The sequence below is a fragment of the Melanotaenia boesemani genome, chromosome 16 (genome assembly GCF_017639745.1).
Source record: "Melanotaenia boesemani isolate fMelBoe1 chromosome 16, fMelBoe1.pri, whole genome shotgun sequence".
NCBI classification, from domain to species: Eukaryota; Metazoa; Chordata; class Actinopteri; order Atheriniformes; family Melanotaeniidae; genus Melanotaenia; species Melanotaenia boesemani.
In genome coordinates this window covers 12478997-12549125 of record NC_055697.1, presented here as the reverse complement: position 1 = coordinate 12549125, position 70129 = coordinate 12478997, and the positions used below count along the sequence as shown (strand labels likewise).

Sequence of the window (70129 nt, the reverse complement as noted above, 5' to 3'; positions counted from 1 at the left end):
GATCACCTCATCTGTAAACAGATACAATTCTTACATGATGTTCTTATACATGCAGACTACTGAGTAAAGATCTTTCTGAACCCCCAATATTGATAAGAACCTCTACTAATCTAAGTAAACTAAGATTTCCACCACATCACATGTACAGTATGTGTGACCTAACTCCATCCTTCAGGATGATAATGCTCTTAAGATTATCACAGAATGTAATGGCCTGCTTTAGTCCAGACCTCAATCCAACACTTGTGGGGTCAACACAACCACGCTGGTTGACCTTTAGGTTGAGGAATGGGACGCCATCCCACAGCAAAATGTGACAAAGCTGCTGACCAGAATGTGTGAACTTAATTTTCAATAAAGAAATACATAAATCATAATGAGTAAACTCGATTGTTAAAGCCCTTCTTCCTTCATGTACCTGATGAAAACTATGTGCTTGTACTGATTTTTAAACTGGGTCATGCTTGGACATTGCTTGTATTCCACATCTAACCTGTTTCACAACCTCACTCCACAAACAGAAACACAAAAACTTTTTCATTTTGTACGTGACCCCCTCAGATCTTCTCTGTTAAAACAAAAAATGAAACAAAAACATAAACTTTGGAATATTTCCAGGAAGTAGATTGTGTTGCTTTGTACATGATTTGTGGTGTTAGAAAATGAACCAGGTAAATGAATTGTATGTTTTTTATTTTAAGAGCAGTGGAGCCAGGCCTGGAGGTGGAATGTCACCTCTCTGGCGGGGAAGGAGCCTGAGCTGGTACGTGAGGTTGAGCGGTTCTGGCTAGGTATAGTTGGACTCACCTCGACGCATGGCTTGGGCTCTGGAACCACTGTCGTTAAGAGGGACTGGACCCTCCTCCACTCTGGAGTTGCTCCTGGTGAGAGGCACCGAGCAGGTGTGGGCATGCTCATTGCTCCCCGACTTGGCACCTGTATGTTGGGGTTTACTCCGGTGGATGAAAGGGTAGCCTCCCTCTGCCTTAATGTGGGGGGACGGGTTCTGACTGTTGTTTGTGCTTATGCACCAAGCAGCAATTCAGAATACCCACCCTTTTTGGAGTCCTTGGAGGTGGTGTTGGAGAGCACTCCTTCCGGGGACTCCCTCGTTCTGTTGGGGGACTTCAATGCTCACGTGGGTAATGACAGAAAGACTTGGAGGGGCGTGATTGGAAGGAATGGCCCCCCTGATCTGAATCCGGGTGGTGTTTTATTGCTGGACTTCTGTGCTCGTCATGGACTGTCCATAACGAACACCTTGTTCAGGCATAAGAGTGCCCACATGTACACTTGGCACCAGGATAGGCTGCAGTTCGATGATTGACTTTGTAGTCGTATTGTCGGACTTGCGGCCTCATGTTCTGGACACTCGGGTGAAGAGGGGGATGGAGCTGTCAACTGAGCACCACCTGGTGGTGAGTTGGCTCAGATGGTGGGGGAGGATGCCGGTCAGGCCTGGCAGACCCCAGCATGTTGTGAGGGTCTGCTGGGAATGTCTGGCGGAGTCCCCTGTCAGACAGAGTTTCAACTCCCATCTCTGACAGAGCTTCAACCATGTCCCGGGTGAGGCAGGGGGCATTGAGTCCAAGTGGGCTGTGTTCTGTGCCTGTATTGTTGAGGCGGCCAGGCGCAGCTGTGGCCGTAAGGTCATCAGTGCCTGTTGTGGCGTTAACCCCTGAACTCGTTGGTGGACACCAGCAGTAAGGGATGCCGTCAAGCTGAAGGAGTCCTATCAGGCTTTTTTGGCCTGTGGGACTCCAGAGGCAGCTGATGGGTATCAGCGGGCTAAGCAGAGTGCAGCTTCGGCAAAAGGCAAAAACTCGGACATGGGAGCAGTTTGGAGAGGCCATGGAGAATGACTTCCGGATGGCTTCGAGGAGATTCTAGTCCACCATCCGGCGACTCAGGAGGGGGAAAGCAGTCCTCCGTCAACACTGTGTACAGTGGGGATGAGGGGCTGCTGACCTTGACTCAGGACATTGTAAGGCGGTGGGGGAAATACTTCGAAGACCTTCTCAATCCCACCAACACTTCTTCCGATGAGGAAGCAGAGTCTGGGATAGCTGGTGCTGGCTCTCTCATCTCTGGGGCTGAGGTTGCTGAGGTGGTTAAAAAGCTCCTTGGTGGCAAGCCCCCCGGGGGTGGATGAGGTTCACCCAGAGTTCCTTAAGGCTCTGGATGCTGTAGGGCTGTCTTGGCTGACACGCCTCTGCAGCATCGCATTGACATCAAGGACAGTTCCCCTGGACTGACAGACTGGGGTGGTGGTTCCCCTCTTCAAAAAGGGGAACCGGAGGGTGTGCTCCAACCACAGGGGGATCACAATCCTCAGCCTCCCTGGTAAGGTCTGCTTCAGGGGTGCTGGAGAGGAGGGTATAGATGAATCTCGGATTGAGGAGGAGCAGTGTGGTTTTCGTCCCATTCGTGGAACAGTGGACCAGCTCTACACCCTCTTCAGGGTCTTTGAGGGGGGCATGGGAGTTTGCTTAACCAATCTACATGTGCTTTGTGGACTTGGAGAAAGCATTCGTCCGTTTCCCCTGGGGACTCCTGCGGCGTACTCCAGGAGTAAGGAGTGCTGGACCCGCTTGTACGAGCTGTCCAGTCCCTGTACGACCGGTGTCAGAGCTTGGTCCGCATTGCAGTAAATCAGAGTCGTTTCCAGTGTGGGTTGGACTCCACCAAGGCTGCCCTTTGTTACCAATTCTGTTCATAACTTTTATGGACAGAATTTCTAGGCACAGCCGAGGTGTTAAGGGGATTGGGTTTGGTGGCCTCAGGATTGGGTCTCTGCTCTTTGCGGATGATGTGGTTTTGTTGGCTTCATCGGGCCGTGATCTTCTGCTCTCACTGGAGCTATTCATAGCCGATGTGAAGCAGCTGGGATGAGAATTAGCACCTCCAAATCCAAGACCATGGTCCTCAGCCAGAAAAGGGTGGAGTGCTCTCTCCGGGTCTACAATAGGGTCCTGCCCCAAGTGGAGGAGTTCATATATCTTGGGGTCTTGTTCACGAGTGAGGGAAGGATGGAGCGGGAGATTGACAGGAGGATCGGTGCTGCGTCTGCAGTGATGCGGATGCTGCATCAGTCTGTCGTGGTGAAGAAGGAGCGGAGCCAAAAGACAAAGCTCTTACCGGTCGATCTACGTTAGTGACCGAAAGAACAAGACTGCGAATACAAGCGGCCGAAATGAGTTTTCTCTGCTGGATGGCTGGGCTCTCCCTTAGAAATAGGGTGAGAAGCTCGGTGATCCAGGAGGGGCCCTCATCTGGCTCCTCTCGATGCCTCCCTGGTGAGGTGGTCCGGGCACGTCCCATTGGAAAGAGGCCCCCGGGGAGACCCAGGACACGCTGGACGGACTGCATCTCTCGGCCGGCCTGGGAACGCCTCGGGATCCCTCCGGATGAGTTGGTGAATGTGGCCAGGGAGATGGAATTCTGGGTTTCCCTGTTTAGGCAGCTGCTCCCGCGACCCGACTCCAGATAAGTGACAGAAAATGGATGGATGGATGGATGGAATTTGTGTGATCTCTGTAACTGGACTTATGAATTTTTCTTATTGCTCTTTCCAGCAGTCTGGATAATGGTTATATTGTACATTTGTAATTATTGGCCCAAACCTCTGCACAGTAATATGAATATGGTAAAATCAGTGAACAGTAGAGAATATGGGGAGATTTGTGATCCAGAGTGTGTTTTGCTTTGTTCACAACAGAAATGCTCCTTGACAGTTTGCTTCGTACATGTTTGATATGAGACTTCCAGTTTATTTTATCATCTATTATTACCCCAAGAACTTGTTTTCATATACTCTTTCAATGTCCACCCCATCTAAATGTATCTGTACTTGTATATTCTTATTACAATTGCTGAATAACATGAATTGTTTTTTTACCTAAGTTTATTTAATAATTTGTTTTTGTCAAACCACATTTCTGTTTGCCCATTTTTAATGACCCCCCAAATAAAAAAATGCTAGTGTCATCAATAATACAAATTTTTCAAAAACCTTTCCATATGTCATTTATATCAAGTATAAACAGTTTTGAACTTAATACTCACCCCTGGGGGATGCCACAAGCAACGTCCAAGCAAGACAATAAATATTCCCCCAACTTCACAAATTTTTTTCTATGCTTAAATAACTTCTCACCCAGTGCAAAACTAACCCCCTGAGCTTATGCCGCACAACTTTATTGATTAATGTTTATGACTGATTGTGTCGAACGCTTTTATGAATTTTCCTTCTGAATGCAGTTTGTAATCTATGGCATTTGTGATCTCAATGGATTCAGTTAATGCAAGTGATGTTGAACTGTTTGCTCTAAATCCATATTGACTGTCAGAAAATGATTTATGTTTGTTTACGAAGTTGTCTAATCTCTTATTAAATTGTTTTTGTAAAATTTGGGAAAATTGTGTAATTTGTGAACTGGTGTATATCCCCATTTTTATATAGCGGTACAACTTTAACTATTTTCAATTTAAAGGTTTGGAATAATAAGTTACCAATGTATGTTAATGGTTCTGAAATCCCCTCAATTACCTTTTTTTTTAACTTTCATATCAGTTTAATTTGAATCAGTAGATGTTTTATATATACATTTATTTATTTTTCTTCCACTGCAGTGAGGAACATTGAACTGGGATTTCTGGCTATAAGGTTTTCATTCCAGTCCTTAGATAACAATCGATCAGGAATTTTTCCTGCCAGGTTTGGTCCAAGATTTACAAAAAATTATTAAAGCTGTTGACCACATCATCCATATTGTCTTTTTAAATATTGTTACCGATAAAATATTGAGAGTAGCTCTGTTGTTTAGAACCATTTATAATCATACAATTTAATATGTCCCATATTCCTTTAATTTTGTTTTTGTTATTATGTAATATTAACCTATTGTATTCCTTCCTACATGCCTTTATGATATTGTTCAACTTATTTTTTTATGTTGATTTTCTGCCTCTTTAGTCCTTTGTTTTATGAATAAAGTGTAATTTTCTTTTTGTAAGCCATGGTTGATCTTTATATTTTTGTTTTGTGGTATTGTTTCATTAGACAATTTTTATCATATAATGATGTGAATATTCTTTGAAAAAAAGTTTCATATGCCCTATCAATATCACTTTCATTATATACATGTTCCCAATTTATGCCATAGTTGATAGTTTCCTCTGTCCTTACTCGCCTGTATTCTAGTTTTTCCTCATGCTTATTTCTCTGGTTGTTGCTGTTATAAACTGTGAAAACTGGTATGGTAATTGATGTTGTTAATTAATTGCCAGCTCACTATGTTATTTTCTAAGTAACTGGTGAATATGTCAGCGATTAAAATAGCACCATGGGAAGGGATTCTACTATGTCTGGTGATTTTGTGGTTTAAACTTATTCTGTACATTGTGCCTATTTGGATTTAGCCAGATCAATATTTAAGTCACCACAGATGAAAACAACTTTTTGATTCGTTTTTGAAAACATTTCCCTCATCATCATGCCATGCTCTAATACTAGAACCTGGTGCTCTGCATATACAGCTAATATTAATTTTTTTACTTTTTTCTTCACATATTTCAGTTGTTATACATTCTAATAAATTATCAGTTACATTTGTCATATTTTCTACTTTGCAATTCAATTTTGTATCGATATACACAGCCACTCCTCCACACGTGTTTTTTTCTTTTTTCCACCATTAAATTAATACCCATTCAAAATTCATTCCTTCATCTGTATTGATCCATGTTTCTGATATAGCAATGATTTTGAAAGTTTTTTTAAAGGTAAGTAAATATTCATTTATGTTATTGAAGTTCGCAGACTTCTGCTATTAAACTTGATTATTGATAATTTGTCATCCATTTTAATGGTCTGGTTGTATGTTCATCTGTGTAATAGCAGCAGTTGTTGTTGAAACTTAATCTTTTCTGTTCTGAGAGTCCTTGCAGTTAGTGAGGTTAAGTATTCTGGATAGTAGAGGAGAGTATTCTGAATTAATCATATCAAATAATCGGGGGAGTTGGGTGGATTGTTTGTCCTGTTATTTTGGAGTAAGTCTCAAAGATTGAGCTCCAGAATCCATGTAACTTTGGACGCAACCAAAAGATGTGTAACAGCGTGGCTGGAGCTGTTAGGATGTGGGATCCAGGTCTGTGTTAATTCTTGATAGTTTATCTTTCAACCACTAAAGACAATGTACAACCTTAAATCATATGATAATGTGTCTGAGGCACACTGAAAAGGCAAATGTTTATTAGTCTATGCTATTGGTTCACTAAAAGTGACTCTGTTATGCTTATTTCAGGTTAATTCATTTTAATATGTGAGTCCACAAGGGCGGGAATTAACCAAGCATTTTCACAAACCCCTTTATTTATTTTATATCCATCCTCTCTGTAGGTAATCAGAGGCCCTCTACCAGAAACAAACAGGATGAGACCCACACATGAACTATGTTGCCAACCATCTTTTACTGAACCATTTCCAGTAATAATACATGAATCACTGTTGGTTGTCTGCATAAACCATGCAATCCAGTAACTTAAATGGTCTTAGTCTGCCCTCTGCTGGACTCATAGGTTCTGCAACACAACAACCAAGTACTAATAATGGTCTCTACAGAGAGTATCACTATATATATATATATATATATATATATATATATATATATATATACATACTACCGTTCAAAAGTTTGGGGTCACTTCCCTATTGAATCCCATGGCAAAGTGACCCCAAACTTTTGAACGTAGTGTATATATATATATATATATATATATGTTTATGTGTGTGTGTCCTTTGCTTCATAACCTAACTGAGAAGGTACGCACAGGTGAACGTCTCTCTCTCTGGGAAACGTTACACCGCTGCTGCAACTGGAACACATCCATCACTTACAACTTCCATCTGTCTTTGTTGATGGCTTGAAACAGGTATCCGTGTGGTGCAGGCTAGCCTCATGGACTGGGATAAAATGATTATCCTTAGCTGTCCATAGTTTGATTGTGTGTGTCAACTAGTGTTGTCGTTCCAGTATATCCATCATCAAAACTTGTTTGTCATCTCTTTTTCAGGCAATCTGCTTAGCGCACTCAGCATTTCATGTTGTTTAACCTGGCTTGACCTGGCTCCCATGTTTGCAATTCAATGTCACAGCCCATCGTTGATCCTCAGTAAGCCCATCTGAGGTATATGCTTCTTTCATATTGAAAAGAGAAATTAGCAGAATTATGGTTCTGTATCGATTAGTGAAAAACTCAGCATACACAGGTACTTGTAGTTCTTAGTGGGTAACAAGTAACCAGGATTACAGCAGATTGTTCACCGTTTCTGTAATCAAAGATGGTGGTGAACTACTTAGTTACTTTTAACCACTGGAATTTATCTTTACTAATGTGTCATAATGTATGGTTGATGAGTCAATAAACTTATAACAGCCATATTTTCTTAAAGTGTTACATAGTGGAAATCACACCAAGTGCAAACAGTGCAGTGCAAACTTTCCTTATAGCTTAATTAAATGTTGTATCATTGCAGAGTTGCATCTAAAAGTTCCAGGATAATAGCTCTCGAGGACGGACTTGGACACTCCTGTGCTAATCTTGTTCTAGCTCTGGAGTGGTACTCTTTAATCATCTTAGCACCCCCCCACAGCCTTGTAGCATGTATTACAGCAGTTTGCGTGGGGATGTTGAAGCCTTTCTCCTAGATTTTTCCACCGTTTTTCACAACTGAACTGGCTTCAGTGCTGTGTGGACATAGCCTCAGGAATATAAAAACTCATGAATAGTGATTACTCATGATTAATTAAAAGCTGTGACTAATTGATTAAACATTTTTATGATTTGACAGCCCTAATCTTGCACACATTCATGTTTTAAAGACAATATGAGCGTTTGCAATATCCATAGAATATACATATGAGTTACATCAGATAGTAGATGCAAGGGTTCCAAATGACTGTTTGCCTGGAGCCCCAAATGGCTAGGTTCACTACTGATGTAAGATATCTATAAACATCTTATGATGAAATATATTATAAGCTATTTAAACAGGGGACACATTCTGGGCAGACTGAGGAACACTGCCTGCCAGAATCTGTGCCCCTGTATAACTTTTGTAAATAAAGATCAAACTACCTCATATTTACTACAATGATTATCTTGATAGAAGTTATCTATAGATCAAAATACAAGTCGGTAGGATACAATATAACCTATTGTTCAGGGGACACGGATTCTGGCAGATGAGAAATGCTGCCTGCCCTGTATGACTTTTGTATATAAAAACCAAACTTCCCTCATATTTATTGTCATGATTATAAATTGTATGAGTCGTCTATAAATAAAACAGCTTATGTTAGGATATCACATAAGCTACAGACACAGAGGACAGATTCTGGCTGACTGCAAAGACTGCCTCCATCTTTATGTGAAGAAAATCTAAACTTTTTATTTAAAATATTAAATATGATCAAATCCATGTAAAAACTTCTTATGTCGGAACACAGACCAAAAGCTTGAAAGAAGAGGTCATTCCATATGTATGCACAGTATGATGGTAGAACTTACTGGTACCTTAAAAATACTATAAATGCAAAGGCTTCTGGTACTAAGTATTCATTTTTCCTAAGGAAGTTGTTTTGTATAAGATAAATGCTATTACAAATAATTCTGCTTTCCTGTATATTTCATATCAGCCAAGGGAAGTGTAACAGTCATTGCAGCTTTTCTAAATAGTAGCTTGTTTTATAACATCTTGCAGGGAGAGTGTACAGGATTTTATTCCAAGAAATGAACTTAGGACAAAATTTAAATGACACCAAAGATTTAAATGGTAAACTGGGGGCACATTAAGACATTAGTTTATATTGAGCCCTCTTTCAGAACTACCCAGCAGGATTAGTGGGAGCCCTATTTATCCAGTATAACAATGGTCTAATAGTTTGCTGCCCAATCGTGTTAAAAAAATTTGGAAGAGAGAAGCCATCATTGCTCGAGGTAGCTGTAGTGTTTCTCTCTGTGTCCATGGTTGTTTAATATTCTATATAAAACTGATATCTGACTTTCAAATTAGCAGAAAAAGGATCTTAGTACGTATTGCAGTCATAGGCAGAGTTGTACAGGATTTTGATCCAGGATATGACCTTAGGGCCATAACTTAAATGACTCTAAAGATTTGAAAAGATAATCCCACTTCACTCTGATCGAATGCTTTCTCAGTGTCAAGTGAAATTATTACCTCACAGTTGTTAGTGGATGGAGATCAGTATGAACTTATTTGACCTCTAAACTTTTTGAATACACATGTACAACTCCTCAATGTTAGAGAACCACCAGCAGAGCTTAGTGGAGCCCTATTTATGAACAGATGTGACAGATGTTTTTGTTATTGGAGCAGCAACCCACATCTCAGAAAGATTAAAAGCTCTTTTAAACTGATTCCTGAGTTTATCTGTATGGATTATGATGGGGTTCTGACTGTAGGATGAAATAGTCTGTTTAAATGGTAAACTGGAGCATGTTAGTTTAATTGAGCCCTCTTTTAGAACTACCCAGCAGGGATTAGTGGGAGCCCTTTTTATCCAGTATAACAATGGTCTAATATTTGTTGCCCAATAGCATAACAAATTTGGAAGAGACAAGCCACCCATTGTTTGAGGTAGCTGTAGAGTAGGCAGAGTGTACAGGATTTTGATCCATAATATGAACTTAGGACCAAACTTAAATGACTCTAAAGATTTTAAAAGATAATCCCACTCCACCCAATCGAATGCTTTCTCAGTGTCAAGTGAAATTATTACCTCACAGTTGTTGATGGATGAGATCAGGTGAACTTAATTTGACCTTCCCTAAACTTTTGGATATACATGTACAACTCATCAATGTTACCGTACTTATTGCATAACATGATGTTCTCAAACAAGGTGATTAATAAAAAAAAAAAAGAAAAAGAAGAAAGGCTTCTGGACCATCAAGCAACCACTAAATGTTCTGGTTAAATGGCAACTTGAATATAAAACTGTCCTCTTCATCCTACTGTCACATTTGTGATTTAGATCATAAGACCAAAACAACACCTAACAAGTTTATGGTGACACTGGAATTTCATGTTCCGTGGCTATAATCCCACAGCACCTGTCTAAATTCATGATATATCAGTGTAGCCCATTCACTTTTTATATCTTTCTGTAAATTCCATCTTAAAAGGTTGAATAATCCCCAAACTGTGTGTATACATAAAATGCTATTTTTTTTTAGGTAAAATTAATTATAAAGTCTGAGTCCTGAATCCTGAAGTTATTGGTCCCTGAAAGATCATGGATAATAAAGAAGAGAAATCACTGAAAAAGTGAAGTCCTTGGGATAAATAAAACATCACAACGGAGGGTACATTCATAAAAGTTTCCAAAGCAGGTTTAATTTGACCAGCCATATAGGTTTTATTAGGATAATCATCAATCAGACAGTCATTTGTTTATTTGCTTCATTTAGTTAGTGATCAAGCATTACAGTGTTTCTCATCTAAAGGTCAACGAACCTCTGCATTGCATAGTCTAAAGTTTGAAATATGTTATTAGTTTACAGTGAAGTAACAGGAGAAATAAGGATGCTAAAACATTTGCAGACCTTCTACAGGAGACTGTATTTAGCTCAGCAAAAGTCAACCTGACAGCAATGCTAGTCTGGGTGGTTTTCTATGTAGTCCTCCATTTAGCAAGTATTCTTTGTAAGCCTGATATCGTTGATCCACGGGCGGCTCCACACGGTGAATGTGCATTCGTAAGGCTGAAAGAAAAAGTTCAGGATACATTTAATATGACTCAAACAGTAAACTGAGAATATTAGAGATAAACACAGCATGTTTCTAGTTCTTAACAGCATAACAGAAATAGAGCTCTGACATTTCAACACTGTGTCAACTAACTGGGGATACTTCTTCCAAAAACTAATGTCTTGGTCATTTTATAAAAATAATTACCTGAGTACTAAGCACGCCACAATTTTCATTGTCACGATCCTTTCTGCAGTTGGTCTTTGCCATTTTTACTGTTATGACGTACTTCATACCAGCAACCACCTGTAAGAAGAAGCAAAACACACATAGAAATTATATCAAAATCAGTCCGGTAAAAGTAGTTCAGTGTAGAACATAGCTAATTAAAAGACAAAACTGCACAACCAAACTTTAGACACTGGAATACGGTCATAGGGCTTTAAATATCTCAAACTACAATATAACGTGCTCTTCTTTTTAAGTTCCTTTTAAAAATTTGTTTTCTCAGCTTGACCAGGTCCAGACTTGCTAGAATCACGATGTTTGTATTCAGAGGGCTAATCTGTTATGTAACTGCAGACCCTCGATCTAAAATCAATGTACACGGTTCAGTTTTGTTAGCTAAATAATTCTAAATGCTGAGTAGCTTTTTGACGGATAAATAATTGAAAATGCTGCGTAGCTTTTTGACGGATAAATAATTGTAAATGTTGTATAGCTACGTCATAAGCGAAACTAAAACCCCCCGAAAAATGCAGGCGTAGCGGGGCCTAACGGCTCAGTTTGCTGCCAAACGGGACACAAATTTAACACTTTTTGTGGGCTACTCTTTGGTTTTAGTTGTTCTGTCTAAAATTGGAAGATATTCACAAGTCAAAACGTTACCAACCTGAGTCTGAGCCCTGACTACCTCTACCACCTGGTGGAGGAACATGTCGTTAGTTCCTCTGTTGTGTTGGGCAGCGGCGAAATTCACGGCATTTTGGACACCCTCGTCGTTGATGTCAGCATCTCTAAGGCCCCCTGTCATGAAACTCAGCCCAACGGCGAAAACGGCCGCCAGTAATGTGACAACAATCTTCCACATCATCGTTCGGAGAATACAATTGCGAGAACTTTATAAGACAGAGAAAAACACCCTCGACCTAGGTTTTTATATAAGCGGCGACGTCACGTCGTTCACTAAACAAGGATGACGTATGACGCAGAGAACCAACAATCTCTGCAAAGTAAACTCGCGTCTGAATCGTTTTTTCCCTTCAACAGCCGTTGAATTGTTTTACACGGGTTGTCTTCCTGGCTGGGGAAGATCAAAACAGCATCCAGAAACCAACAGACACTGCAAACGTAGCACTAAACAAGGTACGTTAAAATGCACAGCGGTCACAACTTTTGAAGCAGTGTTAAGGAAATTAAATATGTCTGACCTATGTCCCATTAGTGCGGGTCCAAAGTTACTTGTTAACGCTCACTTTTGGAACAGAATGCAGAGACTACAGCTTCTTAAGTAAGAAATCTTTTCCCAACCATTAAAAATGTAGGGACCTAAATATCAAATATAGGATTTTCATGTTTTTTTCTCCCCATATTTTTGCAGGGACACTTTCTTTGGCCTGGATGTTGTCCAAAAGCAGGTTCTAATCGGGTCTGCTGTGGCAGCTGGTGGAATTCTGGCATATGTAACGCTCAGAAGGAGCAAAGTGAAAACTATCCCTCTTGGTGATGGATGGTGGGGTGCAGGAGAGAAGCCGCAGTCAGAGGATGATAAAATCTATCCTTTCACAGTGCAAACCTCAGACAAAGAGATTGAGGTAGTTAAACAAAATTTTGTTGTCTTATAGGATGTAACAATGACAAGCTACTAGTTATGCAAAGCAATCTGCTGTTTTTATTTAACAGGATCTCTATGAGCGCATTGACAGAACCCGCTACAGCGAGCCTTTAGAAGATAGCAACTTCCAGTATGGCTTCAACAGCACTTATCTAAAGAAAGTGGTTTCTTATTGGAGAAATGAGTTTGACTGGAAAAAGCAGGTGGCAGAGATTAACAAGTTTCCACACTTCAAAACCAAAATCGAAGGTACCCCAAATTGCACAATAAACAAGCTTTGCTTTAATGTGAGGTATTGGCCAAGAATCATCCTACATTTTTTGCCTTTGCTGTGGTGCAGGACTGGACGTGCACTTCATCCATGTGCGTCCACCTCAAAGTGGGCGTCAGAAGGTTCTGCCTCTTATGCTCGTTCATGGCTGGCCGGGCTCCTTCTATGAATTCTACAGGATCCTTCCTCTTCTGACACAGAACCATGATGGTTTTGCATTTGAAGTCATAATCCCATCCATCCCTGGCTATGGCTTCTCAGAAGCCCCTCACAAAAAAGGTAGATCATTGTGAATAAATGTTTGCTTCTCAGCTTGGACTCCGGGTTTTCACAAATGTGCTTTTTGCATTTTTCCAGGATTTGACAGCCTGGCTGCTGCCCGAGTTTTCCTGAAACTGATGGAGCGCTTGGGCTTCTCCCAGTTCTATCTGCAAGGAGGAGACTGGGGCTCACTTATCACCACTAACATGGCACAGATGAAACCAGAGTACGTGCAAAACAATTCTTGAGAAAATTTGGCACAAGTCATCACATTGATGAAATTTCTAACTCTTCTTTGTTAAAGTGGACACTGTGGCATTCATCAGCTGTGAGATAATGTGCTCTGTGTGCACAAAGTCGTCAAAACCGATGACAAAACAAATTCCTGAAGAATGATACTGACCTTGTCAAAGAAATCTTGATACACAGTTGCATTCATGACTGAGTCTTGAAATGAATCACTATAGATAATTATTTGTCAACTTCTCTTTTCCCAGCTGTGTGAGAGGTCTTCACCTAAACATGTGTATGTCAACAAGGGGTTTCAAAGTGTTGTTGTCTCTGATCATTGGTCCCTATCTGCCCTTCCTGGTGGGCTTCAGTCGGGAAGATGTTCGCCGATTGTTCCCTTTCTTTGAGAAGAATGTCTATGAAATCCTGAGGGAGTCTGGCTACATGCACATTCAAGCCACTAAACCAGACACTGCAGGTGAGAACATTCACATTGAGACAGCAGTCTGGCTGCTGATGATCAAGAAGACAGTGTTGAAATGTCAAAAAAGAGCCGACTGATTTCTAACCATAAAACAAAATAGCTGTTCCAGTTTATATATATATATATATATATATATATATATATATATATATATATATATATATATATATATATATACACACACACACACATTTTTGTTATTACAGCACCTAATACAACCTAATACAACTGTGTTGCAGGTTGTGGAGTGAATGACTCTCCAGTTGGCTTGGCAGCTTACATTCTGGAAAAGTTCTCCACCTGGACAGACATGAACAACAGAGATCTGGCGGATGGCGGACTGGAGAGGTACAAAAGGAAATTTGCCTGTAGATGCATCCTGCTTATCATACTAACTTAAACAGATTTCATATGGACTTATTTTCAACATATCTTTTGCCTCCAGTACCATCTCCCCAACAACAAACCCAAAAAGTTACCTCAGTTACTTTTTGGGTACACTTTTGCAGAGATGCAGCAAAGTAAAATTATTGAAGTAATCTGTAACTAATTATAATTTTATTTGTACAGGAAATACAACCTGGATGACCTGCTGACAAATATTATGATCTACTGGACCACAGGCTCCATCACCTCCTCCATGCGCTTCTACAAGGAGAACTTTAAGACTAACCCTGACAACAGAATTGATGCAAAGTATGGAGCAAAACACTCACAATGTCCATATTGAGTTTTATTTAGCAATTCTGTCAAGGCTTTTTAATTTGTTATGTAATGTCCTTAATAGAGATGTTTTTTTTTCTTTTAGGACAGGGATTTTTGTCCCTACTGGAGTAGCTGCTTTCCCTAATGAGCTGATGCATTGCCCCAAATCATGGGCAAAGATTAGGTATCAAAACATTTACTCCTACACCTTCATGCCCCGAGGGGGCCACTTCGCTGCCTTTGAGGAGCCCCAACTGCTTGCCAGCGACGTTATCCAGTTTGTGAAAAAAGTGGAAAAGCTCTGAAGGCTCAAATGTTCTCAATGCTGCTGTTTCCTTTCCCTTTTTATTAACAGATTTTCCACACCATACACATACAAGTCATTGTTACTTTGATGCAATCTACACCACAATGCATGTTATTGCTTGATTTGCCACATTTCTAAAATCCTTTGCAGGCTTTAATAAATATAAACATGTACACACAGATGGCGCACCACTGTATCCTCAGATTGGATTAATGAAAGCTTTGTAATTCATTAAACTTTTCAAGTTATGTCAGTAAAAATATTGCACTGATACTGTGTGTTGCTGTGCTTAATGTAAATGGAAACTAGTGAAAAGCCATTCTAAATACATATAAACAATAAAATGATGCTTTCATCACCCGTCAACTAGACTTTGAGATAACATTCACTCTGTATTTCAGACTTAAAAAAAGATGGCACATCATACAATTCAGGTCTCAAAACTCTTTTTTTGTTAAAAAAAAAATATAAGTTTACATATGGTTCCAAATTTATGTTCAATACTCACTTGAACTTCCATTAAAATAAACTGCATTACAAAGGCTCCAGAGAGAACATTAAACTACATAACTGGGTCAGCTACTGATGCCCTTAATTGCCATGGGGGACTGGAACCACACATAATCCTCCCAGTCTGACCCCTCTGACTTTGGTTCCTTACAGATGCTGGGGTCAGTGGACAGAGCGATGACTTGCTTTTTTACACGAGTTGGGACTTTAAATTGTAGTTTAGGGCGGAACCAGCCTACACCAGAATCCCTGTGAGCCAGCACTAAGACTGTGGTGGGCATTAAGCGAACATGTTTGGTGTCAGACAAGAGATCAGCAACAAAAAGCGTGCGAAAGAGTTGCCTTAAGCATGATGAAACTCGAAGACACCGATCTCCTCCAGCCAGTGCCAGATCCTCCATGTTGATCTCATACAGCTCTTTTGGGAGAACGAGGGAGCCTCCCATGAACAGTAATACACGGGGAACTCTGCTAAGGGAAAAAAGCCCCTCCAGCTGATGGAGCAGCTCCTCCAACTCCTGAAGGGTCTGCTGGCATTTATGTGAGTCCATATCTGCAGACTTCACTGGCTTCTTCCTCACTGCATCTTTATCCTGAACAGCAAAAAATACCCCAGACACTGTTAGTTCATCACAAATCCACAATGTTTCATTATATGACAACATTTGCTTTTCACCTGCACTGAAGCTTGTTGCTTCTTTTGAGAGTAAACTAGCTGGTCATACGTCATGGGTAGCTGCTGCCTCTGATAGAGTATAAACTTGAGGATCTCGCTGACGAAACGGTAGCAGGCGTCCTGAGTTACGGTGCCAGGGAGGACCACATTCACACAGCCTTCCTCCTGTGCTCTTCTCCTCACCTCAGCATCCCTTTCCTCTGTGTTGGTGTGTTGTTTACTGGTAGTCACAGGGGAATCTTGTGTGCCATCTGTACAGAACCAGAATAACATCATGAGGTTGAGGAATGGATGAATATGTTGATTAAATCTAACAAGGAGGAAAATTACTTTAATTTTTTATCCAATCCAAACACCTTGTCAAAGTACTGCATGTTTTGGAAAAGTATTAGATCAACATGTACTTGAAAATGAACTGAGGCTTCATCAGCTGAATTTCACTGCCAGGACTTTGCTAAGAAAAATGGCAGAGTTGCAGGAGCCAATGTCAAAAATGCTGCGTTATTTCTCTCAAGGCTCCTCAGACTATAAACTCTACCCTTGTAAGATTACTGTGCTTTGCATCAAAGATACTTAAAAGAATGTCCCACCAATGATGCTTTTGTCTACCTTCATTACACTGAACATTACTTTGTTTAACCCTTGTGTGGTTTTTGTTATAATGTAAAATTTGAAATATTAACTTAAAAAAGCGGGACTGGCTTTCGCTCATTTCCTGCAAACATGTAAGACATTGCTTTTTATTAAAAGTACAAAATTATTACATTTGTAATATATTAGGTAAGGGTAATGATAGGGAATTTTACAATAAAAAAGAAAGAGCCTTAAATGATAGAAAAAGGCTTTACTCTATGCTTTTAATTCATATTAATACAGGCTTGCCACAGAAAGGCCAATTCTCACCACCATTTTAAAGACATGATCATTAATAGCAAGTGTTCTTAACTTTTCAATAAAAATACATTTTTGAAGGAATATATAGACTCTAAATGGCTTTGCACAGGTCAGTGTAATCAGTAGTCCACTACTACAGTCTTATGTGGCACCATCAGCTAGGAGTCTTGAAACAACTGCCTGGTGTATTAAATGGCATATAAATGCTGCAAGATCTCCTAAAATGTCTCAGTTGACATTCTGAAATAGCACAACAATCTGAAATAAATGTTGTATTGCTCATTTAACTGCATTATTGTCCCAGTCTGAGTTCATCTATGTTGAAGCTCCCAAAATAAGTGTTTGTATTTGGATACTTGCAAAAAGCAACAACCACTTTTAAGGTATAACATTAGGTTAAGAGATTATATGAGCTATTGCAGTGAAAATGAATTAAATCTGATATAACTGACACAAAGGTAGAAAGAAAACACTGTTCAGTGCTGTGAGCCCTAGTTATTTATTTTTTTGGACCATAAATTATCCTTTGGAATTTTGTTTAGGCCCTGAATCCCTCTTAAAACAGTTATGTTACATTTTTTTAACAAGCCTATTCCTTTCTTTTACCATTATAATATGATGACCTAAATGTTTTGAAAGAAAATTATAATAATTGAACTCAGTGGCAAGGAAAGTTTATTTGTAGGCTACAAGCTCATTCAAAGTGCTTTGTAAGGTTTAGGGTGTTAAAATAAAACCTAAAACAGTTTTCTGGAAATAATTAAATCAAGCTGCTAACCAACATCATGACAACACTGGAATAAGATTAGGTTTATTTTATCCTGTTGGATGACTGAACCAGTTAAATTGCTTTATTCCTCCTCAGTTGTAAAACTGTGTAAAACCAGATATGCTTTGGTTTGATCACCTACCTCGAATGATTCTATCGTTGTCATTTGCTTCAGTATTGTTCGCTCCATTCCGTTCAGGAAGCAAATCTTCATCTTTAATAGCATTTTTCTCCATTAAACATTTGTCTGGTGAAAGCTGTTCGGTGATCTCAGCAGCAGAGAGTGGCCACAAATTTGAGTCATCGAGAAAACCCTGTAAACTGAAGGCTGAATAAGCCATAGTCGATGCTTCAAGTGCGCTAACATCTTTTTCAGATGCAAACGAGAGGCGCCTCTTAACCCCAACATCATCACTGTTAACAGTGGACGTATTTTCGATTTCCTCTGAATTCAGCGATGGTTTTAATGTAGTGGAATGCGCTGCCATATTTTTGAATGTCCGCGCCGGCCTGGCTTCACCGCACTGCATCATGGGAGTTGGACAAAAATGCTGCGTTTAGGTTACATGAAAAAATTCGAAAAACAACATGACTCGTATTGGGGGCGTTTAATAATAATAATAATAACTATGTCAAAGATAAATTTGTAACTGCATTGACTCGCAAATGCAGCACATAATAAACGTTCATTATTTAATTGATAAAAAAGCTCAAGCTACAGTTTCTCCAAAGTTTTATGTTGATATATCAATCTAGTCGTTCCAGGAAACTGAAAAAAGGACGTGCTTGGGGCACACCCTAGTGGTTGGTTTGTACACTGCAGCCAAAAATTGAGGACAGGACAGGCGTCAGGTGCGATAATTAAGAAGATATTTACAAGGAAGGCAGAAGATTTTTCTCAAAAGATGTGAGAAGCAAGGTGGGAGAACTGACTGCTTTATTCTTCTGTCTACTTTAATAAATAATGTCTTCGGTGAGGGTAGCGGTCCGAGTCCGTCCTTTGAACAAAAGGTGGGTATAGAAGAATTGCTGCACTTACACAAACTTTTAAAATAGAGGTCATGCCACCCGCACGCTCTTTTCACAGGGAACAGCAAATATCTTCCAAGAAGATAATTCAAATGGAGGGGAACAGAACATCTATTTATAAGGTAAATGCACACAGATTGAAACGCACGATACCACGGTCAGAAGTCATTATTAAAAATGTACGTATTTTAAATTGTAGCCCTTAGCTTTTGGTGGGGACAAGCTGGAGGATGGAGTGAAAACCTTTTCATATGACTACTCCTATGATTCATCTGACAAAGGAAGCCCCACATTTGTATCTCAGGAGAAGGTTTGTATATTCTTATTTCTTAGCTTCTATTGCAGGACTTTGGTTGATCTGGCATGTGCAAAATTTTCCTCCCCCCCCCCGATTATCTAATCTTTTCCTCAACTTCAGCTTTTCCAAGATCTGGGATCTGAGGTCTTGAAAGCGGCATTTAAAGGTTTCAACGCCTGTATGTTTGCCTATGGCCAAACGGGCTCAGGAAAGTCTTACACTATGATGGGTGATGAAGTAAGATTCTCTTGGTATTATTAGCAGTTTTACCCTACTGCAATATTTGTGATTTGTGATTATGTAATGAGATTTCTCAGCTTAATACACGATTGAAAAAGTATTACCAATGGTCATGCAATGGAAGATTTTTCTGTTTAAGAATCATAAAAGATCACAAAAAGTTGCATGCTGGACCAAGTTTCCATTACTAGTTCAATAATCATTAGATTAGAGAATATTAACACATTCAAAGAACATGGCATGCAGGATATTCCAGTAGTGCAAACCTAGCGTTTTCATAGTTTGACCCCTTTGTCAGTTTAAAATAACTGAATGCTGCCTAATTAGACTGATTTATTTCTCTCGGCTAATCAAAGTTTTAGTGCAGCAAGCCATAGCTTTTACTGCCTCACCTTGCACCGCAATGAAAATTTTACATTGTGTTGGGTTTCTGCTTGTCTACCAGGGCACATGTGCAAGGTCATCAGAAGAGCTGCTGTCAACACTGCAGATAATTACATATGGCTCTTAATGCTTACTATCTTTTACTTTGTAATTAAAAACAACAGGGCATGCAGCTCTCTGGAATTGCTTTTACGCTTCAGTGACTCCATATCAGATGAGCTGATGTTTATGTTGTTCAGCAGTCTTCACATATGCTGAGTTGTGGTTACAGCATAGTGTAGACACAAATTAAGAACAAAAAAGGATTCATATGTAATCAAGTCAAGTCCATATTTTTTTTTCTTTTTTAAAAAGGTTTTATGTGGGTTATGAATAAATATTTTTAAAAATTCTTTAGGAGGATAAAGGTTTAATTCCAAGGATCTGTGAGGGTTTGTTCCTGGAACTATCTCACAGAAGCAAGAGTGAGGCGGTGTCATTCCGCACAGAGGCCAGGTAAGCCACCATTACAGCTAATCTCCAACAAAACCACTGAAATATTTTAACATTTCAGCACAGTCAGTTTCTTAGGATGGTGTTACACTGTGCTCCAAATTGTCTGAGAAACATTTGAATAGCATTTCAATGAATCAGTTTTTAGGAAAAGCTAGTTTTTTATTCATAATGTCTTATTAGATGTATCAATCTCAAATATGATTTTGTGTATTAATCAAGAAAAACCTACAAGTCATTTTCTGTGATCCAGTTCTCATTCACAGTACAGGCTAAAGGAATGAAGACCCAAATATAAAAAGCTCAGAACAGCGCTCTCTTTTAGCAAGAGGCATGAAATCAATATTTTGTAAAAACTGAAGCAAGATCATTGAGCCATGAAAAGATCTGAATGATTCAAAGCCCAGTGACCTAGATGTGATAAAGATTTGAGATAAGTTTGTCAGAGAAGCGAAGGGAATCAAAGTTAGATAAAAAAGAAAAATGCCATTTGGTAGTTTTTTTTTTTTTTTTTTTTTTTTTTTTTTTTTTTTTTTTATAAATACAGTTCTTGTCCAAAAAATTCTTTCGTAGAGAATTTTTCAGAGCCAGAATTATTCAGTACGAAACTACATTTTGCCCCAAAACACAAGAGGACCGCTGTGCATGCCACAACTGCTAAACAATTACCGTTACCACTCCAGCAAGAATCATTAGTTTAATTTATGTTTAAGTCTAACTTTATTTGACTTTTTTAGACTGGTTAATATCACTTCAGTCTAGTGTTGAAGACATTAAAGCCTGGATGTCAGTAAAAATTGTTTTTGGTCCTAGGAACCTTAGAAACTATGTTTCCAAGGACATTGCTACTTTATGTGGATTATCATGGCTCCCAATACTACTGCCAGCAGTCTTGGTGCCATTTGTAACCAAAACTTATCTCTTTAAACCACATACTTCCCATTGTATCTAATGGGAAAATATATCCAAACTGCCACGGGCAGTATACATGACATCTGTCCATGTTGTTTCTGTACCCTATTGCTCTACTAACTGGTTGGGTTGTGTTTAGGTAACTTGTTTGCATTTCGTGATGTGCCATTCATAAATTACCAGAAATAATCAGTCACTATTTTTTGTTGGTTATCCTTCTTTGCAAAAGCTATCTGGAGATCTACAATGAACGTGTGCAGGATCTTCTCAAAAGATCTCCGTCCACAGATAATGCAGGCTTGAAAGTGAGGGAGCACCCCAAGGATGGACCCTATGTGGAAAGTAATGCATTATTTTATGTTTAATCCCATGTCCATCATATCTGATTTTGTGTAAATACAGAGAGTTTCATACAGAAAAATACAACTTGTGTGTAGATCTGTCAAAGCATGTGGTTCACAACCACAGCGACATGGAGGACCTGATCTGTCGTGGTGATGCCAACCGCACCAAAGCCAGCACGGGCATGAATGACTTCAGCAGCCGCTCTCACGCCATTTTCACCATTAAGTTTACCCAGGTGCACTACAATGCTTAAATATGCTTGCTATCCTATCTGTATGTTTTATATCTGTTAACTTGGATCAAAGGCCATCCTACAAGCTCTGATTAGCTCCTTCTATTCCATTTTTTGTAACTGTAATTAACATATTTCATCGTTGCAAAAATCTACATAGTTGATATAACCATGTTGACTAGTCCTGTGATGTTGCTTCTTTTGAACTAAATATGCGTTGCTCTGTGATTTGTATTTGCTTTGAACCACAGAAGTGTTTTAACATGGAGTTTCCACATGAAACACTCAGTAAGATTCACCTGGTAGATCTGGCAGGCAGCGAAAGGGCCAATGCTACACACACCACGGGCATCAGGCTGAAGGAAGGTGCCAACATCAACAAATCCCTGGTCACCCTGGGGAGTGTGATCTCAGCTCTTGGTAAAGGAAGTTACAATAGCAGCTAAACAATGCACTGGGGAATTTTTTATTTTTATATTTAGTACTGTTTCAGATGGTTTAATCACAATGTTTTATTTAATCATTTTGCTGTATCAAAATAGGGACTAGAATGAAACCCTTGCTATTAAACTTAAGGGCTTTTTTTTTAAAAATGTTGGTCAAGACCATTTTGCTTCTAAAATTAATCTATAGAGCTGTTGAATGAAACTTGTCATATACTGGCAGCATTCTCTAGAGTTTTTTTTTTTTTTTTTTTTTCTTCCTCCAATGCAACCACTCAGCTAACCCAAGTATGGGTGGGCAATCTGCAAAAAAGATCTTCATTCCTTATAGAGACTCTGTGCTGACATGGCTCCTAAAAGACAGTCTCGGTGGAAACTCTTTAACCACCATGATAGCAAGTATGTAACATGATCACATTTTGAGATGTTTTGAAGGTGTTAACACTCCTTAACCTGTTTTCTTTTTTATTTTTTAATGGAAGTGGGTTATTTCACACACAGTTTTTCTTAACCTTTTACCTTAAACCTGTGTGCTTCTTTATGGTGGCCCCTCATGGCAGCCATTTCCCCTGCTGATGTGAACTACGGGGAGACCCTGAGCACTTTGCGATATGCGAACCGAGCTAAGAACATAATGAACACTCCCACGGTGAACGAAGATGGCAGCGTGAAGGTGATCAGAGAGCTGCAGGCAGAGGTCAACAGACTCCGAACTCTCCTGGCAGAAGCCTCTCAGGTCTTTCATATTGACGAGCGCATACACAAAATGCCATCAAGGACAGCACTGCACATGTTGGCACTTTGATTCCAAGGTTCAATTATAGGTTGCTTTCATCACCGCTGCAGGTTTTCCATGGGGAGTTGTCTACTTCAGTAAAGGTGGAGGCGAAGCTGTGTCAGAATGAGACAGAGGTGAGTCAAATGGAGAAAAAAGTTGCAAAGTTTAAACAGTTCAGCTAATCAGTTCTGTTAATCTCCTCCAGGCTGTGGCACTGAACGGACAATGGAGCAGTAGATGTGAGAAGGACAATTTTCTGCAGGTATGGTGCTTCATTTATGCATTTTAAATTTGAGCTTCTGCTTACAGCTAATATTACAGGTAGTTTTTTTTTTTTTTACATTAGGTTGTGTAATTCACAAAGCTAATATGGTTTGTTGATTCTTGGACATGACCTGGATAAGAAAGGACATTACTAAAATATTGATACTGATGACTTCAAGCCTCTGTAGTTTTATTTTTTTCTTGTTTCAGAATTGCTCAATTTATTTTTTTTTATTAAAATGAGTCAATTTTGTCCATAGTGGTGGACAGTAAGACAGGTTAACATTACTACCTGCAGTAAAGTAATCCCACCAGCTGGGGGCACTGCAAGCCTTGTGAACAACCGTATCATTAAGGGTCAACCTAGCGTCAGGATTGGATTTTTCCATCTCTTTGGATTTAAATGGCATCTAAAAGTATAGTTCTTGCACTGATTGTAAGGATGGTCTGAAATAGTGTTTGGGGAGTCTGATGAAGAAAAACTAAAACTGTATGGCTTCTTTGGGGCAGGGATAGGGTAATAGTGTCCAATGATAGCAACTATGAATTTACACTGAACACTTCTGTTGAATTTATGCCCAAATTCCAAAATGACACCAAATGTCAGTTTCTGGAACTTGTTGCATTCAGCCAAGTAGTCTGTTGCATTATGCATTGAACTGTGAAGTGTGCCAGTCATGGAAAGTATGCAGGGACTGCTTTTCCGTATCATCCATGCTGGTTGTGTAGTCAGCTATTGTTAAACTCTTGCAAAGTTTCACTTTTCTAACATTTTACAGCCACTTGTCTTACTTCAACAGAATGAAGTCTACTTCCTGTGTGAGGACAAATTTTAGTATAAAGTTTGGTAGGATTTTGAATAACACACTGTTTATGAATGTTAATAAATCTGTGTGTGTTGGATAATTAGCAGGTAACGCTTCATGGCAGCCTCTTTATTCATATACACGTACTGGAACTCATTAGCTGCTGCCACTGCTCCTAATTAATAGATCTTGATTATTGACACATGGCACTTTTGTCTCTGACTGTCCAGCCTGTCAATTAAAGTTATAGTGTTATAAATTTACTTGCATGCTCAAGCACTGGTGTCTTTATGTTCAGAGGCAACACTGTCCATTTCTACTCACAAAGCTGAAAAATATGCTTTATGACCACCAAGTGGATTTGTCTCTTATTATGCATGATGCAATTTGGCACAGAGACGAAAAGGCCACTGTGCTGTGACCGGTAGGCCCACTGGTGTTGCTGAAACTCTAACTATCTTATGGATTTGACATTTGTCTTTCTATGCATTTGCATTCTGTCTGTGTGAAAAACGATGAGATTCCTACATGAAATTCTGCACAGACATTAGACTTGGAATCTTCATTCACCGTCGTACGCAGAAGCAAATTAAGCCAGGTGGAATTGGCTATTTATATTCCAAACACAGAAAGCCTTCAAAATGTTTTTATTGAAAAGGTTTTTAATCAAAGTTCCATGTTTGAGAATAGGGTGTTAGACATAGTTTGCATTCTTGCATGGTGCAAATGATTAAGTTAAACATTATCCTACTGTTCATCACTGAATTTTATTTTCTGTGTTTACTTCAGGGGACTTTGTTGGCAAAAGTGCAATGAAAACATCCACCTGTGTCTTAAAGAAACAAGTTGACCAAGAGTGGTGTGAACTGAATTTTGGCTTTTGCATTCAGAGCAGATTTAGAATGCAAAGTTATTCATCGTCAGCTTCCTAGATTGGTTGCAGGGCATGTGGCAAAGAGAAAGTAATTAATATGAGATGGATTCCAGGGCAGCCTCTTACCAGTCAGAGGTGGTAACAGATTGAGAGAACAAAAAAGGCAGGAAGACAGAACTGTAAAATGATGTTCTACTGCAGGGGTTTACATTTATATTATTAGAATATACACATGCACACAGATCTGAATGTTTCTGCTTCATAGGTAGAGATGCATGCAGCTCTCCAGCCACCCTTTTAGCTCCCCCTCTAACACTGTGGTGGAAGAAACCTCCATTTCAAAAACATAAACTAACCCAAACCTCTCTTTGATCCTAGCTGTCTTTGCGTTTCCCCAAACATGCAACAATCAGCACAACTCAACTCCAAATGCTCTGAGCCTTGTTCTGGTTTGTGTCAGTTTGACTCATGGTGTCATCACTTATACATCATTGTCTTTGTAGCGTTTCATGAACTTCACGTATTCTTATCAGAGGCAGCTTTTCATCACATACCATTCGGGCTCAAAAGTGGATTGACTTTCTTGTCTTAATTTGGTCAAAGAAAATTGGTTATTAAGCTATCTTTTTTTTTTAAAACATTAATATAATTTTGAACCTAAAAGGCATCTGAAAATCAAAATTTGCTTTGTGCTATGATGACTGTCGGTTATTCACAGCTCATTAAATGGATTATTAACCTAAAATATAAAAATTCAAGCTTAAATTTTCACCCAGTACTTTCCATTTATGTTAAATAAGAACATTTAAGTCACTTTTAGACATTAAGATGAACAATTTTGGTGGTTGATTCAAATCTTTTTTTTTTTTTTTTTTTTTTTTTTAAATCAGGTCAAATCTCTTCAGTTTTTCAGCAAACTTGCATAACAGGATAATGACCTGAATGTCTGTAAAATAAACTGCTCTATAATTAGATTAAAATCCAAAGTGTCAGGTTTCTAATGACAAAGCATTAAAGTCTTCTGTTAACAAGGTGCCTGTTCATATTAAGTCTTATTTATGCTGAATGCAGAAGACTAATACACAGACACTTTTGTCCATCTCCTGCGTACTTATAATTTGGTGCATTTCAGGGGCCTTATGCCACTGCCATCCGCAACCGCTCTTCAGCAGCATTGCTGACATGCGACAAACAAAAGGAACAAGCCAGAGAAGAAGAGGAAGAAGAATAAGCAGAAAAATTATTGACTAATGGGTAATTGGCTAAAGGGTACAAATGAGTAATTTCCAAATGGGTCATCCTGCGGTCATCCTCTTAATGTAATGCTTGAAAACTATCAGATTCCTAATAGATGAGGAGGATAAAGAGGTTTTTGGTGGATTCTGTTCACAGCTGTGGCGATGTCGGGCTTGACGTTACTGTTGCGGATTTAAAAGGGGACATGCAGAAAAAGTTTGGAAGCTACTGGGTTAATTTTTGAAAACCGGTCACATAATTTCTCTTTTGTTGTCATTTTTACTTGCAGAACAGACCAGCAATCTGGCAAATGGATACAACTCTTTTGAGGAAATTAACCTTTTTAATCTAACACGTCAGTTAAAATACAGGTTTTTCTGTTCTGGTAGATTGCTCCTGCTCACACAGATGATGGGCAGTCAAGAAAGGTGATTGACTGGTTTAGTGTTCTTGAAACGCTTATTGCCCAAGTTGGGAATCTGCTACACCAAAAGCATTGGGGGGAAAAAAATCCATTAAAATTCTACCCAACTGCAAAATGATAGCTTTGAATGGAAGCCTAAATGCTGCCCAAGCCTATCTGCTGGTCTGGGTCACAGATAATTACAATATGTTCACCAGCTGCCTCAATCTGAAAGCAGATTTTTATTTATTTTTTTTCTTGGTTATAGCAAATTGAGTGACTTGGTGCGGTGAAGAGCAACTTTCTGTGCATGTGAAAATAAAGTAAGAGGATCTCATCTGTTCCCGGTGTCTGAGGAAAGTGACACAGTGCATTAATCTGCCAGGCAGCTCCTCACCTCTAATGAAGTCTGTGAAAAATCCCTTTTAATTAAGTACAGGGGCTGTGGTCGATGCCTCTCCCTCTTCATTAGAAAAAAGAAAAAGAAAAAAAAAAGGATTTTTCCCATCTCCCAACTGCCAATGAATTAGGTGGTGCTGGCGGTGGGCACGTCTCTCACTTCATGGTCCAATCTATACTATAGAGCGAGAGGGGGTTGAAAGCGAGGGCAACTAAGTTATGCAAAGTGTTTCCTCTGAATTCGCCGTGAGAGATTTTCTGCTCTGCCTCATGGGGGAGGTACTTTTTATAATCCGTGGCAATGTGATGCATTAGTCCATCAGCTTAACACAAGAATACCTCTGATAGCACAACTCATACATGGCTAGACTTTGGGTTATTGAACACCAACAGCCTCTGCTGGTGATGAAAAGGTTACCAGCCTGTAAACACTTGCTGAGAGAGGTGTTTCTTTTTTTTACTTGTATGAGCCTACAGGTCAGAGGCTTAATGTATTAATGCTTGTTTAATTCTAAAAATTATCCCATTCTGTCTGCAGCTTATTTGGTCTTTTTTTAGTCAAGTTCAGAATGGAATTATACTCCATTTGTAAATGAACACAGCCCCTTCACAGACACATGATTCATAAATTTGACTCATGCTGTCACATTTCCACTCCAACAATTGCTGGAGGCAGTGAAGCAGTCTAAGAAGCAGAGCAGACATTCTGGGTATAGCTTTCCTGTACTTTAGAAAAAGCTTTTAAGGATTGAATCAGTTTCTTAACTTATCACATTTCTCTAGGGAGAGACTGACACCTTTTAAATACAAATGAAGAGCTTTGAAGGCAAACATGGATTTTCTATTTTTTTTTATTTTAACCCAACCAACCAGATATTGTCTGTCTTGCAGTAGTTGTGATCCATATGTTATGTGCTTTTTGTCATACTTGGTAAAATTTTAACGACGTATTTGTGCATCACTGCCATTTACTGCATGTCCTTTATCATTTGGTTTGGCATTCACACAAACGTGATTTAAGACAGAAAACATTCCTAGAAAAAAGGCTTTATATAGTGTTTTAGTTTTGTTCGCCTCTAAACAGAAATTTAGTTTGCATTTTTATTAAGTGCTTCTTTCAGACATGACAAAAATGTAGGTTAAGTTTACAGTTAACTTTCCACATTCTTTGGAATTTTAATAATAACACACAGTGTTGATGGCAGTTTACCAGTGAAGGCAATAGAGCCTGGTATACAACCTACCTGTGTTTGTGTGTGTGTGGGCAGATGGACTGGCGGGCGGGCTGGAAAACTGTGGCTGTTTTTTCCACTGAACACAATATACAGTTTGACTCTTACCATGATAATCTGAATGATTTATGGTGTCTCTCTTGCCGTTAGCCACTCTGCTGCCTCATGGTGACACATGGTTGGAATGCTGCTATTCTCTGTGGCCTTCGGGCAATGAAGAGCAGTCATAAAGAATTCAGTTTTCTGCTGGTTGCCATTAAATGTCTGTCAGCATTTTTATTTTATATTGTGTACCATCCCAGCCACAGGCTATTAACTTAGTCTTCTTTTGCTTTGTTTTTGATACCCCATAGGAGGAGACTGTGGCTCTCAGAAAGGAGGGGAGTGGAGTCGTCTTGGACTGCCAGTTACCTCATCTGATAGGCATTGACGAAGACCTGCTAAGCACTGGAATCATCCTCTATTATTTGAAAGTGATTAGATCGTTCAAACTTGCAATTGAACATAGACGTGAATGTTATAGTTTTTTCCCACAAATATATCCCAACATGTTTAGTGTTTTTTAATCGCACTGCTGTTACATCATGGTCTTTTAATTTGTGATGTAGGAGGGCAGAACATTGATTGGGAGTGATGAAGCATCATGTAGTCAGGATATTGGTAAGTTCAAATCGCTTCTGTAAGCAGAAGTTTCTACATCATACACTCATCAGCATTATCCACATTTTCATAATTGTATTGCAGTGCTTCATGGACCTGGACTCCTCCGTGAACACTGTGTGCTTGAGAACCATGCTGGGACTGTGACTCTCTTCCCTCAGGATGGTGCACTGTGTTCAGTCAATGGTTCTGTGGTCAAAGATCCCCAGCAGCTGAAGCAGGGTAAGCTTTTCTGCAAAAAATCTAATTTGTTCCTGATATTCTTGAATGAACATACGGGGGGGGGAAGGCATGTCTGTTATGAAGATTTCTCTCAAATTCACAATTATTTGACTTGTGGGAGTCAACACTTTCATCCATTTCCATCCATTTTAAATGCAGTCACATGAGATCAGTGCACCACATTTGCAAATGAAATCCACTTTCTGTCCCTGGCTCTCCCACGGAAGCTCACTTAGGGCATGAGTGGATTGTGAACACAGCTCTCCACAGGGCAGATGCCATTTCTCTTACTAAACATTTTGAATGGCGAGAGGCCCTGGACAAAGCTCTAGACAAAGCCCCAGGCACTCCATTTAATTGGCAGATGGAGTTGATAGGGCCGACAGGTTTTGAAGTGGGCCAGAGCATTAACCTTTCAAAGGACAGAGGCGAGTCGAGCTGAAACTCTGGCCCCCTGAGCAGGCCCTGCTTGCAGAGGCTAGGAGCTTTAACTGCTTCCTGCCTCCTCATCCATATTGCTTTGCTTTCATGAGATAAAAACTGCACACAGGACCAGGCAGCAGAGAGCCTGGGTACGCTAGTCACTTTTATAACCTTTTCAATTTATCCACTATTCCCGTCAGAAATGGCTGCATCTGAACCCATTTTCTTGAACAAATGATAGTAATTTTCAGTCCAACAGCAGCTGGGATCTATCACATGCTGTTCTCAGGTGCTTTGTCAGTCGTCAGAAGTCATTAGTAGTAGCAGGATTAGTATTTTCTGTGCTGGGAGTGGAGGAGGAGGAGAAAGAAGAGACCTCAAGAAAATCTGTGGCTTCAGCCATATGAGTGCGAGTCTGATATATAAACCCTAATATCACTCCAATTCTGTAGCTTTACAAGACTTCTCGGGTTTCCTTGGCCCATCTTCTCTGGTAAATGATCCCCCTGGTCTTCGCCACTGCCAGTCACATTGAGGATTGTGTTTTTTGTGCCAATTCCTTCACTATACCTTAGCAGAGGAAATCGGTGGTGATAAAACTTGACAAATGGCAAAAAAAGTTCAGTTGAGAGCATAGGCCAGTCACTATAATCCCTCACTCATGGGATGCTTCCCATGGCCAGTGCCTCTGTGCCATTTTATTCCTTATAGATGCTACACCTCAAAATTTTTCAGCAGTGTTACTTTTCATGCACTGAGGGAAATCACGTTTTGCTTGAAGCAGTCTTTCTCTCAGCGAAAGCTTAATTCAGTGTTTTTTTCACTGAGTTGTTAGTTTGCCATTTTCATCATGCTTTACCTCTGTGGTTACCTCTAGGCTCAATCATTCAACTTGGAAATGGAACCATACTTCGGTTTAACCACCCAGCTGAAGTTACCCAACTGAGAGAGAAACAGGCACAGGTAATGCCCAAACCCAACACAAGTCTTATGTTTCTGTACCATTCAGTTTTTAGGAAAATATTTACAACACTGCCTTATTTTCATTTCCCATTTTTAATTAACCCTGATAAAACCCTGAACCGACACTTTGTTGCACTTCCTCTGGCTTTAATGACAGCTGGAAGTCTGTTTTTCATCAGTGAGGTCCTCAATCCTTATCAGTTGGATTCCACCTTTCTTGATTAGCAAATGAGAGATCAGCTCCATCCTAATTTACATCATACATTTTTACTCAAATTGAGACTGTGTGCTGCTTATGTCATCGAGTGTTTTTGGAGAAGTCTGAATGCTCTGTGATCAGTTTGAAGGTGCACATCTGAAAATGACATCAACATCACCAAACCTCCTTTCAGTCAATTTAATGAAGAAAATGTCCAAAGTCACAAAATCCACTGGTGCATTTACTATAGAGGTAATGACTGTCATCTCCTCTGGTCCATCACCTAACATCAACCCCATATCTTCAATGAAATATAGAAATTAGCTTATTTTTTTCTACACAGTCATCTTATAGGTTTCATTAGACCAGCACCAGATAAAAATTAATCATGTCCTTGCCAAATGTAAATTTTGGACTCATCTGTGAATCCTAAACCCTTTCATGGAATCATCCACAGTCCATGACTGCTTATCTTTTACCAACTATACCCCCCCCTTTGTTCAGTCTTGATAATGGTTTGATTTTTGGCTTTTCTATCTGCAAATCACATTTCCTACAGCTGGTTTCCTCCGGTTTGGTCACAAATACTGACTCTGTATTTTTCTGCCTGCTTTTCCTTTTTTTTTTTCCCCCCCATTTCTTTTGTGTATGTTTCTTCTTATCAAAGCACACTGCTTTGAGTTTTCTGTCCAGATGCTTTGACATCTTCCTTAGTCTACCTGCATGTTTTCCTTTTACAGCCTTCCCATTATCTTTGTACATGCTCCAAATAGTAGACACACTAGACTGGGAACAACCAGCAACTTTTGCCAAGCTTTAAGTTAATATTTCTTTTGGGAGGAGTTAATAATTGCTTTCATTTTTCACATTTCTTGTTGAGGCCAGGTTTCCTGTCAATTAGAAAAGATTTAACAGTAGTCTGATGGCTTTCTGGCCACAAAAAGGTTTGGGCTATTTGGGTTGTATTTGATTTAATTGCACACACTTAAAGGTTAAAAAAAAGGAAGAAAAGTTGAGTCATGAGGCAGAAATTTTGCTTTAAAGTTTACTGCAGTCTCGAGGCAGTAAATTGCAGTAAATTTTGCAGTAATTGTTTACAGGCATAATCTTCAGGACGACATTCAAACATTGCTGCAATCATTTCTACACAATGTACAAATGGTGATGTAACATGGACTGTAGAGAGGGTCAAACTTTCTCACGCCACAAGAAGAATACACAAGATTTGCAGCTTAATGTTTGCCAGAGGGCAAACAAACAAACCTAAGGGATGAATAATTTAGTAGGCTTGATTGAATATGAAGCCTAGTGTTTAAGCCTTTGTGAAATAGGTGAACAAATTATTCCAAGGTAAGTAGCCTCTGGAAATGAAAGATGGTGTTGCTATAATCATCAGACTTCTTGTAATTTCAGGACAAAGCTCTGATCTTGTATCCACCATGAATAAAATTAAGTTATTGCAGTATATATATGAAAGACAGTTGTATTTGTTTTTTGTTTTTCTTTTAAAAGGCTTTCTGCCTTTTTACATAATTGAAAATGGCATGCAAGCATATGCATCCAAGTGTACAACAGGCTTTCTGTCCCCTCTATGGTTTCAAGGAGTCTTTAACATTTTTTTAAATGATTTTATTTATTTTTATCATAAGCAAGGAGATGATCTAAAAAGATCCACATTCACGCAGCCTGCTGAAATGCTGGAATGTAATCAGCAGCTGTGGTTTAAGTGATTTCTTCTTTCGATCCGTTCTATATTTTGGATTAAATATTGGTGAAATGCATCTGCTTTTAGATTTTGACAATGTTGGAAAAAACACAACTGTTAAAACAAAGGCACTTGTTGAGGGTCTTCAATTATATTTGACATTTTTTTTCAAAATCTTGTCTAAATTTCTTCTTTTGAAATTGTCAAAAATAGCTACTGAATGCAGAATATATCAAAAGTGAATTACTGTATAATTCAGATCCAACACAGGCAGCTGTCACTTACTTTTTACTCTGAGACAGTCTTTTTTGAGTGGTTTCTCATTTTATTGTCTGCAGAGCAAGCCGCTGTCTGCCTTCAACCTCACTTTGACTGACTTGTCCAAATCTACTGAGAATCCATCCAAGAGAATGCTGAAAAATTCACGGTAAAAAATGCAATACACAGACAGTTGGTTTAGCTTTCTGCACTTTGTTATCCCAGTATTCCTGAACCCAGTCCACCTCAATCTCCACAAAACCTGCTTATTGAGCGACATTCATCAGAGACATAAACCGAATCAAAGCCATAAATCATGGCAGTATTTCTGTAAAGTGGGATCATGTAAAAAGCTGATCTGTAGTGTTTCAAGCTGAGTGAGAAACATGGCAGGCAATACTTATAAAATCAAGACCATGTCCCCAAACTTCTGCTTTTTGTGAACAACCCAATGTGTCTTGCATGCAATCAAGTTTAGCCCTCTATCAAATTTCCAAAATGCACAGTTTTTGTTTTTTCTTGTAAGTAAAACTTTGGCCATTGTATGATTTGCCTTTTAGCTGCTCTTGGAATATATTATTATCATGGCCTAAATACTGTTCTGTTTTGAAGCGTGTTTCAGGTGCAGTACAGCTAAAATGTCTGGAAGGTTTCTCTTCACATAAATCAGATTTTTGAAGTAGTTTCTTATTGTGGACTTAGTGCATCACATTGTTGTTACAGACAGCACTGGAGATGTTTGTCCATGTAAACATCTTGGTAAAGGGCAGGGCTGACAGGTGTCCCAATTGTCAGTTTTCTAACTGGAGCTAACTTCAGCCAAGCAATGACGCAAGGCCAGTCTGAATAAGAACAGAAGAATTGCTGCTAGTCTAGGACAATGATTGGCAAAATTAATCTCTTGAATCGAGCTGCCCTGCAAAGTAAGAACTGGTGACCAAACATGTATTTTGCTTTAATCAGTGATTGCTAGCATCTGAAAATTTGCTCTCATTTTCATTCTAAAGTTTTTACTGCCCACTTAAAAATATGTGCTGTTTTTGGATGTTATAAACCAGTAACATTCTCATTGGGACTTTTTGCAGTATAATCAAACTTGTCTCTTTCCAGCCTTTTAAATGAAAAACTATTTATTCTGAAGTGAGTTTGGCTGAAGTAAAGGTTCAATTTTGTTTGCTGTTGTATTACCACTGCCGATAAATTTTCGGTGTTAGCTCTGTATAACATACCTAAATTGAACTTCACTATTTTATTTGCTGTAGTAATGTTCTTTTCCTACATTATAACACACAGAAGTCTGAGAGACATTGCGACATCTTTATGTTCTACCACAGCCTTGAAATTGTACGACAGTTCATTGATATGTCAGTGCCTCAGTGTGCACTGAATTAGTGTCCAAAATCCAATTCTCTCTCCAATGATGCACCACCTACTGAATTAGTGAGCAATTTGATACACCTTCCTGGTATCTGATGATCTGCTAACCCTGATGTTTTACAGCATGTGGATCTTCCTGACATGTAATTTCCCATACACTGCAGCATCCCCAAAAACTGCACTTCTGCTCGAGTGATTTAATATAGCTTTCACTCCTGACACCAGCAGCAGATTCTTTGCTCTGGTATTTGCTTTACAGTTTACACAGGATTACTACAAGGTTGCCTCGTCATCCACGCAGTCACTGTCTTCATTCTTCTGCATTATGAGCACTTGGTTTGCTGCTGTGGAGAATAAAGTTGGATGTCAGCAGGGGATCCAGATTGTGGATGTTCAGTAGCTCAACAGCATGACTGTCAGCTCTCTTTTAGATTAGAAAACGTGATATACAAAGGTGATATGAAAGTAAGGCTCAGTGCAAAATCCATTGATTTTATTTCATTTGACTGAACATGCACATAAAAAATATTAAGTTTTCATTTTCTTCCTCTTGCAACACTGCTGATCCAGAAAGCTTGGATAGATAGTTCAGTGAGGAAAAGACAATTTCATCTCTACATATATATTCTGTTCTTGTACTACTACTACTTGACTCACTTAGCATTATCTCCCTTGCAGCAAGGACAGAATTGATCTTAATAATCTTGGAAATAACCCTCAGCAGTAAGTAGAGCAAGTAATTTAAATTCAGATGCTGGCTGTGGACATGTTGCACTCTGGGAGTGACACAAGATATTGGTGAACTGACCCGCAGCTGCTTGGGGAGGTGCTCCACCTGACAAAAGGCTACATCAGTCGACTGCCAGTCTTTCGTTGGCATTCAGTCTGAACAGGAAAAATAGAGCTCCTATGGCTCATAGGGAATGGAAGCCTTTTGCATTTCCACATCCATATATCACTTTATATGTTTTTGATAAACATACATTTGTTGGCTGAATCGATTTTCTTACCTTAGCTTGACTCTTGGCATAAGAAGCTTGTGAAGTGTAGGAAAGATGTAAAATGTTTGTTACATATACAGATTTTTGTTCATTTGCATTTTTGTTCAGCGCTTACAGGGTTTAATAGTGAAGCCACAAGATGTGCCAGAAATTGTTAAAGCCATGGGTGCATATGAATAAATGCAGATTTGATATATTTATGCCAAACTGTTGAAAATCTGTTTTTTTTTTTTTTTTTTTTTTTTTTTTTTTTTTTTTTTTTTTTTTTTTTTTTTGTTTTTGTAATGCCTAAGGAGTTATGAAGATTTCGACCATAAAGAAGTTGGACAAAAGCAAAAGATGGAAAGTCTGACCGGCTCCAACTGTAACAAAAAAAGTCTTTCATCAGAAAACATTGTAGTTTCCAATCAGATAGAGGAAAAGAGGTGAGTTGGGAACATGAACAGTTTTCTTTGGTGTTATTGAGTTGTGTGGTTTTGTGTAGTCATGCTGTAGCACAAATACTGTAAATCTCCACATGAGCCACACACTTTTGTCCCCCCACCCCCAAAAAAAAACATCAGGAAAATGTGGTTGGTTTGCTGTTTATGTGAGCAGACAAGCACCGCTGACTACAGCACTGCTCTATTCTGATCCTCAGGATCGACTAAAATCCTTCTATCGTCACTAGGACCTCAACTGTGTCTCTTGTTGATGTCTATGCTTTACTGCACCCGCTTGCAACATTGGACAGCCCGTTGATGCACATAAAGTTCAGCTAAAGCTGCTGTTTACCGTCAGAAATAATACTGAGCTTTATATTTGATTTCGGCTTCCCCCTCTGGAGTCCTGAGTGTTGTATGTAAATCCTCAAATCAACATGCACAGATTCTATTTAATTTAACAGCTAGTAGAGTGTCTCTAATCTCATCCAACCATTTGGGATGTATGCTTTACAAATTTATTTACAAATCTAATGGATGTCCTCTTCTCACACACGTGTGTGTGTATGTGTATATATTATATATATATATATATATATATATATATATAATATAAAAAATGACAGAGAATAAGTGTATATATGATAAGAGGCATGTGGAAGCTGAGGGTTATTGTAGTCTTGCCTGCAAACTGTTCACCACCAGTGTTGAACCACATCAAATAACTGCATTTGTTCTTTAAAACAGACTGGCAAAATAAGCATAGAACCACAGCGGTATTATGCTTACATTTTATTTTAACAGAAAACAATTTTTATCTGCTGATAGAATGTGGAATTTATTTGAGTTCTCATCGGTCTTCACAGCAGTCATTTCAGTCAGATGGGGGTGCTGCCTGTGGAGAGTGGGTCCAAAGACCCACATGTCTGTCTTAAATCTACCCTGGAGAAGCTCATGACTACAGTATGTATACATATTATTTTTTTTTTTATTTTGGAGAAAATTTCACTCTGGATAAGCTAAAAGAAATGATAGAAAATGGGTTTAAAAGTGACATTAATAGTATGGAATTGATTGTGTTTCTGTATGTTAATATAGCTAAAACGCAGTGAGACTTTGATAGATGCACCGCTGTTTTGCCATTGTTTAACAGACAGTCTAGTCCCCTTTTGTCTTTGCAAAACAGAGCAAATGTCAATCTTCAGCTAGACTCCTTACAGATTTTTATGAACCATGAAACACTTTTTCCCTAGGCTTGTTATGTATGTTTATTATGCACATATTCAAACCCTGTTACATTTTTCTGTTGGGGTGTCAAAGAAAATGACATTCTGTAAAAGCATAGTGCAGAGAGAGCTCACTGGAAGTGCTTGTTTTTTTTTTTTTTCATAAGTGTACCATTTCTTCACCTCTTTCACCCTAATTTAGTCTCTGTGTATTCAAATATAATTAAATGCACAAATGGGTTTGCTTCGAAAGAGAGCTGTGTAAAAATTATCTTATTTTCTTCTTCGTAGTTTAATTCGTATAAAACTGTATTTTTTACGTTTTTTAAAGGTTTATTTCCTCTTTAATTTTCCTTCTCTCATCTACTGCACAATGTAAACTAGGCCATTCCTAGAAGAGATCCTGATGTCCCTTGCACTGGTTTTGAGTTGGACAGAGATGCACTACAGGGTGGAGTAAGCACCAGGGATGGCCAGAAACAGGAGAGGGACTTGTGTCATAAATCAGGGCCAAGGCTCATGTCTGAGAGGCCACAGAGGAAAGCTCAGAGTGGAACTGCAGTTGCAAGTTATATGGAAGAGAAGGTTTGGTCAGGGGATGCCAGCCTCCAGCAGACAACTGTCCTGGGCCCGGGTGATGGATGTGGCATGAAGCCAGAGGGGAATGCTAATGACATCCAAGGTGTCGTGACTGACTGCTATAAGAGAAGACCTGACTCTGGTGGGAGCTCATTAGGCAGCATGTCTCACCTGCAGAGAAGTGGAGGAGGTAGCTTCATGTCGGTCCTCCCACAGACCAGCACTCATTCTCAGCTCGACGGAAAGCCTCTCAACAGTCAGGCATGCTGTCCACCTAAAGACTCAGAATTTGAGGGCCATTTCAGTTGTAAAGAGATGGATAAATCTGGAGGTTTGCAGGAGATGGCGGGAGTTTGTGTGACAGATTCTTTTGAAGCTAAAAACTCAGGACTGGCCTCTTTGCTTAGCAGAGTTTCTTGGATTGTCCAAGATGCAACACGTCGACTTTGGAAGTCTCCCACAATACTGCAGCAAATCACGGGCATAAAGTTACAACCTATTGGTTCCCAGTGGTCCAGCCATGTCGTCTCTCTGGTCAGGGAAAGTAATGTTCTGTCTGTAGTGAAGGACAGTCAGGTCTCCTCCATAGTTAGAGGGAGCTTTGTTTTTTCTCTCTTCAGAGATAGTCATATTTTCTCGGTAGTGAAAGAACTACCTTTCATACAGCACATCCAGATGAATATAACTCAACATCTTCAGCCTGAGGAGACGGTTAAGATGATTCAAGACTTCCTTAATCCTGACAACACCCCACTCTCAGCCGTGACACCAGCACAAACCATGGTAGAAGAATTGCAAGGTGATGTGCAGCAAATCCCAGAGGATATCTCGAGAAGAGATTGGCAGTCCCCACAAAAGCAAGACAGAGCTGATATTCATGTAAAACAAGGAGATGAAAATGTTACAATGTCTTTGCCATCAAATTATCTCAGTGAGATGGATGTTACCCATGAACCTAGAAGAGGAAATCAGGCAATGGAAGACTCAAAGATTGTGCACATTGGCATTCAAACATTAATAGAATTTCCTGATTCCCTGGTGAAATTACAAACTCTGCCGCTGCAAGACATGATGGACACTTTACAATCCATCATTCCCAACTCAGTGTTTACCTCCAAAAGAATAGTAGCTCTCCAGTGGCTCAATGTGGCTACATGTAGCCAGCCTGAACCCCAACCTGCCCTTCTGATCCTGATGGAAACTGGTCTTTATACCTTGACCATTAACCTTGGGTTCCTGGTCCTTTTACATCACCTACCTTTGATGCAGCTGAGGGAGATACACGTAGGCTTAGCAGGCCACAGTTTACGTCTAATGGGCACTACAGAGGAAAGCATGCTAGCAGTCTATACCCATAGCCAGAAGCATACCAAACAACTGTGCTGGACAATACTGGATGTGATCTGTCCTGGGGACATCAGGATATTGCACTACCCACTGCTGCATGAAGACTTAATGAAGATGTCTTTAGACTGTCAGTTCTGTCTACCTGACCTGCTGCTGGATGCTGGTTTAAAGGTTTACTGCCGATTTCAGAAGAGCCTCATAGATCTGGTGTATCTTATTCATTGTAATATGGATGGAGAGGCCATCACTCTGGGAGAGATGCAGCTACTTCTATACGCAAGCGTAGCAGTGCATATCAGCCCTGGTAGCCACAGCAAACATTTAGCCCAATTCTTTCTCACAGATACACATCTTGGTCTGGTCAGGGAGGATGCCGTCTTTCACCCAGCTCCACAGTCCGTCACCGTAGAGGCCCGCCATGCGCAGTTCCGTGACTTAACTCTTCGTCAGAACTCAGATGTGCGCTGCATACTGGTGCACGATGAAGACAAGAGTGGATCTGTCAGACTGGATGTAATCCTTGCAAATGTGAGGGGCAGGGGTCACCCTGAAAGCGTGACGAAGGCAGCTACCTCGTCTGAACATGCTCTAAATTCATCTCTGCATGCAGAAGTGTGGAAATTAACTTTCAGCTGCTCCACTGAGGCTGCCTGCCTGATTAATCACTTGTCAAACGTCTGATCAAGGTCTGAACGGTCGGTAATGAACAACCCAGCTTGAAAACTCTCACTCATGGGGCGTAATGTCAAAAGTGCATCCCAACCAGACAGCGCAAAGGATGAGTTTATTGTTATAAATGACAGTTAAAACTATGACCTACTTGAGGTTTTTGTATTTTTATTTATTTTTTGTCATATTAATGTCGCATGGCTTTTGCACTTTATCTTTAAACCCTCTAATGTCTTTGTTCTTGGACTGTTTGTGTTCTTTACTGACCTCCTCCCCATTATTTTTGTCAGTTTGTTGTTCAGTGTTTTAAATAATGTTTAATAAGTTTTGTAATGTTCTTGAAAGCTTTTAGATTACTAATCTGAACAAATTCACACGACTGTCAATTCACTGCTATTTTGAAGTATTTTTTTTAATAAAATTTGATTTAACATTTATATTTCTAAGAATGTAAAAATAAAATGTAAATTCTTCTTTGTTGTGGTGCTTTTGTTTTTCATTCATATTGACTTATGAAAAGGAGAAAAGTGAGTCTGATGCATTTCACTGCTGCCTCTATTTGCCATCTAATTTTCTTTCATTATCATTTCTGTCATATTTGCTTTGTTTTCCACTCTCTACTCCGAACGTTTGCCATGGGCCCCACACTGTCTCCACAATTTTGCATTCCCAACATCAATCTCCCGACTGAATTTTGCCAGTTTTAATAAATGGGGCCAAGATAATTTCTGGAGTCTATCCTTGGGTCACACCAATTAAACAGGTAAAGTCAATAACTAGACTTCATTTTCAAAGAATCCATCTGAAAATTTTTAGATGGGTGATAATGTTGCATCTCTGAGTAAGGACCTATTTAAGTGTTTAATTCACATTTAAAGTGATGAAGCCAAACTAATTTGCTCCTTGTCTTGACTTGGTGACCCCGTCCAGTGTTGTAAATTAAAGGGCCAACTCGGTCTAATCAATCTTGTCTGCTCCAGCATGAAGGATGGAGATTTGGCCTTGAATTAAAACACATTTATACACATCAAATTTTGTAGCAATCAGGCATGAGACAGAATGAAAAGGCGGGGGGGATTTTTTTTTCTTTCTATTTTAGACATTTACTAAGGATCTTTGCAGACAACCTATTGAGGTAAAGCTGGAAGGTGCGTGTTCTATAATAATGAAAGGGTTTAATTTTTCATGGGTTAATTTTCCCATATGTCTCTGATTTAAACCAACATCTCAAATATTTTTGCAGGAAATAAGTAGTTTAATAGAAACGTAAAAATCCGACTTATCTAAATGATTTCATACATTGTGGCAGTAATTTGTAACCAGTAGTTCAACAGGCTTCTTTTTTTTAAAGAATTGCTTTGAGAGTTGAAGTTGTGCTCAGTTTTCTTAAAGTTTTTTGGGGTCTCAACCTTTTTTTTTTTTTTTTTTTAAACTCCATGATGGCTTTGCAGTGTTGAAACATGAAAGGCTTCTCTGAGAATGCAAATTACAGAATTACTGGAGCGATTGGCCCTTTAAATCCAATTTTGGGTTTTCTGTTTTGTCTGAAATGGAAAGGAGCACCAGTCAGGCACAGACTGGTTAAGGGAAGTGCTCACCTTCAGGCAGCCATTACACATACCCACTGTCAGGCCTTGAATCTTTAAACCATTGCTGTGTGATTCCTGTTGAGTTCTCCACCCTGAATACACATCATTATTGACAGCATGTAACGGTAATTTGTTTACCTCTTTGTGAAGCATGTGAACGTGATCTAGTGAGTTGTGTTGCCGTTTAGTCATTGATGGGATGAATTTTTTTTTAAGCGTTCACACAGTTCCTTCAAAAAAGTCAATGACTTTTTTTCCCCCGCTTAAGTGGTTTATGATCTGCTGCAAATTGGTCAGGATGGTCATAGTATGTTTTTACAAATACAGATAGTTTGAGAATAATGAAATAAAATGTTAACTAGTCCTAACTCTGTAATGCAGTATGTGTCATACACTGCTAAAAAATAAATAAACAGAACACATAATCATTACCATGTAACTCAGTCAGTCACACTTCTGGGGTATTAATCTGTCCAGATAGGAAGTAACACTGATTGTGAATCAACTTCAACTGCTGTTGTACAAAGGGAGGAAATGAGAGGTGATAAGAAAGACAACCCGACAAAGGAGGAGACACCAGGAAACAGATCAGTATACTGTACCAGAAGATGTGGAGACCATAGGAGGCTGACTGGCATCTGCTGCTTTGTGTAGGGAGAAAGAGGAGGAGGAGCACTGCCAGAGCCCAACAAAATGACCTCCAGCAGGACACTAATGTGCATGTTTCTTCTCAAACTGTCAAACAGACCCCATAACGGTGGTATGATGGCCCAATGTCAATAAGTGGGGCCTGTGTTTACAGCCCAATGCTGTGTAGCCCGATTGGCGTTTGCCAGGGAGCACAAGAATTGGCAGATTTGCCAAAGGTGCCCTGTGCTCCTTGCGGATGAGAGCAGGTTCACATTGAGCATGTGACAGGTGTGAGAGAGTCTGGAGAGCCATGGAAAATGTTCTGCTGCCCTCAATATCCTCCATCAGGGATGACCTAAGGAGGCATATTCTTGGAGAGCCACACAGACCTCCATATGCTAGCCAGAGGAGGTACCCTGACTGCCATTAGGTACCAGGATGAGATCCTCAGATGGTGTTCTGCTGCAGGACCTGAGTTCCTTCTGATGCATGACAATGCTCAGCCTCATATGACTCATGAGTGTCAGCAGTTCCTGAATGTTAAAGGCATTGATGCTATGGATTGGCCTGCCTGTTTACCAGCGCTCAAACACCTCTGGGACATTTGGGTGTTGTCTCATCTACTGCTGCTACGTCGCACCAAAGACTGTCCAGGGTTTGACCGATGCCCTGATACAGATGTTGGAGGAGAGAGCTCTGGAGAACATCTGTCACCGGTAAAATATTCTATTTGAAAAGTATTACATTTTTTAAAAGGGAAAAATAAAGACTTCAGATTAAAAAAGAAAATCAATGGTCCATTATTTCTTGGGAAAGATGTAAAAGGGTTAATGGGTTCTATGGAAAACAGGATAGCAGGTCAGATGCTGATTTCCACCAGATAATTATTTCTGTTCTGTGCTTAAAAAGATATTTTTCATGCCACTTGCTATTCTACATCCCCACATTATAAAGTTAAATATTGTCATTTTTGTTATGCAGTAATTGATTATTTTTCTTATTAGTGTTTTAATGCATCAAGGAAATTAAATATTGTTATACTGTATTACCAAACTCTTCAAATACAGATGAAATGATAAACTCAAATTAATAAATTAAAAGAGCAAATATTCTAATTATCAGAAACTTTTGTGATGGAACTAATGTAATTAAATTTGAATAATTTGACAAACCATGAATTTGTTGATCGACTTAAAAACCAGCAGTTAAGTCATGATGAAAATAGTTATTAGTTCATATTAGTTGAATATAAAATGGGCTAAAAGTGAACTCCACTTCAACAACTTTCAACAGAAAAATACAGCCCTAATACTGCTATATGAATAACAATAATCTAAAAGATAAATGTAAATTGACGGGGAAAAAAACAACCTCACACGAGGCCATTTCTTCTTTCTGTACTCATAGTGTCAAATGTTTTGACGATACCATTTGTTGATACTCGGACAAAAGTTGTTCTTCAGTGCAAGACTTTTACTGTTAGTGAAGTTATTTTATCATGTAAGAATTTTAATAGTGAAACTCCAGGAATGCAGAAATGGTCCCTTCCTTGTGTATTATTTTTTCTAAAATTAAATGCATATGTGTATGTACTACAATAAGTTTTTTTTTCTTCTTTTTGCTGCAAATGACAAATTATTAAATCGTATCACAATAATAGTGGTCAGATGACAGACACCTTAATGTTTTTTATGCATGATATCAGTATTTTTTCTGTGGAAAATGTGGCTTGCACTAAAATGTTTATTCTTGGCTCTTCTGCTGCTACTGTTATCAGCTAGCATGAGGTGCTTTGGAACTTATTATCAGTGTTAAACTATTAAGCTTGATACTGAAAATTTCTCAACTTTTTTTCCTTTTGTGGGAGAATTGTAAAGGGTAAAAGAGAATTTTTGGTGATTTTGTACCCCTTTATTTCTTGCGGCAAGAGCACTAATCATTGAAGTCAACAAAACACAACATGAACAGAAATTGTTACTTAGCCATATTACTTTGTCATAAACATCTGTTTGGTTAAACAAAGTGCTGATTTGTCTCCAGCTTGCTTATTTACTTGTTAGCAGTGTAAAAGTAGTGTTACTTTCCATTAAGCTAGCTGCTAGTAAGCAAATTGCTAATTTGTTAATAGTCTGTTTTTAATTATTTCAAATTATTGATACTACAGAGCCACTTTTCTTTTAGTTGTTGGACACATGCTTGATATTGCTGCAGACTTATCGCTAAGGATTTATGCGCTTATGCCATGTTCCCTCCTAAGGTTTTAGCAGGTGTTATAGAGTGATGCAATCATGAGTCCTATAGTGAAACTCCTGCTCTTCTGGTCTATGCTGCTGCTGTCAGCTGTCCAAATTAGCCCAACACTGCTAACATAGTTGCTCTTACACAGGTTAGGACATGAATAAATATGGTTTCATGAAATTCTACACTGCTTTTGCAATGCTGAATACTGTGGTAGTAATGCAGGAAAAAAAATATTTTTAGCCCTGTTCCCTGAAGGTCATTAGTGTGCAGATGTTGAAGCGCAGTAGGACAAAGCACCATTATTCCAGTTTTCTAAATCTGTTGTTCTTCATTAGTTGGACTTTTAATTACTTTTATTGGTTAATTATTATTATTTCCAGACCTCAACTTCCCCTCCACTGGTCCTGTTAACTGCCATTTTGTAATCAGCATAAACGAAGGAGACAGCTACCTTAAAAAATATATTAAAAATATTCTCATGGTTTTCTGCTTAGAGGGCATTAGTAATTTTAATTAAACTTTTCAGCATGCACAGCTGGTAATTGTTGAGGTTTGAGGAGTCAGAATGTTAATAAAAACCTTGAAATTTTCAGCATCTGCCCCTTCCCAACTAACACCAAGCTGTAACACTTTGGTAGAACTAACATCTGAGCTCAGATCTCCTTTTTGTGTGTACTATTAATTTTTAATTCCATTTTCAAATGAAAAAAAAAAAAAAATCACATGAGTATTACTTTAAATGCTTAATCTTTAACCTCAGCTTATGATGCCCAAACATCTTGCCACTTTATTCGTCTTTACTTTGGCAGTAGCAGTGGAATAGTTACAGATAAACCACTTTTGACATTTATCACTTACATCACACTCTACATTTAATGGATGTTTTACAGTGTAAGTAATAATTTTGTCACCAATAACTGCCATTCTGGGTTCAGCTGTGAACATTTTCACTTGGCTAACTAGATAAAATATATCATGTCAAGTATTCCGTTTTGTGTGTACTCCATCTTTTATTTATCTAAAATTTTGAACTAGCAAACTCCGTGGGAAATATGAAGTGATGAGCTTGTGGATTTGATCATTTGTAGATAAAACAAAGTCACATCAATAGTTTTCTAAATGCTTGTCAATGCCACTCTTTCAAGTTAATTTCAAACTGAGTAGAGGTCTCTACAATGTCCTATAAGAGCACCCCTACTTTTTAACACATTTCACAGTAGCAGGACGGCATAATTAACTTCATCTTTATTTTCTGGTTTAATGAAGGCTAACGATTGCCAGCAATAGCAGGTTTTTATCTAGGTCTCTGATGGAATGTGTTGAGGGTGACTCTCAGAGGAGAGGGACACAATGGCAACTTGAATGTCACTGGCATCTTTTAGCAGCACTCATTTGTGAGTTTCTGTCCGCAGGCCAGAGAAAAAACTCTCTGCCCTCTAGAAGAATGAGATTGTCATGCAGTGTCATTTTTAAATTGGACTTCATTTCTCCCCGCCCGGCCCTGCTCAGTTTTGGACCTCACATGAGCTTCATTAGCATTTGCAGGAACTGCGAGACATTTACCACCATGGATTGTGACAGATTTCACAAGCTCATTTTTACTGTTGCCCTGGGGGGAAGAGGCAGTGCTCACCATCTGTTGATTGGGACTGTACTGGAGCTTCCATGAGATGCTGCCTCGTTGCTTTAACTAACAGTCCAGTTATAACTCTTGTGTATGTATTAGAACTAGAAAAATACTAGAATTAAAGTTTGATCTCTATGGGCTTCGAGGTGTAGAAGTGAAATCTCTTCTTTAGCATTTAGCTAACCTTTTGAACCTTTCAAAAGTTTAGCTAAAGCTTTCTTAGACATTAAAGTCAATGTCACAGTCATCAGTATAATCCTTTTCCATCAGCCTTGCCTCATCATCATCAGACTGTTTTAACTTTGGGTTGTTAAATTCTCCATTTCAACCTTTTGGAGCTCCAGTTTTTCTCTGATAATATTTTATGAATACTTGGCTGCCGACTGAGGAAATTTGATGCCATCTTGATTTCTGAAAAATGCCTGTGCATGGTGGCAGATGCTGTTTGAATGTTTACCAGCAGAGACTGTGGAGCTTGGGCAAATCATTGTTTAATGCAGTTAACTGGATCAAAATTTGAACTAATCTGATGTGATAGCAGTGAAATTCCTTGAATTGCAACAGGATAGATGGAAAATATCACTCAAGTGTGAATCAGCTGAAGAGGCAAATGACAGGACAGAGGAGAAAGACATCAAATTCAAATATTTGTTTTAAATGAACTTTGACTTAGTTGAAATATTAAACAAAGTTTTATTTTGCTAGAAGCGCCAGGTTTGTTAGCTTGTTTTGTTTTATAAACTGAAAGAAATAGATTGTTTTAGCAGCACACAGCTAATTAACCTTCATCTGAGCGATTTGCATCTATGGCTGCTTTTGTGCAATTATTTTATTCATGAAAGTAAATGTGAAGTGTGAAAGTAAAACCTTGAAATAACAGGCCTCAAGTTGTGCTGATGGCACTGCAGTCTTTTGAAACCTGAAATATTTCTAATAACGTTTTAATTAATGAAAAAAGACAGAAGTGCTGTGCAGGAGGCTGCACAGACAAGGAACTGATCTAAATGGATGTAATTTTGCATTTCTTTTCTTTTTTTTATTAAAAAAAAGTTGTCAAAAGAGCTGGAACTTTATATTTTTGAGTTACATTTAACACAGTTTTTGCAGTTATGTCATAATAATCTTCTAAAGGTGTCAGATTTTGAATAGAAAATATATTCACTGTCTCATGGGTTTACAAGTTTGATGTAATGCATTTGAACTGTTAATGTGCTAACATGGCTTTTTTGTTGTTTCCAACTTGCCAAAATGCTAGCATTTCATTGTTGTGTAGAGCAGTCAGCTCATTATAAACCATCTGAATAATAAGAATGCTTGACAGCCAGATAGTTTTACTGTTTGTAAATGCACACCGTGCCAGCATATTCCATTTAGAAAGATGATAAACATCTATTTTAGCAGCTGGGTTTCAACTTCTTGCCTCATTATGAAGCAAATTATTGTGCCATTGGCATGTTAATGTTGATTCAATTGAGGCTCAAGTCAGTGGAGTGCTGTTTAGTTAGATCAGTAAACTGTCCTTGAGAATAATCAGATTTTTTTTCTTTTCAATTTTATTTTTGGCCTCACTTTTTCCAGTTTACTTGTACAGATGACATGGCATTGCATCTGTATATGAGACCAGGTGATTCTTAAGGTTGTTTACAGCATTGAATGGCTTCCAATCAACTACCAGAGAAATCCCTTTGTGCTTCCCATACTCTGCTGGTTCAGTACTAAATTAACTCTGCAGAACAGTAACTGTGAAAAACCCATGTAATAATAAGTGAGAAAAACTTTAGATGTATATGCATATGGAGAGGGCCCATTACTGAGCAATTATAGTGCTTTTGTACAGTTTGATAGTATTCAATAATGTGATTACGATCAGATGTGTGCCCAGTCATGTGTAGTGCCTGAGGCTTCATGCTTCAACTGAATAAGTATTACTGTGTTTATGAGAAAGAAAAAAAGGGTTGTCAAGTAATCAGTGAGACAGTGGCAACAACACTGATAAATTATTGCCATGGCTCACAAAAGCCTGTAATTGAAACAAATAATCACACCACATCTTAACAATGGAAATGAGTTAGGGACATAGAGAAGGGAAGGGGAATGGGATCTTGTATCATACGAGCAATAAACTGTAATAACCGTGTTTTGTGATTTAGACTGGAAAAAATGTTTTGTGATGCTGATTGCCTGCTTGTTGTATAGCACCATCCTCCATCGCTGAACGCGTGAATTATATGAAATTTTTATATCAAAACAGAATTACACTGTGACCCAGGAAGGTTCGAGATACTCAAGGCTCAAGTAACCATTCATAATTGATGATAATAGCATTGATCAATAACCTTATCAAAGCTCTGTTGATAAAGCCTTGTCATTTGTTGAAGCCGCAGACCTTGGAGTGCAACAAATTATCGCTATCTGAAACAATCACTCGCACTAAGTGAGGCTGGCACCAGCAGATGAAGTGCTATGGTGATGATGAGTTCTATCACCACAGCTTTCTCCTCTGGGGCTTGGCAAACACGATATTTACGACAAGCCCCCTCACAAACCGGACAAGGCTGTTTTCCAAACCTGCTGCATTTTACTTTTATGGGAAGTGAGGGAGAACAGTGACAGAAGGAGTCGGATCAGACTGCTGATGCTGGCGATGTGAGCCTCCTTCTCCACACCTACTATTTCTAGGCATCCAGCTTCCAGCATGGTGCCATTAATCAAGCTCCAGAAGTTAAGTGTTACTGGAGGCATTGCTGTGTTATAAATTGCATGGGAAATGCATAATTAGTTAGCAACAAATCTATTTTACAGTCATGCTGTATTCAGTTGGGGATGCATTTAGTTCCAAATGTTTTTCTGCAGGGATAATGATCCCTGCTTTAGACCAGAAGTATTCTTTGCTCACCTGATGTAAGGCTGGCAAACTAAAGAAATACTTAGGAGAAACTGAATAACATGGTTGAGCTTGTGTTCAAATGATTGTATCATGTAAAACAGGAGGGATGTTTACAGCCATTAAATCTCACTTGGCAGGATGCCGTAGACATGCATGTCCCTGATCTGTTAATGTCTGTCACGAAGCCAGATTTAACTGACTTATGGCAGAGAAAATTGCTTTTGTTGGCCAAGTCACACATAATTTTATGATAACCTTCTGATTCCTTGACAACTTGACAAGCAATGTCCACCTCTGCAAAGTTTTTTATGTCTCTTAGGATCACTGAGGCCAGTGTTCTAGTTTTCATGTGTACTCTATTTGGTTTAAAACAAAACTGAGACGAGAAGCATCGCTCATTATTCCACGTGTCTTGAGCCTATCACTGGGACCTTAGCCCAGACAGAGACTATTTCCACGTAATTGGTGCTGGTGCTGCTCTTCTTGCCATTTGGTATTTTTCGATACAGCACAACTATCTGAACAGAAGGAACAGGGTGCAAAATGTCCCTCACCACAGGCGGCAAATTACTTCTCAGAACTCCACTAACACCCCAATGCAGTGCAGAGCTGCCGTAAAGGCAAAACAATTTGTCCAACATGAATGGGCTCCCCGGAGACTGTCTTAAGTGTTAAATGACCTGAGTGAACCCAATACTAATCCACGGCTGGAAAGTTATTCAAGCTCGGATGGCTAACACTTATACCCTCTGCGCAGCCATTTGAAGACTGTTTATGCAAATTCAAGGTGATCTGATTTTTCTCATGGCTTAGTTTACTGTCTGTCTCGTTCCCCCCTGGAGACTCCCTGCAGTCACTCCTATTCCTCTTACTCCTCGCCTAACCAGACATGTCAGAGGGAGTGAGTATGAATATAATATGATAAAGCTGCTTCATATTTAACAAAGGAAGTAAGAGCCATGGTTTTAAATTTTCAAAGGTTTGTTGACATTTTAAAGTCAAACTGGTGCAGAACAAATCACAGACAAAGTTTGAGGAATACTCTAATGTATGTTCTCTGATTATATATTTTGTACACACTGGGGAAGTTTTGACACATCTTTGCCCAGAGAAATCAAACCTGAGACTTTAGTCTGTAAAATGCATATTAAGAATGCAGTTTGTTTATTTTTTATGCCACGCTGACAGCCTTAAAGCTTCTTTGAGGTAATGTAGTGCACAGTTAATACAGTAGGGGGCAGCAGTGAGCCATTATATAGACTAAGCTTTACTTGCTACCTCTCTTTTCTTCCTCTCTCCTTTCTCATAAACAGGATTGTGGTCTGCCCTCCAGACATCTGCTTGGTTGTAAAGGGAACAAATAAATAAAAGTAAAGGCCTATGAATGACGCTCCAAGAATTTATGTTACCTGCAAGCATAGATTCCGTTTCAATATTATAATCCTTACAGTTACATTTATTGTTTGTGTCAGCGTTTATGTTTTAGTACATATTGTTATGTCTTTGTGACACGAAAAGAGGATGTACAGGGGAAGGATGAGAGGTGGGATGGATTGAAGTTAGAAAAGAAGCCATAGCGTGACAACCAGTCACTGTACAATACAGAGAACAGATCATTAATTAATGCTGCCGAGAGTGTGAAGTGAATCGATTCGCCCCCTGAGCACGACACGCACTAGCACCCCCATCTAACAGGCATGGGGGAGGAGAGGGGTGGGGGGGTTGGATAGGGAATCCACTCTCCCCTTGTCGGTTCACCTCCGTTTTAATCACTTCTGATTGTTTGCAGTGGCGCGCAGTAAATATCCGCCGGGAACACTGCAGTACATTCATACCCTCTGGTTCTTCTCATCACGTCCCTCTCTGTCTTTCATGTTGTGGCCTATTCATTCTCCCTCACTGAGAGCTGGATGCCTTGATTAAAGTAGTTGTTTCAAAAGTGTTTTGTTATGCTTCTGTTTTGTGTTTTCACTGAGCCTGTGTTATCAGTGCACATAGTGGAGTGTGTGCTCCTGTCAGGGGGTGACAGCTGGCTCTTTCTGCCCCCCACCCCCACCCTGACACAAAAAGGCTGTGACGACTGGAGTGTGACCAGCCTCTCGCCCGCCTGCCCGTTTTACACCCCCCCCACGCACACACACTCCCTCTCATTCCACCCCTGCAGCCTGGCCTTCCCTGCCCTGCAACTTTGCTTGTGGCCCTCTCTCTCTCTTTTTGGATCCGCACTGCATATGGGTCTGGTCAGCCATGGAAACCTGCTCAGCCCAATTAGAAGCAACTGCCAGCTGGGCTTCCCCTCCATTCTCTCATCCCTCCTCTCTGGGCTTGCCATGTCCCACTCTGTTCCTCTCCAGTGGCTTCACGCTCCAGCATCCCACAATCAGAGCTTCTCTTATGCCCATAATCATGCTAAGCTGATGGGCACAGTGTCCCTGGCGCATGGATGGAAGCAGCGATTTGTGACACATCTCCTCTCTGTAGACGCCATGCATGCACTTCCATGCCATTCCCTTTACACATACCAAGACAGACAGATGCACGCAGTAGCAAGGGGTCTGTAGTCTCCCTTGCCAGATGCTTAGTTTTGTCTCTGGCCTCACCAGCTGGTTTGGACCAAATGGTTGGAGAAAATAAAGTAGTGTGTTATTGAGTTCATATCTCAGTGGCTTGACTTTAGTAAGGATAGCTCTGCTTAACTCTAAGGTCCAAAATAAAAACCTATATTGACTTTATAGACAAGTTGGCTGGAGGAGTTGGGCATCGCTCAAAATAGCTGGAGCCATCAGGGCTCACTAGTAACTTTAAAATAATGATTTTCACTTATTTTAATCGTTCTCCTTTCATATTCATTGGCCATTTTCATTGCTAATGGGATCATGTAATGAAAAAGTCACTTATAGTAAACAATTTCAGCAGCCTAAATTTGAATTTCAGAAGCTTAATGATAGCTTAACGATTTTAAGTTGTTTTCTTTTGCTGGGCCTTAAGTTAATTTCATCTGTCTCACCTGGAGCTCAAGGACATGCTGAATTTCCACAATACAAAACAAGTTTACTCTGTTTATTCTGACAAATAAAATGTCAAACCGTGCTCACATCTGTAACTACCTACATGTCATTGCCACTCCTGTGTGTGGATGCATTGTGGTTTAAAATATTAAACATACAACTGGTCGCTCCAGAAAGACATGTCAAACAAATCACACCCACACCACCATTAATTTCTCTTTTATTACTTTTAAACCTTTAGAAAAGTAGTACATTGACAACTTTTTTGTTCCATGAAAAGTTTAGATTCACCGGCACACAATGTAATTGTACACTGCAGACTTCAAAAATCATAATAGTTTCACTTTTCTGTCTTTGCCATTTTTCTTCTGTCTTCCCTCATATTTCACTTTGTGGCCATCAATCACTGATCTTGGCCTGATTGCACATGAAGTGGCTGGATCCCATTTTGAGGTGTGACAGGAGCCTTTTCTGCACTGGCAGTGATGGCTACATGTCAGAGTGACAGGATGCTCTCCACCTCGTCTCCAGAGGTCTTGGACTTTGAGGGGCCACTGGCCCGTTTTGTCCTTCTTTTTGTAGACAGTCTCTGACATGGCTTGTTTTAGGCAGAGGCAAAGGCAGTAATTGATTTCTCTCTCATTTCTGATTCTGTAACAGGCTTTCAGACGCAGGCTGCATCTCTCCTCTAAGAAACAAATGAATAAAAAGACAGAGCGTGAAGTTTATAGCCAGCAGTCACTGCGCTGACAGATGGTCAAACCTCATATTATCAGGGCCTGATAGAAGTCCGGAATGTGGTGGTTAGCTTCTGAATTGGCTTCTGAAAGGATTGGTCATATATATTAGCGCAGGGAGTATTGAGCCATGAAGAACTGGAGATATGGGAGATATTGAGGTGCACAGATGCTGAAGGTGAGGGGGACCTAAGCTTATATCTGACAGGTTACATTAATAGATTGGTGAACTGATAGATGCACAATGGAATGCTGCAACGAATAAATCGCTTCAGAACCCAGAAATTGAATTTTTATTCCTTTTGCTATACGGCCAACGGGAAAAGTTGTTGCTGTGTTGTGGCGTGTTTGAGAATCAACCAAGCGAATCTTACAAAATGATTTTTTAGAGTAGTATGAGAACCCACTGCATTATCCCTTGTTGACTGCTGTCTAATATTTGTACGATAAAAAAGTAGTCTATGACTCTATATTACAAAAAAAAAAAAAGAAAAAAGGAGCATTCATTATAATTGTGACCTTGTGTCTTCTTGTCAGCAAGACTGACTTAATCAATTGCCAGAGTTGTCAGCTGTGACAAGAGGCGTTTAGCCCCATGACAAGAGAGACGGGTGGCACAGACTGTATGTGGACACTATAGCCTCCATCTTTTAATGTCATAGTCTGATCCAATCCAGACAGCTCCACCCGTGCAGACGTGCTCCACAACTTTGTTAGTCAAGTTTGTTTGATCCCTGCTCTTTCATTTTTCTCTGCACGCAGGAATAAATGAGCCAATTAACAGTGAATGAGAAAACCTTCCTGTCTGTTGTGGTGCAAAGTGTTTTGTGACTTGCATCTTGCAGAGAAACTGTGGTGGTGTGTGACAGAAAAGCCTAAAATGTGGCATTAGGTGTCATTTTAATCAGCTTCTTTGAACTGTTAGCACCTTTCCAGCAGGCTGGGCAATTTGACAATGATGCTAAATGAATCATCTCTTTTATTAATGGAGTTCATAACATATGCATCCCCAGAATAAATCAACACCAAAGTTTGGCACTGTGAATTGTTCTTCCATTACTGTTGTATAAAGCAGAAATTATTCCGCCTAATGAGATTGAAAGACAAAAAGAGCAAAACACAGAGGACTGATGATAGTTAAAAAGGAAGAAGATGCTAAAAAAATCTCCATACTTTGTTGGCCTTTACCCACCACCTACCCTGCACTAGCTTTTAGAGATGACTAGTGCGTCTGTCTGTAGCCATCCAGACTTCAGTGCTGAATGATTGGTTGCAAAATGGCACATTTAAATTGCATGCTGTGCTGAAGTGATTTTTCTGCCTACCTTGATGCCTATTTTGTTATGGAAATTCAAGACACATTAACATAACCAGCGGGAGCTCGGAACTGAAAATAATGAATCCTGGTGGGAAGGAACAGCAGTATCCAACCTTATCTGTGAATCAATAAATACACATACAGTACGCACTTGAGTATGGGTCACAACATGTATGTATCTGGCTGTTTCTCATTGTTCGCTTCCCTGAAAATGAATGTTATGGCAGCAGTTTTACAGAAAGGTTATGTGCTGGTAGTAGACTCATCTTAACCAGCTAATGGCCAGATATATACAGCAAATTAAAACTGAATCAGCACCAGCTTGTAGTCATGAATAAATTGTAGCTTATTTATAATGTGTAAAGCATTTTAAGTACATCATCACAGCTTTGTTTTTGTTTTTTTTTCTTTTTTTTAATCTTGTGTCTTAAAATCCATCACAGCTCAAACTTTTTGTACATTTTGAGATAAACTGTCCAATCTTAAAGACCCATTCAACTTTTCTCTCTTCTTTGACTTAATTCCATTCACCTGATACTGACACAGACAGATACAGGCCCTACTACAGCCTGTTTCTATGGCAACAATTCTCAGAAGCACCCCAGAGGCTCAGTCAGAGCTGACAGGCAAGATGCCGAAATGCAAAAGCAATCAAGCTCATCCGTTTTCTCAAGAAGGTTTCTTAAATTTACCAGGGGAAAAAAAGGAAAATGTAATTCCTCATTGCATCTTTAACAAACAACAACAGACATAGCAGCAGATTCTATATGACACACAGGATCTGTTGAATTTGAAGATTTGTGCTAAGTTTTTTTGGACACCATGATTAGCGATGGAGGCCAAGAAGTTGCCTGGAGTTGTTAGGTTAATCACACAGGCAGAGGCTGCTGCCAGGATTCAATTTGGAATGGCTCTCAAGACAGTCACTCATTTTGCTGATTAGGGCAGCGAGTTTGCCTCTCTGCAACAAAACATGTTATATTAAACACAAATACAGCCTGTGGATGCCAATGTTAGTGTTTTAAACAAACTTTTTCTACTTGCTTTGATGAGACCGTGTGTGAAAAATCCAGATTCCAGGTCTGAGACTTATAACCAGAGATTTTGTTTATAATAAGGCATTACTGCAGCGTCAGTACCAATACTGGTTTTTGCTTTCAGATAAAAGGTTCAGAGCACATTTTTATTCATGGTTCAAAGGAAAACTCCTCAGCTTTAAGTGATAAGATGTCTGAGTAAACAGCAGTGTAGTGTCCTGAGAAAACAGAAATGTGTATTTTTCTCACATTTGTCATCAGATTTTTCGGTACAAATGCTGAGATATGCCAGCAGTGGACTGTTTTGTGCCATATTTCAGTCACCTGGAATAACCTTCCATGTTCAGATCAGCTAGAAAGCAAGGTGTGAAATCCTGATTACAAAGATGGCCATATATTTGACTGCTGTTCAGTGAGCTCAGGTGAAATTGTTGTGCTGATTGTTGATGGTACTGCCTTTCACAGACATGAGTGAGCACATATCACGGTGTGAATTTTCTGCCGGGGAGAACAAATTTAGTTGAAATGCACATTTTAGCAAGCTAATGTGTTGCCATGTGTTTTGGCTCAAAGTCAGCTACGATCAAGGCCAATAGTATGAAACTGTTCGCATTCTCAGCATGTTTGGAGAAGAAACGCAAAGGGAGGCATTAAAGATCCTTTTCTTCTTTTAATAATTAATGAGCTTTTCTCAAGTGATAACTTACTTAAACTGCTGGCATCTTCTTCAGTAGTATAAAAAAAAACTGTGGGCCAGTGAGCCAGAAATATCCACTACAAATACCAGAGGAAAAGGATTCTTTACACACTTTCAAATGTAACACAGAATTGATCATCATTTAGCAGATGTTAGGGCTGCATTTGAAACAATACACAAGTATATGTTTATACAATTAAAAAGAAAAAAGAATCCACATGGTGAAATCATGTAGAGTCAAAATCAAACAAAACAATTAACCAAAAAAAAAAAAAAAAAAAAAAAAAGCCAGGGGTCTGTACTATATATATTATCTGTCAGTGGAATTCTCTCTAGGCAGCATCACCCCCCTGGTTATCATATCTCTTGAATGGAGTTAAGTTTAACAATTTACAGTGGTTTATTTTTATTAAATTACTGTTTTCTATTGCTGAAGCATGTGAAAATCTATCCTGGTAAATGTAACACTGACTGTTTAAAATGCACCAAACAAAGAACTAACATAAAAGAAGCACCCCAGAGAGGCAGGGAGAAGTTTGTCCCTGAATCAGCCAGTGTGTGTAAAAAATGTACCATGCAAAGAAAAACAAAGGAAAATACTGTATACACAAGATACAAACCCTGTCATGTGAGCTGATAAATTAACATTTTTGGAAATCATGGACCATAGGTTAACGAGGAAATAAACCACCTTGTTTGTAACCAACTCATCATTCAAGCAACATCAGTGATGATATAGGTCCTATATACACTGGACATGTGTAACTTGTATGTAGGAATCATCAGTGCTTATATAAAATCTCTTACAACAATCAAATGTCTGAATATATTTCACACAATATCCCAACTTATTTTGGGGAAACAATAGTATAAAGACATATTCTCATTTTATTTTATTGAGACATACCTAATAACATCTAATTTAGCAGCAAAAAATAACTGACCCCAGCTTTTCCACTCGTTTCCCTCCTAGCTTTTAACCCTGCAGCAGTATTTGTAATTAAATGCACTGCAACCTGCTCTCCTTTCAGCCTGCAAGTTGTTCATCTGTAACACATTGCTCACTTATTTCCTGAATCTCAGGAAATATAAGATCCAGGTGACATTTTGCTTTAATGAGACAGAACATCAGCTTAACCAAATTACTCACAAAGTTACAACTAAATAAGACTAATGCATTTATTAATGTCCAATTTAATTACTGAGCATTTTTGAACCGTTCATTTTCTTCCATTAAGCTTCCTGGGTGTTTTTCTCCCAGTGAAAACGACAACATAGAAACATTTTAATGACTTCTGAAGTAAATTTGTTAACAAGGCAAAGCAGCCTTCTGCATCCCTCTCCCAACTGCACTCAGTTTATTAGTGCTCTAAAGAGAAATGCTATCATTTAAATCGTTTCAATTTATTGTTCCCAAAAAGGACATATTGCACACAAATTGTATGCATTTATTTAGATGAAATCCAAATGGAAGGTTGTTTCCCCAACATAAAAGCTTTGACCTATTGGATAATGAGGACAATTCACAGCTAATGGTGCCAGATTAACTAAGGTTTATTAGCAGATATAGCTGATGGGTCTCTAGTCAAATGTACAGGTCCAGGCGGCTTTTTTTTCCTTTTTTTTTTACCAGCAGTTTAAGCCAAGAGCTGCAAAATGAGTTTAACGCAGCCCAGCTCCAATATGCACATTAGTTTCACAACCCAGTGAAATTTCATGTTCTGCACAGAAGCAAACAATGCTTTGTTTTGAAAACGGCAGCGAAATGAATTCAGGTGTGAATGGCACTCTTGCGAATTATCACTATGCCGTTATTTTGAGCAGATTGATGAAACAAGCCATCAGAGAACTGCTCTGCTCATTGCAAAGCTGGAAAAAAATGACTGGAACACATCAGCTTTAACTACAATGGTGGTGAGAATTTGCGATGCTACCTGAATGAGCATTATCAAGTTTATAATTAGAGCTACAAGGCAGAGCAAAAGATGGAATTTGTTTATTAATCTTCCCTCTGTATTCTCTTGTTGGGAGGGGCCATCAGCATGAGACAAACATGCTTTCTTAGTCAGACAGCAAATGTAATCTGCATAACTGTCTTGTGCTGGTGGAGTTTAATCTGCGTATTCTCACTTGTTCAAAGCACACTAGTAAAGCTGCAAGTCAATTTCCTTTCAACATTTCAGTGGCCCTTGTTGTCTTTGAAGACAGGCATCCATAATGAATGGCGTCAATTTTCATCCCAATTAGAGTGTTTATCTCAGCTTAGTTCACCTATAGTGGTGCCTTTGCCTCTAGTGGGGGTGATGAATTTTCATGAAGGACAAACACTGTTCTTCAGATAAAAAACAGCTTATCTAGCGTTGGGATTTAAAGCTTTAGTTGGAATTATTTCTCTCCAATTTGTTTGTGCTGTGTTAACAGCCAGCGTGGCAGAAGGGTGGAAGATAGTTTGTGGGGAGAGTAGCGGGGGGAAAAAGGCAGGAGAACAAGGTTTCGCATGTTTATATAAGAAGAGCTTCACTAAGCTTTCATTTGGAAAATTAAATAAATGGAGCACATCACATCAGCCCACAGATGCCAGACAAGACTTGTCAGATACTGACAAAAACATATCTCACATGTCAATCAACACCACTTGGCACATATACAAATACCCTAACAAGTATTTATGGCTCACTTTAATGTGAGGACAGATACAGTGCTAGTGATGTGATGGTTTTTGTGCTTCTGTTAAGGATGTGAGTCAATAATTTCAGCCTCATAACTCCGATGTAAGCCAGAAAATCCAACAATGTCTGATGTAAACTAGGACGCCGGGCTGTTTTTGTTCAGGAGGCGGTTTGTTATTTCATCATTGAAGCCTTTTGTATGCCAGAGAGCCGGTGCGAAGCAGCAAGCCTGTGCGATGAAGCCGTTTCCCCAGACACCACCTACTGCTCAAGTTCAGGGACCGCAGCGCTCTGACAGGCAACATTTAAATGAGGTCATTAAAATTTAACACAGTTACCATTCCGGGGACAATCACTTCAGACATCTGCTTGGCATGTGACAAGTTAATGGAACACAAACATGGTAGCTGCTACAGCGAAGTAAAACTTGTTTTTTAAAATGGCTTTTCACGCCAACAGGTGATTAACCTGCTGTTGATGCTTGTTTTACAATTATTTTATCCAAAACTGGCAAGAATTTACTGAAACAACAAACTCAGCAGGACAAAAACATTGTGACAGAACTTTATTTATTTCTTTATTTTTAAGTGTTGGCATGAGCTGGTCAGTGTTGATCTAGCCACAACACAATGACTCATAGGACCACAATTTATCCACAGGCACTGAAGAACACTGTCAGCTGTCTAATGAAGGCAAAGGTGGTGTATATATAGCAGAAGTCTTCAAAAGTTGGAAAGATGCAAGGATCTGAACAATTATTGTTGGCTTTTCTGTGTAGCTTTTTCTATAAAAAGGAATAGTCCAACCTGCTACTTGTCACTGCTCAAGTCTACTTTAGCTGCCACTAGCATGTTGACATGATGTACCAAAAAAACCTGAAGGTTTTGATAAAGAAAAGGTGTTAATACTGAAATCAGAACAGCAGAAATAATAAACCAAACTGGCTGAAAACTTTGACGAATGATGAGCTTTGGCTGACAGGTTGGCTTTGACTTTAAAGTGTAGTTTAGGTGTCAGCTCACCTCACTTTGATGAAGTTTTCTCCCCTCTGGCTCACAATAGCAGCAGCCTCGCGTTGCCCTGCTCGGTACTTCGGCGATCTCGTCCAAATTTTATATTTTGTTTAATTTTCATTCTCCCTTTCATGTGGCATGCAAGTTAATAAAATTAGTTTCTGTCAGGTATAGGGTAATCAGGTGTTTACTGGAGGACTTTTGGAAATAGGAATGTATTTTCCAAAGATTAGAAAAGTCACTATGGTAACACTTTGGTTGCAGATATGAGAGGTGATTTAAAGGGAGGGATTTGGCTCTGATGGGTTTCTGAATCTCTGATAACAAACATCTTGTGAGGTCTCTAGCCATTAGTGAGTATCTCAAAGGGAAGAAGGGCTCTTGGGGTTAGGGTCTGCCAGATACTTAGTCTCATTTGATATTGGAGAAAGCCTGAGGGGCAGAGAGCGAACATGCTGGAGATCACAGGACAGACTAATTGTTTCTGTCTACCCAGAGACACGACAGATTTCTCTGTTACAGTTGTTTGATTTCACACATGTCTGTGGGGGAAAAGCTACTTCACTGGCTGCTATTAGAATAATTCCATGATGGATGTAAAAACAAGATACGGAACAAGGTAAATTATAAGCTGACACGTGTCTTTGAGTTTAAACTTTATTAGATGTTTCAGTATAGTTTAGCAAAGCAAACATCAAAGTATGAAGGCATCATTTCATAGACCTGTACTTCATCTGATCTTTAGTATGGCACCACTCAAAATAATCAATGAATCAAACCAACAGTTAAAAAGAACCCAAAACAATTTTTAAAATCAACCAAGGAAAACCCAAGAAATGATTAACAACAGATATTAGCCATAACATGATGTACCTAAAAATACAAATCATCTGCAAGCAACACACAACCAAGAGTTCATACTACGACAGCCTCCTCAGGTCTGTGATTGTGAATTTGTTTTTTTGATATGAAATAAGGCAGATTCCTTCCATAAAATTATAGACAATCTGGAAAGGGAAACAAGCAAAAGCGAAGAATACTGCAGTTCTTGTTTATGTTGGTGAAACTCAAAGCAATTTTCTGGCATGCACTGAAAATAGAAAGAAAAGAACTGATCGATTTATCAAGAGACACTCGCATCCTTGTTTAGGTGTGATCTGTGACACACTGCCTTACAGCTATTGGCTGCTTTGACTTGGCATTGCAGCAGTGTGCGAGGACACAGGGAAGGTGTTAATGAGTGGTTCTCCAAAAAGCTTTAAAAATGCAGTATACTGAACTGTTTAATGCTGCTATGACTGTAGTGGTGTTTGAGCTTTAATGACTGAAGGATGGTCGATGTTAAACGTCATCCAGTCTGGAGTTCCAAAATGTAGAAGCTGTGGCTGTTGTCCTCTGACAGCTTGATCATGCTCTCACAGTGGGTTTTTTTTTCAAATAAAGAGACTTGAACCTGGTTTGTTTCATTGCACCCTGCTGGCAAAATGATGAATGACTAACACACAGTGAGGTATGGCTCATCTTTTCTGGCTGATATGTTCAAGTCCTATAGTAAGGTTTTGTACATACATATACATACAGTACATACATACTTCAGGAATGAATGGTTTCCTAACAAAGTGGGGCTAAGTAAAGTTGGAGATGTGAGCATGATGTGAGTAACTGGTTGTCCTGGGCCAGTGTCAGAGCCCACACTGACATGGGCCATTCTGACACGGTGTGGTTGGCCTTCGCACAGTTTGCTGGCTGTCAGATGAGGTTGAAGTGTTTCCTCTTGGTTAGTCATTCTTTCTTCTCGGCAGGGTCTGAATAGAAGACAAATGTGGGATGTAAGAGTAAGAACTGAATACTGGGTCTTGTTACTGGTTTTATTAGTTTGATGCTTTTTTGTCATAGCACCCATGAAAATGAGATGATTGTGTCTTTTTTCAGGTTTTTCGGTGATGGTAAACTAAGACTCTTTAAAATTTTAGTCTGAATTGATGCACCCATCCCACATTTTTTTAAACTACGCAAAAGTATTTACTTTTGAGTATTTGCTGATACCGATTTCTGATACAAGTACTAATAATAAATCCCATTACAGTTTACTGGTAAGGAGTGTGGACCAGAATGCCTGATGCAGCGACAGAGTGGTTGATCGTGTGACATATCAAAGTGGTTTTTCTGAGGCCATCACCTACATTTAAGATGATGGCCGATGGTCAGAATCATCATAAAATAAAGAGGATAAAGGGGGTTTTGGTGGATTATGTTCATAGCTGTGACAAGGCACCTACATGCAAAAAATCACCTTCTCTCACCAAGATAATGCCAAATTCTGATTTTTAAAATAGCACTAGTAAGAGCATTGTTTCTGGACACCCAGTGCTAAAAATTCTAAATATAATGCTTGAAACCTATCAGAAACTTCATAAATATGGACGATAAGGTGGTTTAAATCAGCTTCTCTCACTAAGATAATACCAAATTTGTATTTGTAATATGGCATGAGTAATAGCTTTGTTCTTTATGTGTTAATGCATTTAAAATATTAAGATATTAATCCCACAGATTAATTTCTTGGCATTAATGAGTTAATTTTGACAGTTCCAGTTTTTTCACATTGGCATCGGGTTTTGCATTATTGAAAACACTTTTATAAATACCGAGTACGAGCACATGCACATAGTAATCAGACAGAAACCCAAAACTGATATCGGTGCATCCCTATTCCAATCCAAATTCCTAAAGCTGATCTCCATTATCAGTTGTTCACATGTATTAATCACTGCTATTCATGAACAGACAATTAAATAATTTCACATATGCTGTTTCAAAATATGGAGACTTATAAATGTGTCCCACCTATTATCATATTGTGTTAAATCACATGCATGGTAAGGGATTGGAGTAAAAGTTAAGGTGCAAAATGACACAAAAAGCAAAAAAAAAGAAGAAAAAAAAAAGATGGATAGAATGATAGAAACTAACTTGCTCTTTTATTCAAACACAGTTTGAATGTATTTTTCATGTAGAACCCCATCTTTGTAGTTCACACAATCAACTGTCATTACTCACAAGCATGAGACCAAATTCTTACATTTGTTAAAAGCGAGTTTCACATTTTAAGAGATTTTTTTTTAAATATTACATTCATTTAGCAGGCACTTTTATCCAAAGCGACTTACAGTGGTTAGACAGTAGTGTTAAGGGTCTTGCTTAAGGAACAAACTGGAAGGTGTTAATATTCGTCCCCTTGGGGAATTGAACTCTGGTCTCCCGCAAGAGAGACGGATGCCCTGCCAACTGACATATCCAGCTGCTAAATAGTTGTTTCAACAACTTTTTTATAAGTTTATTTATTTACACAAATCGCAACTCTATAGTTGTTTTAAGCAGGTGTCTGTCTAGAATGAGACTCTGGATCACAACGATTTTCTTGATACAAAAAGAAAGAAAAGCCTCTTGCAGTGTTGGCAGTTCAGACATCTCTAATTTTTAGCTCGATTTTACCAGATCCTAACCAGCAGCAGCAGTGAGGGAGAGACAGTAATTGAAATAAGCATGTGGTGCACATCTGCATGGGTTTAACACTATTTGTGCATGTATTTCACTATGAATTTCTCCACCATAAGCATCTTTACTGAGTGTTGACTTTTTATTTAGCTCCTGAAAAGTCAAACAAAAACTGAAACTTGTGAACTTTTGAAAACAAATGAGATGTTGAATAAAACTGACAACTGAGATGCCATCTTTTTTTTAATCACTTATGAGGAATACTCATCAAATGATAGTTATAGAACCACTCTGTAAATACAAATCAAGAGCAATGATGTGTATTGTATGGAATAAATAAAATGGTGCTTTTGTTTGTTTTTTTAAGACAGAGAGATGGTAAACAGATAGACACTGATTCCTTTGTTTTACTTTACTCTGGAAAAAAGAAGCAAAGAATCCTTTGTATAGATAAAATAACCCATCACCAAAGAACTGTGTTCTGAAAAAAGGATCATTCCATTGTGATTTTCTAACGTTGTACTCTAGCTTATTTAAAAGCACACTATGTTCTGACCACCTCCCAAATACACCATCCCATCCTGATCCTCACGGCTGTTTGACAGCAAGCTTTTTCTTCTCTGGCGCTCTGTCTGGCATTGTATAAACCTACTCCTTTCTACACCAAGCCACGTCTCACTGCCAACTTATTTCATATGCTGCTAGTCTGTCCTATTTATTCAACCCTGAAAATCTGTTCATAAAAGTTGCCTAATGATTTTTTTCCACCTGGACATTTTACAATGCTCAAATCAAAATCTTGCTTTTTTGGCTCAACAGCCGTACAGAACAATTGCAGTCATAGACATTCAAAGCACTCTCAGTAGATGTCGTCAACATTCAAATTACATGCCGTCTTATTATCCTAAACCTCAATAGAGACCCAAGAATAACAACAGTGCAGTATCCTTATCAAATATGATTTATTGGCATGATTATTACCCCTACAATCTGTGGGGGCTGCATGTTAAAATAATGTGAATTGCACAGTTGATTTATTAAACGTCTGATGGTTGAGTTTGCAGGTAATTCATCACACTCAATCTCCAAAGACGTGCTGACACTTATATACCAAAATATCAGGGTTATGGTAGCAGACCTGCAATGGGAAGAGTAGATTTACAAATGCTTTTGGCCCTGGAGGAGCAGGTACAAACTGCCTGCCTGCCGCCTGCTCCTACAGAGACAAGGAGATGGAGACAGATGGAGGGAAAACGGAGACAAGGAGGGCGAAACTGTGTGACACTAGGCTGCACAGAGCTGAAGATTCTCTGAAAAAAAATCATTTTAATTCAGCAGCCGTGACCACTAATAACAATCCACTTAAAAAACAGAGATGTGTATAAGATAAATATGAGGTTTAGAGAGAAATTGAGTGCTTCCTCCATGCACCTACCTTTGGGTGGAACGGTGTCAGTTTCTTGGGAGCCCTCAACATCATCTTTTATCTCCTCTACAGAAGAAAAGATAGGGGGCGAATTACATGCAATGACGATACAGAAATATGTTGTCCACCATCTAGCTTATCATTTTGCACAGAAAATGTGCAGCTTGTGAATCAAGCATGTGTAGTTAGGTTGGGACTGAGCTCTATGTGAACATCTCAGTATCTAACTGCAGTATTTTTCCAACCGTTCATGGTCTTTTTGTCATAACATTAGCTTGATGTTTGCTACCACTGACGTTTAAGCACATTATATATATATATATATATATATATATATATATATATATATATATATATATCTAATGGGAAGCGATGTAACAGCTCTTCATAAAGAAAACTTCTACTCACCTCCATTGCTGGTGTCATTGTTGATCTCAGATAAATCTGTAACACAGAACATATATCGATATAGAATGTCAACAATCTTGAAAATCAATTCATTCATTATCCAATTTTATACTGCTTGTTGTTCAAAGTGAAAAAAAGTTATGAATTTTTTTGGCTTTGCTCGGAAATATAGATCATTTTCAAAGCAGTCGAAGAATTTCAGAGCAGTTTCATACTTTTGTCTTGATGCTTTATCTCTCATGCCAGGAATTTCACTGCCTTCCTAAAGAGTTAAACTTCAGAAAAAGAACAAAACAAATGCAAGATGGGAGAAAGACTCATGCAAAATTAATTAAAGAGTGCCATCCCTGTAAGGCAGCCTGAGACCCTCCTCTCCCTCCTCTACAAACATCCTTCTCCCTCTCTATCCTTCTCGTTACCTCTGTAGTCACACAACTCCTTCATCGTCACTCCCTAAGCAAACCTCCACACTTCCTCCTTTGCAACAACAATCATCCAAACAAAGCACGCCATAAAAATAACCGCTCTCTCCAGGCGGTCTTGTGATAATATAAACAAATACAACTGCTTAGGCAAGATAGAAAAATGTGTGGAATCCAAAAAGGATGTCACTGTTTTGTATGTTTATAGCTACAAATTTGTAGTCAAGGTCATTTAATCACTTGGAGAAAAACAGGTACCTGGTTGTAATTTGCAGGTTTGGATGCACATGCCAGGCTGCTGAGCCTCTTCAAAGCACACAGAAAAATTGTGGGGAACCATATATTTTTTGTCTGTGTCAATTTGATCAGGAGACTGGTGGCTTTGGTGAAAATACATTCCCTGCTTCCTTAGTATTTAATCTGTTGCAACACTTTGGAATGAATTTCTCCTCTTGTAGATGCCACTGGGATTGGAGGACTGCTGAGGAGCAGGAAGTATGAAACAACTGTCTCGCCCTTCATTTGTTTACCTTTTGATCTGCGGCATGGGGCTGTCCACAGAGTAAAATTTCATCACCATGGTTGTTAAAAATAATTTTTGGACTTTGTGATTATTTACGGCTTGGATCTTACTTTCATTGTTGTCTCACTGTACAGCTGTCATCATCACTACAACTTTGTTCTTAATGACCTGCCTGGTTAAATAAAGATTGAGGAAAAAAAGTGCATAGGTTCGCTGCAGATTAAGAAGTAATCCACAAGTGTGGTTGCTGTTGGTTTTCCCTAAAAAAATTATATGAATTTAAAAAATAACTAGACATTACTAGACATAATATTCCAAACATATATTTATGTCTGGCTTTATTAAGAATAAATTAAAGAGGCTGCTGGTATATAACACAATGACAGGAAGATGCACACAAAATGCACATAAGAGGCAGCCATATGGCATCATTATTGTGGAGAATTATGCATACAGGTGAAATGATACACTACTGCTTTGCTACTCCTTTTCATTTTCCACATAATCACTTCATGTACATCAAACCTAACTGTCCCAATGTGCTTAATGTTGTTACAAGATGTTCATCATGTGGCTAGCATAACATTTGGGCTGCAGAAGGAGCTCGCTGAAGCACTGGCCTCATTCCAGAAACTTCTTACTTCCTGCCTCCCAGGTAATAACAATACAGTCTCAGTGCTAAGAGAATCATCCTAATATCCAGCACTCATCAAAATAAAGCAGAAAAAGTTCAGCATTTCTGTTGATTGTGGCCCCAGCTTTCCTCTGCCTGCTTGAAGCTCAGGGGGAACTGCACCATTGTTTTGACTTACTATCTAATATGACTCCTGTGTGCTGAGAGTGGAGGGGCTATCATTTAGAAAAGGATCTGAGAGCTGTGGTAAACACAGAAACAAGATGGGAAAAAGAAAGGAAAAAAAAGCTGAGCTTTCTGTCAAGGTTCTAGTGAAGAGGAGGCACAATATGCAGAAGGAGGAAAAAGAGGAGAAAAACAGCAGACTGATTTGAGTTCCTCAGCAGGAAACTGTGAAGATGTTACATCTATGTTTCTTAAAGCTGGGAACCTAGCCATAAATATTTATATGCGGTATAGATATAGGAAAAAAGATACAATTTTGAAAGCTGTGAACAGGTTTTTGTTGCTCCATGGAGGCAAACCCATCAAAGTTGATGAGTAATGACACTTTCAAAAAGATTTTTGATCAGATTTCACATTAACTGCAACCTCTATGTCCCGACTGCATCAAGTTGTGGTATAACAGACTCATTTTATAGCTAAGAGAGATCACAGGTTAAGAAAAAAACCATTTATGCATTTGCAAAGCTTTTAGTATAGTGAACATTTCGTGTTTCATTTTAATCTCGCAGAAAAACAAAACTAAAAACATCCTGGAGAAAAAAAAAAAAAACCCATCAGTATACAGGATATGAAACATGTGCATGTGGGAACATTTCCTCACAGAAGTGAAGGGGGAGGAAGGAAGAGAGTTGGGCATAAGTCACCTCGTATGCAGACAAGCAGAAAATTATCCCCCCTTCCATTCGTTTATTAGACAAGAGGTAGTTAGTGTTTTGTTGGTCAGCATTAGTTTTCTGCAGCACAACATTCAGCCATGGCAGAAAATGAGTTTGAACTGGACAGTGATTGCAAGGATTTTAAAGTATTATATGAATAAATAACAGTCATTTGATTAGCTGTAATCATTATGCTCCCTCATTATTTCTCATTGTCATGAACACGTATTTGTCACAATCACTCGCAGACCAGCACTTCTGCTTTTGCACCGCTTTAATAAATCAGACATTCCAGTTCAGTCATCCCACAAAGGAGGTAGTCCCTATGGGTCATCCACACAGCAGCTTGGGACCTGGCTCAGCTTAATGTTCCAGACAAGAGCCTTGGGCAGAACAGGAGGTTCTCTTTGTCCCTCAGCCACAGGATATCTTCACTGACTTTTATTCAAGACCTCTTCATGAGATATGGAAAACTGAAGAAAAAAAAATCAATGGAGGTGTGGGGGTGTTTGTGCCGTGCAGTGTTGGTTCCCCAGGAGAATTTCTTCAGTGAATTTTATCCTCAGACTGTGAAATGGTTTGGCAGGCTGGTCCAGTGTGTTTGAGCAGGTCCTGGAGATTTGATCTGTGGGAGATCACACAGGTATCCAGCTGCTCCCTCTCAAACAATGAACATGACCCATCACCGTCTCAGATCAGAAGCTGCTGAAAATCACGAGTCTCCTTCTTTTTCTAACAGCATCTCCTGTAAAATGCCCATTCACTAGCCTTTCCCCTATAAGCACGAAGCATTTCTATTTTCCATGAGTATAGTCTTTTATTTCTGAGGATTTCTTTTTCTCAATAGCACTTCATCTTGTGAAAATAAGGTAGGAAAATGTCAGGGTCGGTACCAGTACCTGCCAAAGCTTGATTTGTTTGGAGCAAGACTAATTTCTGACTGTAAACTGGGTGGTCTGTGAGGGACTGGTCTGTAATTGGCCATGTATGTTAAACAAGTATCAAAGAGCCCCTCATTGAACTTTACACGGACTAATAGCTTTGAGCCAGATATTCCAATTGCAAAGATAATCAAAGACATCCCCGCTCAAGCAAAACAAGAGTGGGTGGACCTCAACAAGTGCCCAGCCAAAAGAACTAATGAGCTGGTAAATGTGGAAAGCAGCCTATTTTCATATGTTAATGTTAAATTTGTAGTGCAGGCTTGTGGAAATAGCTTAACTGCATGAGCTACCGCTCTCAAAACAGTAGGAAAAAAAGGATTTTGTGAGAAGAGAGTGGTGGTGGTGGGGGGGTTGTTCAGCATTTGATAGCCAGAGTTTTCTTTTCTCTGACATGGAACACTGTCTGACAATCTGAGCCAATTAAAGAGCACTGAGCTGTGACCTGTGGGCCAGGGAGATGAAAACAAGGCTGTTCAGTAAACACTGTGACCGCCCCTCTCCATTGCTACACTCCTGAAAAGCCAAGAGTCTTCATTAATATTCTGGCTTTCTTCTTCCTAAGAAAAGGCCGAGGGGTTGTGGACACTAAGTAGCATTGTGCTCCCCTGCGGGTTTGGGTAACCTTGCGGTGGCGGCGGCGGTGGGGCGTTTCCTAGCTGGGTCAGGGTGCTCCAAACAGACTGAAAAGGCCCAAGCTCATTACACAGGCTTGAGCCATGCTCAACAACATGAAGAAACACAAAGTACTCTGAATGAGTGAAAAGAGAGCAGGATACCATCTGCTTTGGGGTTAAGCTGCTACTTAGAGAAAAGGGAAGATGATTAGAAGGCAGTGTGTGAAGGAAAAGAGAGAAACTGGGTATAGCTGACATAAGCTGCAAAAAATAGAGGGAAAATGACCACTGGCAAGACTTTGATAAGACTCTGAGACCCTATGAGAAACAGAGATGTTGTCTCCGCTGGCAATGTCTATCACATGTAATCTCGCTTTTAAGTCTTTTTTTTTAATATTTTTTTTATTCCCTACTTCATGAAAGGTAGTGTGAAACAGTCACCACAGCCTGTTAGAAAACAGAGAAGATTAAAAAAAGAGCCAAAGCACTGAGATACACAGAAAAGAAGTGAGCGAGTAACTTATTAAGTGAACAAGTGAGTGAAGAAGACAACACAAAAATAGACATGGAAGGGAATAATGCAAAAGAGGCCCCTGCCTGTGTGACCCACATACCTGCTAAACCTGCTGTCAGTGGTGGCCTGCTCCTCTCTCATCACTCACTGAAATACTTTACATAATCTTTAGACTCCCCTTGCGCTGCTAGAGGACCCGCTGCAGGCAGCTGCCCGCTGCTGTTTTCAATACCTTTTGTGGTTAGCTATATCAAGCCACAGACTAGTTTACAGGGGACTAGCTTGCAGCAGATATGACACAAGGTGATGTGGCTAACCACTGCGACACATTAAAATGGGACACACCGCAGCTGAGAGTTGTAAAAACAGTATATTTGCAGAGAAAGACAAGGGTGTTCGTGTGTAACTGGACATTGCCAGCTTTGCAGCTATGCATTGATTTGCAGCTATGAAAGTATGCCTCTTTTGGGCAGCTCAAGGTTTTCCACAGTAGATCATGGGTCGGACTGGTCAATATGATCAAAGTGCATGTCTAGACTGCAGTGAAACTAAGAACCTTGACAGAAAGGCTGTCTACCAATGAAAGGTCACAGAGAGAGCAGCCTGATTGATTGGCTGAACACAAGCCCCATGCATGTGTGTCATGTATTGGTGTTTGGGACTGGAAGAGATCTAAATGTACAAAATTAGACTACTACATTGCACAATGAATTCACACTCTCTCTCTGGTTTTGCTTCTTTACTGGCTGCTCTTTCCTGAGCAGTGCCATTTGTAGTGACAAATTAAAAAGTCACCTCTTAATAATAGAAACTTCATTGCATGTCTCAATATACAGAACTATATCATAAGAACGAATGGTTTTTAGTTTAATCACTCACAGTTTCTCTAAAAAACAGCAATCTCACATTTGAGCATCTGAAACCATAAAAAAGACAAAACACACTGGTGGTCAGCAACGTTTCCTGGTTTGTCAACATTCAAACTAATTGCATCATACTGTGAACTTAAGGCTCAATATCTGAAAATACCCATGAGTTAACCACACACTGATATTTGAAATCAAGGGGTTAAGAACCTAAAATCCCAGCTGCCATGTCTGAGTGTCAGTGAACATTGCTATCTGTGTCTCTCCTTGGTTTATTTCTAACTGAAGTAGCTCTACCATCAAATCATCCCGAGGCAAGCCATGCGGAGATCACACATCACTCAAACAACGCCTTTTCTGTCTGTGTGTGTTTTTATATGATGTGTGCATGTGTGTGAGACTGTGACTAAAATATGTTCCAGACTTTTCAAAAGCACATTTGTTGCTGGCTGACAAATTCTGCCTGTGCTCAGAATTGGTTCATTTGCCATTTTTGTGAACCAAACAGGGGTAGAGACAGGAGGAGAGAGCTGATCAAAAGAGGAGCTTCAAAGCAGAACAGAGAAGTGTGTCCCTTGTAGCCTGTTAGATGCAGTTCTCTCTTTTTGAAGCGCGCTTCTGGGCCAGAGGTGACCAACATAATGGACGGCATACACATTGTTAGTTTAGTCTCAGCAGCAACCAGAATTCTGTGTTTCTCATCAAGAGAAAAACATTATGAAATGAAGATGGAGGTACCATCTGGAATAATATATGAATTGCAAAAGAGTTTTTAAGCAAGCAAACAAACAGACAAAAGAAAAAAAACATTC

The 70129-nt window shown here is 39.2% G+C and overlaps 5 protein-coding genes across 8 annotated transcripts in view; 2 read left to right on the top strand and 3 right to left on the bottom strand.

Moving 5' to 3' along the window:
• Positions 1-10400: 10400 nt before the first annotated feature.
• On the bottom strand, positions 10401-11949 carry cst3 (cystatin C (amyloid angiopathy and cerebral hemorrhage)). The gene is made up of 3 exons (XM_042010007.1): positions 11667-11949; positions 10982-11080; positions 10401-10788 (listed from the first exon to the last, which is right to left on the bottom strand). The coding sequence occupies exons 1-3, from the start codon at positions 11865-11867 to the stop codon at positions 10714-10716; spliced, it is 375 nt and encodes a 124-aa protein (XP_041865941.1). The 5' UTR covers positions 11868-11949; the 3' UTR covers positions 10401-10713.
• A 37-nt stretch (positions 11950-11986) lies between these two features.
• ephx5 (epoxide hydrolase 5) lies at positions 11987-15140 on the top strand. Its single transcript, XM_042010001.1, has 10 exons — positions 11987-12139; positions 12219-12284; positions 12375-12588; positions 12677-12857; positions 12949-13158; positions 13237-13366; positions 13638-13849; positions 14095-14203; positions 14426-14551; positions 14664-15140. Exons 2-10 carry the CDS (start codon positions 12262-12264, stop codon positions 14863-14865), a joined length of 1407 nt encoding a protein of 468 aa, XP_041865935.1. The 5' UTR covers positions 11987-12139; positions 12219-12261; the 3' UTR covers positions 14866-15140.
• Positions 15141-15229: 89 nt separating this feature from the next.
• On the bottom strand, positions 15230-18231 carry LOC121655387 (MAD2L1 binding protein). Its single transcript, XM_042010002.1, has 3 exons — positions 17859-18231; positions 16054-16304; positions 15230-15970 (listed from the first exon to the last, which is right to left on the bottom strand). The coding sequence occupies exons 1-3, from the start codon at positions 18202-18204 to the stop codon at positions 15443-15445; spliced, it is 1125 nt and encodes a 374-aa protein (XP_041865936.1). The 5' UTR covers positions 18205-18231; the 3' UTR covers positions 15230-15442.
• A 199-nt stretch (positions 18232-18430) lies between these two features.
• Positions 18431-39519, top strand: kif16bb (kinesin family member 16Bb). Of its 2 annotated transcripts, none has more exons than XM_042010000.1 (20): positions 18431-18727; positions 18804-18867; positions 18945-19055; positions 19164-19280; positions 20065-20162; positions 21301-21413; positions 21509-21651; positions 21900-22068; positions 22371-22490; positions 22652-22827; positions 22938-23003; positions 23075-23131; positions 28437-28556; positions 28692-28743; positions 28828-28965; positions 30266-30351; positions 32594-32682; positions 35185-35316; positions 36183-36276; positions 36924-39519. In XM_042010000.1, the coding sequence occupies exons 1-20, from the start codon at positions 18681-18683 to the stop codon at positions 39144-39146; spliced, it is 4215 nt and encodes a 1404-aa protein (XP_041865934.1). In that variant the 5' UTR covers positions 18431-18680; the 3' UTR covers positions 39147-39519. The 2 variants fall into 2 exon arrangements, with proteins under 2 accessions (XP_041865934.1, XP_041865933.1); XM_042009999.1 differs by having other exon boundaries at positions 36180-36276.
• A 19711-nt stretch (positions 39520-59230) lies between these two features.
• The window catches only part of macrod2 (mono-ADP ribosylhydrolase 2), a 408860-nt gene continuing 397961 nt past the window's right edge, over positions 59231-70129 (bottom strand). For 2 of the 3 annotated variants that reach the window (XM_042010046.1, XM_042010047.1), the window contains 4 exons: positions 63920-63955; positions 63521-63577; positions 63224-63301; positions 59231-60392 (listed from right to left, as the gene is read on the bottom strand). In XM_042010046.1, the coding sequence (XP_041865980.1) occupies positions 60370-60392; positions 63224-63301; positions 63521-63577; positions 63920-63955 (194 nt within the window). In that variant the 3' untranslated portion in view covers positions 59231-60369. The remainder of the gene's footprint in view (positions 60393-63223; positions 63302-63520; positions 63578-63919; positions 63956-70129) is intronic. The other variant, XM_042010048.1, reaches the window with a different exon arrangement.

Coding starts and splice junctions, on each gene's coding strand:
- cst3 (XM_042010007.1), bottom strand. CDS start 11,867: ATGATGTGGAAGATTGTTGTCACATTACTGGCGGCCGTTTTCGCCGTT. Junction 11,081..11,666: donor TAGTCAGGGCTCAGACTCAG/GTTGGTAACGTT, acceptor TTCTTCTTACAG/GTGGTTGCTGGTATGAAGTA. Junction 10,789..10,981: donor GTGGCGTGCTTAGTACTCAG/GTAATTATTTTT, acceptor TTTTTCTTTCAG/CCTTACGAATGCACATTCAC.
- ephx5 (XM_042010001.1), top strand. CDS start 12,262: ATGCAGAGACTACAGCTTCTTAA. Junction 12,285..12,374: donor CAGAGACTACAGCTTCTTAA/GTAAGAAATCTT, acceptor ATATTTTTGCAG/GGACACTTTCTTTGGCCTGG. Junction 13,159..13,236: donor AGAAGCCCCTCACAAAAAAG/GTAGATCATTGT, acceptor GCATTTTTCCAG/GATTTGACAGCCTGGCTGCT.
- LOC121655387 (XM_042010002.1), bottom strand. CDS start 18,204: ATGGCAGCGCATTCCACTACATTAAAACCATCGCTGAATTCAGAGGAA. Junction 16,305..17,858: donor CAACGATAGAATCATTCGAG/GTAGGTGATCAA, acceptor GGTTCTGTACAG/ATGGCACACAAGATTCCCCT. Junction 15,971..16,053: donor AGCAACAAGCTTCAGTGCAG/GTGAAAAGCAAA, acceptor TTTGCTGTTCAG/GATAAAGATGCAGTGAGGAA.
- kif16bb (XM_042009999.1), top strand. CDS start 18,681: ATGTCTTCGGTGAGGGTAGCGGTCCGAGTCCGTCCTTTGAACAAAAG. Junction 21,652..21,899: donor TCACCATTAAGTTTACCCAG/GTGCACTACAAT, acceptor TTTGAACCACAG/AAGTGTTTTAACATGGAGTT. Junction 28,966..30,265: donor TCCCCAGCAGCTGAAGCAGG/GTAAGCTTTTCT, acceptor GGTTACCTCTAG/GCTCAATCATTCAACTTGGA.